At 44.2% G+C, this 71265-nt stretch overlaps 3 protein-coding genes and 1 pseudogene across 5 annotated transcripts; 2 read left to right on the top strand and 2 right to left on the bottom strand.

The window, feature by feature from the left end:
- Positions 1 to 12097: 12097 nt before the first annotated feature.
- On the top strand, positions 12098 to 31609 carry LOC308519499 (uncharacterized protein). 2 transcript variants are annotated; one of them, XM_081091495.1, is made up of 4 exons: positions 12098 to 12302; positions 27541 to 27667; positions 27861 to 27927; positions 28761 to 31609. In XM_081091495.1, exons 1-4 carry the CDS (start codon positions 12300 to 12302, stop codon positions 30217 to 30219), a joined length of 1656 nt encoding a protein of 551 aa, XP_080947621.1. In that variant the 5' UTR covers positions 12098 to 12299; the 3' UTR covers positions 30220 to 31609. The 2 variants fall into 2 exon arrangements, with proteins under 2 accessions (XP_080947621.1, XP_080947622.1); XM_081091496.1 differs by having other exon boundaries at positions 12121 to 12302; positions 27541 to 27663; positions 28761 to 31433.
- On the bottom strand, positions 22049 to 22345 carry LOC308519707 (non-histone chromosomal protein HMG-14-like; the record flags this gene model as incomplete). The annotated part of the gene is given in 3 exon segments (XM_081091850.1): positions 22049 to 22104; positions 22107 to 22132; positions 22134 to 22345. Coding segments are annotated over 3 exon segments (294 nt in total).
- Positions 31610 to 37359: 5750 nt separating the features above from the next.
- Positions 37360 to 40145, bottom strand: LOC308520165 (ornithine decarboxylase antizyme 2-like; annotated as a pseudogene). Its single transcript has 2 exons — positions 40140 to 40145; positions 37360 to 37875 (listed from the first exon to the last, which is right to left on the bottom strand). The product of its transcript is annotated as an ornithine decarboxylase antizyme 2-like (transcript).
- A 79-nt stretch (positions 40146 to 40224) lies between these two features.
- On the top strand, positions 40225 to 68226 carry LOC308519500 (zinc finger protein 791-like). Its single transcript, XM_081091497.1, has 5 exons — positions 40225 to 40234; positions 52184 to 52310; positions 53358 to 53430; positions 54415 to 54481; positions 68103 to 68226. Exons 1-5 carry the CDS (start codon positions 40232 to 40234, stop codon positions 68106 to 68108), a joined length of 276 nt encoding a protein of 91 aa, XP_080947623.1. The 5' UTR covers positions 40225 to 40231; the 3' UTR covers positions 68109 to 68226.
- The last annotated feature ends 3039 nt before the right edge of the window (positions 68227 to 71265 follow it).

Below are 71265 nucleotides of genomic sequence, written 5' to 3'. Positions count from 1 at the left end.
ATCAGCCCTGCTCTGTGCCTGATAGGGGGGAGCTCCCCAACCCCCTGATCGCCCTGCAGCTCTGTGTGTGACAGGGTGCGGCGCCCCAACCCCCTGATCGGCCCTGCTCTGTGTGTGACGGGGTAGAGCCATAACCTCCCCATTGGCCCTGCCCTGAGTGTGAGAGTGGCAGTGCCCCAACCCCCTGATCGGCCCTGCTCTGTGGGGAATAGAGGGCGGCGCCCCAACCCCCACCCCACGGGCCATGCTCTGTGTGTGATGGGGTAGAGCCAAAACCTCCCCATCGGCCCTGCCCTGAGTATGACAGTGGCAGCGCCCCAACCCCCTGATCCTCCCTGCTCTGTGTGTGACAGGGGGCGGTGCCCCAACTCCCCTATCGGCCCTACTCTGTGAGTGACAGGGGGGAGCTCCCCAACCCCCTGATGGGCCCTGCTCTTGCGTGACAGGGTACGGAGCCCCAACCCCCCTGATGGGCCCTGCTCTGTGCGTGACAGGGGGTGGCGCCGCAACCTCCCCATCGACCCTGCCTTGAGTGTGACAGGAGGCGGTACCCCAACCCCCCAATCGGCCCTACCCTGAGCGTGACTGAGGGTGGCATCACAACCTCCCGTTCCGCCCTGCTCTGTGCATGACAGGGGGCGGCGCCCCAACTCCCCAATTGGCCCTGCTCTGAGCCGGACCAGGGGCTGCACCTAGGGATTGGGCCTGCCCTCTGCCACCCGCGAGCAGGCCTAAGCCAGCAGGTCGTTATCTCCCGAGGGTCCCAGACTGCGAGAGGGCACAGGACGGACTGAGGGACCCCCCTCCCACCTGAGTGCACAAATTTTTGTGCACTGGGCCTCTAGTGGTATATAATATTGTATATGTATATAACATATATATAAAGAAAGAGAGAGAGATACTACATTGAAAGAACTACATGTTTTACAGTAACATCAGGAAGGGGAAAAAAAAGTCCTCTTTCACAACTCCTAGTCAACCTTGTACTGGAATTCTTAGTTAATGCAATTAAACAAGAAAAGGAAATAAAAGGTATCTAGCAAGACGACATAAAAGTGTCTTTCTGGCATATGACAAGATTGTCTAAGGAGAAACTCTAACAAAAAAAATCCCAAATAAGAAAACCTCTTGAACGAATAAGAGAATAGAGAAAGGTTGAAGGATAAAAGGTTAATATACAAAAGGTAATTATTGGCCCTAACTGGTTTGGCTCAGTGGATAAAGTGTCAGCCTGCAGACTCAAGGGTCCCAGGTTCGATTCCGGTCAAGGGCATGTACCTTGGTTGTGGGCACATCCCCAGTAGGGAATGTGCAGGAGGCAGCTGATCAATGTTTCTCTCTCATTGATGTTTCTAACTCTCTATCCCTCTCCCTTCCTCTCTGAAAAAAATCAATAAAATATATATTTTTAAAAAGGTAATTATTGCTTTCTACAGATACCCACAAATATACTGAACTGATCTTTGACAAAGGACTAAAGGCAATTCAGTGGGAAAACAGTCTTTACAACAAACAGTGCAAGAAAAACTGGACATCCATAAGCAGAAAGACAGAACGAGAGGAAGAAAATATAAACAGGTTTTACATCTTTCACAAAAATGAACTCAAATGGATCAGAGAGTTAGTACAAAATGCAAAACTACAAAACTTCTAGAAGATAATGTAGAAGAAAATCTAGGTGACCTTGGTTTAGTATTAATTTTTTGATACAACAAAAGCAAGAGCCAAGATAGAAAAAAATGATCATTTTGACTATAATAAAATAACTCCAGCTCAGTAAAACACAGCATTAAGATAACGAAAACAAGCCACAGGCTGTCAGAAAATCTCTGCAAATCACTTAAATGTAAACCATACAAAATAGAAATGTTCAAATTTCTTGCTAACTAAAGGACACATAGTATCATAGTTTGCCCTTCTCCTATACTTCACACCAGGGGTATTTTCAGGAATAAGCAGGATATTATAATACATTAGGGTTTGAGTTAAGCTCCTCAATGTAGAATGATTTTCAAAGATTTACACCAGCTTTCAGTAGTTCTCCTCACATCAACTAAGATAGATATTCAATTGCTTTAGCTTTTTTTTTTTAAAGTCTTCTAGGGTCACACACATATAAAAACTGATATGAAACAGAAAAATGTACCTGAGCCCTGGTTGGTTGATCAGTGGTTAGAGCATCGGACGACGACGACGACCAGAGGGCCTCAGGTCCATTCCTGGTCAAGGGTGCATACCTTGGTTGCACATTCAATCCCCGCCCTGGTTGGGGTGCAAGGGAGAGGCAATCTCCTCCTTCTCCTCCTCCTCCTCCTCCTCCTCCTCCTCCTCCTCTTCTTCCTCCTCCTCTCCTCCTCTTTTCTTCCTCCTCCTCCCTCCCCTCTTCCTCTTCCTCCTCCACCTTCCCCCCCTTCTTCCACTCTATCTAAAAAGCAATGAAAAATATCCTCTGGTGAGGATTAAAAAAAAATGTACCTGAGAACTTATATGCACTCACCTCACATCTTGAGCTTCTCTTACTTAAATGGAAAACTCTATTTTCACAATTTTCTTGCTTTCCTGACCTTGTATCTGTCCATCGTACAGTTCCATACCCAAGTTTTCAGGGACACTAAAGTCAAAGGCCTGCACTACTCAGTGGATAAAGGATCCGAAGGAAAGAAACACAAACAAGTATTGGAATCAGCTCAGAGGAGCAGCCTGCTTGCTCCCCACAGGCCAGGAGAGCCACTTTCAGAAGGTTCCACATTCTGTACTCTCCCGGCTGAGACAGAACCCCTGGAAGGAGGGAGGGACACCTGAGCAGCCCCAGGAAGACACACTCCCTCTCTCAGGCTTCATCTCACAGTGAGGAAACAAACGTTCAGCTGGATTTAGTAGAAGGTTCTGATCCAAATGAACTCCCAAATTTATGAACCTAACCCAGGATACAGAACTCCTGACTTTTACAGACTTTCTCAATGTGCATGAATTACATTCTGAGTGCACCTACACCCTGGATGCAAAACGCCAACCAATATGCCTAGAAACAGGCGCGGGGGGACCACAGCTAAAACCTCAGAAGGAGCATCAACCCCTGACCCATGTGCACCTGCACCCCCAGCTTCCCAGGGCTGTAGCTTCTCAGTGTAAAGGCTCCTTCCATGGCGGTGTGAGCAGGTAGGACACCTGCAGGGGGGAGGAGGACTCCCCGGGAAGAACCAACTGGGCCTTCAAGTACTTACTTCCCTTTGCAGGTTCTGGGGGTATGTGCGCTTAGTTTGGGTCACTGACCACAGACCTCTGCTCCCCACTGGAATAGCTTTGGGCAACCACTGATATTTTAAGGCACAAACCCAGTGTTTGAACAACCCATAAATAAAGGTGACAAACCCAAAGAGGGGCAGTGTTGACAGGAAAGACCACCCAGGAAAGTTTGCCAAGAGGAACGTCCACCCAAACATCCAAAGAACTTGCCATGGGCTGTCCGTGTCCAGGAATGATCCTGGGAGGCCGGGCATAAGAACGTCATACAACGGAGTTGCAAACGATTGATTATTCGCTACTTTCCTCTCATGTAAAATATCCACAAACGAAAAATAAACTTTATTAAAAGGCCATCCATTGACTATGGGAAAATGATAAACAGTTAAAATATGGGTCTGTTTGAAACGCACCCCAGAAGACAAATAGTGGACTCTGATGCTTGAATTGGGAAGGGGACGTGGGCGTTTGGGGGCAGGGGCAGGGATTTGGAAATGTAGGCAGCTTGGGGTGGGATCAGGGCTGAGGATTTGAGACCCTGCTTCCTAAGCATGGGGAAAACTCAGGAGAAAATGGGACCCCGTCCCCCCCCCCCCCGGAGAGAAAGCAGGGACCGGGGACCCCACAGATGAGTTCCTCTCCCGCACGGGCCCCCGATAATAAGTTACGACGGTTCTCTTACGACCCGTCCCGTGGCCGCCGCACCGTTTGGGCGGACGCGGGGCTGCGGGCGCAGAGCTGCCCAGCTAAGCTGCAGGGCCCGGCGAAACCGCCGCGCGCAGAGACCGGGCAGGACGCCCGGGGTCCGGCTGCTGGCCCAGCCCCCACGCCGCGTGCGGGAGCGGGCCGAGGTCCGAGAGGCGGCTCCGAGGACTCTGGGCTTGACCTTGGGGAGGCCAGGTCCGCTAACGCCGGTTCCAACCAGCATCTCGTCCCCGTCTTCGCACCCTGGCCTCACGCACTCACCATTTTGGGGTTTCTTGGGTCCCCTGGCGTCCCCCTGAAGATTTCTGGTAACCGTACGGGTCCCAACGCGACAGAGCCGGCGGCAAAGCGACCCGGGGCCTTGGAGGGCGAGCGACCCCCGAGCTCCCGGAGGCAGGACGTCCGGGGGCTGGTGGAGGGACATCGCCCCGCCCACCGTCCCGGGGCCACCCCTGATTGGACAGTTCGAAAGCCCTGTTCTTTCGCGCCTGAGTGACAGCCGGACAGCGCTTTCGCGACTGGGCAGAAGGCCCGCGGGAACTCGTCCTGTGGGACTTTTTCATTGAAATATAATGTGCGAGGCCCCTGGCGGAGCTGGGATCCTTTTTTTTACAAGTGCACACACTTAAAAGTCACCTAACCATATGCAATAATGCAGTGGTTCTCAACCTTCTGGCCCTTTATTTTTTTATTTTATTTTTTTAAAATATATTTTATTGATTTTTTACAGAGAGGAAGGGAGAGAGATAGAGAGTTAGAAACACCGATGAGAGAGAAACATCGACCAGCTGCCTCCTGCACACCTCCCACTGGGGATGTGCCCGCAACCCAGGTACATGCCCCTGACCGGAATCGAACCTGGGACCCTTCAGTCCGCAGGCCGACGCTCTGTCCACTGAGCCAAACCGGTTTCAGCCTTCTGGCCCTTTAAATACAGTTCCTCATGTTGCGACCCAACCATACAATTATTTTCGTTGCTACTTCCTAACTGTAATGTTGCCACTGTTATGAATCGTAATGTAAATATCTGATATGGCCCTAACCGGTTTGGCTCAGTGGATAGAGCGTCGGCCTGCGGACTCAAGGGTCCCGGGTTCGATTCCGGTCAGGGGCATGTACCTTGGTTGCGGACAGTAGGGAGTGTGCAGGAGGCAGCTGATCGATGTTTCTCTCTCATTGATGTTTCTAACTCTCTATCCCTCTCCCTTTCTCTCTGTAAAAAATCAATAAAATATATTTAAAAAAATATCTGATATGCAGGATGGTCTTAGGCGACCCCTGTGAAAGGGTCGTCCGAGCGCCAAAGGGGTCGCGACCCACAGGTTAGAGAACCGCTTCAATAATGTGTCTGGCTCCATTTGATCGCTTATGGTCGACAGCATTGAATCTTCCACCCATCACCACCCCACCTCCTATTTTGTATTTTAAAAAATCCCCTGGCCCCCCAAGCCCTCGGCTCTGGTGGGAGGACAACTCTCAGTCTAACCACCAGCTATGAGATATGTTTAGATTCTCAGCTGTGCAGTTTACACTAGAAGGAAATTTATTTGAGATTATTTTTAAAAATGTATCCTTAGAGAACTTTGAAATGTAAAAGGACATAATCTCCCTAAGGTAGCGATTTTCAACCTTTTTTATGGCATACATAAACGAATTACTAAATTTCTGCTGCACACCAAAAAAAAGTACGTTATTTATTTATTTATTTTTGCCAATCTGACAAAAAAAATAGACATAATTTTGATTCATTTGTGAGACCCCCGAAGAGGGACCCTCACTCTGTCCCATAGATTGACGGCGACCCCAATCATCCGCAGGAGACGTCACTTGATGCAATCAGCAAGAGGCTTTATTCCAGCATGCTGGGGCACAACTCGTACTCACGCAGGAGCAGAGGAGTTGGGCCCCCAGCAAGGGGTCTTTCAGCTATTTATATGCAAAAATCACACATCAGGGAGGGGTTGCATGCAGGAGGGTGTCTTGATAGGGATAGGGCATTCCTGCCTGGTGTTTTTACAACCTGTTTATCTCAAGGTTGATTGAAGCCTGGTTTACTCAGCCTGCCCTTTGTTGGGGCTATCTCCTGGAGGAACAGCCTTGGGGAGGGCGTCATTCTCTCTGTTCCTATCTCTAGTGGGGGAAGCCTAGGGAGTTGAGATAAAACAGGCAGCTAAGCCTGGCAGCTGGGCCTGTGCAGTTTGTAACATTCTTTCACATTCACTCCGCAGGCAGCTATTGTTGTGTTGGCTGTTGTCATTACTTAAATTTAACAATCTAAGGAAAAGAGGTCAGTGCCTCTTTTCATGTTTTAAAAATTCTTGTGAAAGGGCGAGGACTACGCCCTCCACCTTGCCCCAGGGTAAGGGCTACGCCCTCCACCTTACCCCAGGGTAAGAGCTACGCCCTCCACCTTGCCCCAGGGTAAGGGCTATGCCCTTCATCTTAACTTGGCCATGTGCTCAGCAAGCTTCTTCCCGGAAGATAGTCAAGGGAAGTGCACGCCATCACTATGACCACATCCTGTGTAATGAGACACCGACTAGTGCCTGGCCAATCGGCAGGGCCCACAGTCCTTTCTCCTCCCCTTACCCCAACCCCCTATAAAACCTCTCTCCGCACAGAGTTCTCTCTCTCTCGGCCACTGGAGCTTACCGTTGCATCGGTGAGTGTGGCAGGGGAGCCAAACCTAGGTTTGAAATGAATGACTCTTTGCTTTTGCATCGGACTCGCTGGCTCCCTGTGGGTTCTTGGGAATCATGAAATCTGGGCACAACACTTGCAGCACACCTGTCTGTCTCTTGCAGCACACCTGTCTGTCCATTGCTGCACACCAGTTGAAAATCGGTGCCCTGAGGTAATCAATTCCTATTTGGGCTGATATAACAAAAACACTATTTTTAATTTGACTATTTTTGGTTTTTGTGTCATCTATACTAACAAAAACCTAGGTGGTCCTTATACCCTCACGCAATGCCCTCACGTCATCATAAGATGGCCACCACAAGATGGCCAGCAGGGGATGGCAATTGCGGGTGATCGGGCCAGCAGGGGAGCAGTTAGGCATCAATCAGGCCAGCAGGGGTGTGGTTAGGGGGCAATCAGGCAGGCAGGCAAGCGGTTAGAAGCCAGCAGTCCTGGATTGTGAGAGGGATGTCCAACTGTGGGATCAGGCCTAAACCGGCAGTCGGACAACCCCCCGAGGGGTCCCAGATTGGAGAGGGTGCAGGCCGGGCTGAAGGACACCCCCACTCCCGTGAATGAATTTTGTGCACCAGGCCTCTAGTATTAAATAATTCTTTGCCAAATCAAAGGTCATATTTCCCACTATGTGTGTTTCTAAGAATGTTATAATTTTACTTCAGATTTAGGTCTTTGATCTATTTTGGTAAATTATTGATGTGGTGTTATGTAAGGATCCAACTTAATTCTGTTTAAAAATATTTTTTTATTGATTTCAAAGAGGAAGGGTGAGGGAAAGAGAGATAGAAACATCAATGATGAGAGAGAATCATTGATTGGCTGCCTCCTGCACACCCCTTACTGGGGATTGAGCCTGCAACCTGGGCACGTGCCCTGACCTGGAATCTAATCATGGCCTCTTGGTTCATAGGCCCATTGTCAACCACTGAGCCATGCCAGCTGGGCTTAATTCTTTTGAATGTTGCACCAATTTTTAAATTTTTTTTTAATATAGTTTATTGATTTTTTACAGAGAAGAAGGGAGAGAGATAGAGAGTTAGAAACATCGATGAGAGAGAAACATTGATCAGCTGCCTCCTGCACATCTCCCACTGGGCATATGCCCACAACCCAGGCACACGCCCCTGACCGGAATCGAACCTGGGACCGCTCAGTCCACAGGCCAACGCTCCATCCACTGAGCCAAACAGGTTTCGGCCCAGCACCAATTTTTAAAAAGAATATTCTCTCTTCATTCTTAGCATATTTTTCAAAAATCAGATGACCATGATGAATGGGTTTATATCTGGAATCTCAGTCTACTGCATTGATCTGTGTGTCTGTCCTGTGTCATTACCACATTACCTTGGTTACTATTGCTGAATAGTATGCTTTGAAATCAGGAAATAGTCCTACTACTTTGTTTTACTTTTGGTTTCACTACTCTAGTTGTCTTGCAATTCCATATGAATTTATGAAATATCCTGAAAATTTCTATAAAGAAGTCAGCTGAGATTCTGTCAGGAATTGTGTTGAATATGTAGATCATTTTGGGAAGCATTGCCATCTCAACAGTGTTAAGCCTTCTGATCTGTGACCATTGGCTATTTCCCCTATGATTTATTTAGATCTTTACATTATTTTGGGGAGGGGTTCACCCCCTTTTTCTCTTGCCTCTATTAATCAGAGAGAAATAAAGAGCAAGGAAAAAGGATGGCATTATTTTAAAGCTTGTACTCATTTTTATTAAAGATTTGCAATGTCCAAATATATAAATCCCCACCCAACCACACCCCAATTCTTTCCATTTCCAAAAATGCAAATCAAATTTTGGCAATAAAAATGTTTAATGGTTATTATTACTAGAAATTAATTTCAGGGAAAATGTGGCTATGCCCTAGAGCTAGCCGGTTTGGCTCAGTGGATAGAGCGTCTGCCTGTGGACTGAAGGGTCACGGGTTCAATTCTGGGCAAGGGCACATGCCTGGGTTGTGGGCTTGATCCCTATTAGGTTAGGTGGCTCAGGAGGCGGCGAAGGAAATAAAGAGTTGATCAGAAAAGGAAGGAAGGAAGGAAAGTTTATTCTGCGTCCCCGGGAGACCCACATACCCCCAAGGACAGAGCACTAGGATTCACGCCAACAGGGAGAGGGGCGCTTTTTTTATACTGCAGTTGGGTGAGGGGCGGGGACATGAGCTGAGGTATTCAGGTGAGGAAGTTTCCGCTGCAGGGGGTCAGCAAGGTATTCAGGAAGGAGTCAGTATCTGTGTGGGGTCGGTATTGATTCAGGGAGAAGCCAGTATCTGCGTCTGGCATGCTGATCTGTTAGAAATGCCAGGGGGAGTCCATTATCTCGTCACATGTCTGCATGTATCCGATCCTGGGCTCTCTCCAACCTAACAATCCCCAGGAGGGGGCATGCAGGAGGCAACCAATCAATGATTCGCTTTCATCATTGATGTTTCTACCTCTCTCTCCCTCTCCCTTCCTCTCTGAAATCAATAAAATATATTTCAAAAAAAGAACCACCTCCTCTTACCACACAACCACAGTAATTGAAGCACCTTGGAGAACAGCATGAAGTAGCCTCAGCAAAGCGACCAGCTCTCCCTATTTTTTCCTGTGAGAAGTAGAGCATTTTCTGCCCAGATGGGGACACAGCTGGAACCATACAATTCCAAGGGCAAGTACCAGCAGGGTGTGGAAGGGCAGGGATGCAAGGTAATTTCTGCAGCAGCAGGTTCCTGAAGTTCAGCAGTGTGAGAGAAGAGACCAAACATAGGCATCTTCCCCAGTGAACTTGCATTCTTAGTAGGAGGTCATTTGTTTGAGGGTTCTGAGATGGGAGAGGAAACAAAATAAAAAGCCAGAGGTATTCCAGACTAGAAAATCAGAATGATTTCTAGAAAAAATGCCTCGAGACTATTGTTTTCCAGATAGCTGTGAAAAGGAAGGTGAAAAAAAGGTGATGAAATGCAAATATATTCTCCATCTCTCAGTTCCTCATGGTGCATACCCACAGACCTTTCTTCCTGCTGTGTATGGTGACTGATGCCGCTCCTCCCCGTGTGGGCCTCCTGGTAAGCTGAGTCCTGGGTGAAACGTGTGCCCTCCTTTCCTCTCTCCATTGAGGTCACCTGTGGTTCTGTGGCTCTGCCCTCAGGCTGCCTGTGTCAGATGGCCTCCAGGTTCTTCTGTGTCCCAGGCTCGATGGGTTACTGCAGCTGTTTGGGTGGGGCTGCTTGTCTCGGATGATACTAAAGGTGAGCATTTCCTCAGGGACTGGAGAGAGGCAATGATCAGAGCCAGGAATCTGACCTGGTTCATCCCATGAAGAGGATGCCTGGCAAGGAGTGATTTCATCATTGTCAGAATGAATGTTATGCTCGTATCACAGACTCACCAATCAGGGGGGTTATTACTTCGATGAAACCCAGATTTCTAAGTCTCATTATTGTGGATTAAACAGTGTAACCACAAGTAAGTGACTGAGTCACAAGTGAGAAAACCTAACCACCTACTTGTATTTTCCATGTCAGGAACATTTTCTCTCTGAAAGGGCGAGGGCTATGCCCTCCATCTTGCCCCGTACCCTCCATGTTGGGGCAGCCGCCATGTGCTCAGGAAAGTACCTTCTTCCCGGAAGCCCAGGCCTCTGCTGGCCACGCCCGGAGTCTTCTTAAACTAACCAATGACAATCAAGGGATGTGCGCGCCATAGAGATGACCACATCCTGTGTAAGAAGACCCGACTGGCGCCTGGCCAATCGGCAGGGCCCACAGTCAGCTCCCCTCCCCTCACACCACCCCCTATTAAAACCCTGTTTTTCCCATGGTGGGGGACTCTGCTTCCAGTCGCTGCATGGGCCAGGAGGCGGAGCTGAGCTAGCTCAATAAAGGACCCTCTGCTTTTGCATCGGACTGGCCAGCTCCCTGGTGTGGTTTTCTTGGGGATCTTGAAATCTGGGCACAACACTCTCTTTAATTAAAAATGTCTTTTAAATTGTTTTTTAAATTCTTTTAAAACATGTGTTGTTGTTCTTTTTACATGTTGTTAATCCTCACCCAAGGATATTTTCCCCATTGATTTTCTGAGAGAGTGGAAGGAAGGTATAGAGACAGAGAGAAACATGGATGTGAGAGAGACACATCCGTTAGTTGCCTCCTGCAGGTGCCTGCCCAGGGGTTGGATGGAGCCTACAACCAAGGTAGTGCCTTTGACCTGAATGGAACTCATGGGCTTTCAGTCCAAGGGCTGATGCTCTTAACCACTGAATAAAGTCAGCTAGGGCTAAATATGTTTTTATTGTCATAGAGGAAGGCAAAGGGAGAGGGAGATAGAAATATCAATGATGAGAATCCTCCAGGGCTGCCTCCGCCCCCTAATGGGGATCAGTCCGCAAACCTGGCAAGTGCCCTGGACTGGGAATCAAACTGTGACCACCACTGAGCCACACGGGAGGGTATGTCAGGACCATTTTTTAAAGTTAACCATTCTTCCCAACCGGCATGGCTCAGTGGTTGAGCGTTGATGTATGAACCAGGAGGTCACAGTTCGAATCCTGATCAGGGCACATGCCCGGGTTGTAGGCTCAGACCTCAGTGTGGGGTGTGCAAGAGGCAGCTGATCAATGACTCTCTCTCATCAGTGATGTTTCTGTGAGATCCATGCCAAAAGGAGCCAGGCCAAGAGACGTTGTGAGAATTTAAGAAACTTTATTACCTTGTCTCACAGCGGCTGAGACTATTGTGTGGGCGTCAGCCGGGCAGAGTAGGGAGAGCGGGATATTTATGTCTCTAGTGAAGGTCAGTCAGAGTACCCAGTCGGACCAGGTGCAGGTGGGGGCCAGGTGTAGGCGGCCCGCTGGGAACTGGGTGAGGCGGTTTACTGCAAACCGAAGACCGTTATCATGAAACCTACAATGAGAATGATAGGAAAATCGCAGGGAGGGGCAAGAGCCCCCAGCAGGGCACAACGGAGTGCAAGAATGTGCCTAACAGTTTCTATCTCTCCCTCTTCATTCCTCTCTGAAATGAATACATATATATATATATATATATATATATATATATATATATTTAAAAAGTCAACCATTCTAAATATCCAGAAGTCACCTTTATTTTTTCCACGGAAAGGATGGTTTGTTTTTGGTTTCAATGCTCTTTTTGGGAATCTGACTGTAGTTCTGGAAAGATACCCACCTAATGCATCCCTACTACCTGAGCCTGTGCACCTTTTTGTAAATCCACAAGTCAGACTCCAGTGTCAACAAAGATGAAAATGGAGCCAGATTCCTTAGGTGCCTTTTCAGTGTGTGTGTTTGCAAGGAAGGACCACTGTTCCCTGGGAATCTCAGCGCTGCCTCTCAGTGCAAATGTCCCTGGACAGGAGATCTGGCCGCTTTGGGCGCAGGCCTGTGCACCTCAGGCGCTAGGGGGCGATGTCGTGAGAAGTGTCGGTCACGGAGCTGGGCGCCAGGTGGGTGGGGCTATTGGGAGCGGGTGGGGGCACCTATAGCTGCAACCGCGCGGAAGGCCTGCTGGCTCCGGCTGAGATCCGGCCGGCACTTTTCTTGCCCTTAAAACCGAAGGTTGCTCTGCCCGCTTGTGTGGAGCTGCGACCTGTAAGGCGTTGGGAGCTGCAGGCGGACTCGGGAGGCCCAGGAACCAGAAATGGTGAGTGTGCGGCCGGGCGCGGGGACGGGGAGGAGGCGCGGGTGGAGCCGCCGTGGCGGGACCGTCTCTCCACGGTCAGGTCCGGAGCCTGCGGACCGAGGCGCCGGGGGCTCCGCTGAAACTGCAGGCCCCTCGGGCTCGCAGGGCGGGGCCCAGCCGGGACCCGGGCGTCCAGTGTGTCCCCGCGGCAGGGCCTTGGGCTGCGGAGCGCGTCTGGGCAGCTCTGCACCCTCATCCCCGCGGCTCCGCAGTCGGTGCGGGGACCACGGGGAGGGTCATGGGGACAATGGTGACTCGGCCCCCGCGGTTCGTGCACGGGAGGAGCTGTGGTCTGTGGGGCCCCCTGTCCCTCCTTTCTCCCCAGAAGGACCCCGTTTTCTCCTGAGTTTTGATGCTTGTGGAGCAGGCTCTCACGTCCACCCCCTGCCCCCCAGGCCTAGCTCTGCAACAAGTGCCTGCATTTCCAGGCTCTCCCCCGAATCCTAACCGCCATCTTCCTTCTCTGAGTCACAGCGTCTTTATCAGCTATTTGTTTTGTGGTGCTTTTCAAACGGTTAAAAACAAAATTCAACTGAGTGAACTGGAAGGTCTAACTGGCTTGATTCCCCTTTCCCGAAAAGGGCTGCATCTTATCTAGAAAATAAAATCTCAGAGGAGCTGTTCACAATGGAAGGCGTTTACAAAAGGCAGAAAGGAGGTTAAAGGATTGCTTCAGGCAGAGTCACCGTTCCTTAGGGGAAGGAACAGCTGGAGTCTTATTAGGCAGATTAGTCTTGACTAGGAATTACAGAGTGATTGGTATAAAATTTTATTCCTGGGAGAGGTTGAAACTGCACACCCAGCTGGTGTGCTCAGTTGGTTGAGCATCCTCTCATGCATCAGGAGGATTCAGGGTCAGGATGCCAGGATTGGGGGCTTCCATCCCCAGGAGGGGACCTGCAGGAGGCAACCAATTGATGTTTTTCTCTCAAACATGTTTCTATTTCTCCATCTACCTTTCTCCATCTGAAATCAATTAAAACTTAACACTAAAAAAAAAATTTTTTTTTCTTTTTCTTTTTTTTTTTTTTTAAATACACTCATATACCCTTTAGCCTGGGGAGTACATCTTAGGCAATTTACACAATTTGTACAAACCTGCATGGTGTAGCCTACTGCACACCTAGGCTATATGGTATAGCCTTTTGCTCCTAGCCTAAAAACCTGTACAACACAACACGTTGCTGTACTGAATGCTGTAAGCAATTGCAATGCAATGGTAGGAAGCATTTATGAAAAGGTGCAGTAAAAATGTGGTGTGCAAGGTAGGAAATGGTACATCCGTGTGGGGCACTGATCCTGAATGGGCTCCAGGACTGGAGGCTGCTCTGCAGGAGTCAGTGATTGATGAGTGAATTTGAAGGCCTAGGACGTTACTGTGCACGACTGTAGACTTTATCACAGTGTACACTTAGGCCAGGAAATTTACAAAACAACAGATTCAATCAAGCCCAGGAGGCAATGATGCAATCAACAGGCACAGTCAACCGAAGACCTCTGAGGCTGCTGCCCGCATAAAAGAGTATATTGTTGTTGTTGTTTTTTAAAAAAGAGCATATTGTTCAACAACAAACTTTTTTATTTCTCACCCCAGGGTATTTTCCCCCCATTGTTTTCTAGAGAGAGTGGAAGGGAGAGAGAAGTGGAAAAGACACAGAGAGAAACATTGACTTGAGAGAGACACATCAACTGGTTACCTCCACATTTCTGTTATTCCCCGGGGAGAAGAGAGGGTTGGAGCTTCACTCCTGGGGCTGCTCAGGTGTCCCTCGCTCCTCCCCCAGGGACTGGCCCTCTCCAGGGTTTCTTTCTGTCTCAATCTGGAGAGTACAGGATGTGGAACCTTCTGAAAGTGGCTCCCCTTCTGTCCTGTGGGAGCAGGCTGCTCATCTGAGCTGAATCCAACCTATGTGTTTCTTTCCTTTGGGTCCCTTATCCACCGAATAGTGCAGCCTTTGAATCTAGTTTCCCTGAGCGCTTGGATTCTGACAATATCGGTTAATTGAAGGTTACAAGGTGGATAAATCAAGGAAATTGTAAAAGCAAATAGTTTTTTCTTTTTCTTTTTTTTTTATAGGCTATAGAAATTCAAGATGTGGGAAGAAGGTATTTAAGTTTTCAGGCACATTTTTATTACTTTTAGATCAGTGTTTGTCTGGGCATGTCTCTAGAGACCTCTAACATTTAAAATGGTAGCAACTGCATTTTTATTTTAATTGATGTGAGGACAGCTATTAAAAGCTCATGTAAAGCTCTGAAACGTCAATACATTTTAGGAGCTAAACTCATACCCCTCTTGCATTGTTGAATATGTTACTTATTCATGAAAATATCCCTGTGAGACATAGAGGAAGGGCAAACTAGATGAATAGCCTCTTAGCAAGAGATTTGGAAATTTACATTGTGTGTGGTTTGTATCTGTTATTATAACAGGTCTGTACCTGTTGTTATTTAAAGGAATTAAAGCCTAGAATGGTTCCCTAAGTGCAAAAGATAAAAATAAAGAATATGAATTTCTACATTTAAAAAAAATAAACCTACAGGCCCTAGCTGGTTTGGCTCAGAGGATAGAGCATTGGCCTGTGGACTGAAGGGTTCAATTCCGGTCAAGGGCACATGCCTGGGTTGTGGGCTTGATCTCCAGTAGGGGTCATGCAGGAAGCAGCTAATCAATGGTTCTCTCTCATCATTGATGTTTCTATCTCTCTCTCCCTCTCCCTTCCTCTCTGAAATACACATACACACACACACACACACACACACATACACACACACATATAAAATAAATTAAATAAATAAATAAATAAATAAATAAATAAAATGAATCTGCAGGATAGAAAAGTCCAACTTAAGACTCACTGCCCACATATGCTGGTCCCTCCAGCACTTGTTACTCCAGTCCCCTCCAATACAGTTTTGATCATTGCTTAGCAAACATCCCAGTGTATACCAAGTCTAGCCACTACCCCTGGATGCTCGCACACCTTTGTGGTGGGGCAGAGCCTCGGGAAGTCCTCAGGGTGAGGCCAGCAGAGTTTATCAGGCGCAAACAGACCAGAATTTGGCCATGTGAAGGAAGGACTCTGTATGGGTCGTATCTGGTAAGGAAAAATGGCCCCAGACCTAGAGCCACACAACTCAGTCTGTGCCAGATTCTCCAGGAGGCCCATCTCTGTAGGGCAGAGCCACCTAGAGTCAGAAGGTGGGGCTAGGGGATCTCCCTTGAGGGGGGAGGTGCCCATCAAGCTTTGGGGAAGGTGGGTGGAGTGGCCCTCACCCCTGCACAAACAACTCAGTCTGTCCTGGATTCTGCCCAGACCCCTGGAAGGTGGAACTACCAGGAGTCGGGCGGGTGGGGCTGCATGGAGCCCAGAGAGTGGGTCTCTAGGGGGTCTCTCCTGAGGGAGGCATAGTCAGGTTCATGGGACACTTTGGGGAATGACCCCTGCCTCGGAGCCACACAGCTCAGTCATTGACACCTCAGAGTCTGCACAGACCTCTACACCCCTGCCCAGGCAGCGGACTCCTCAGCAGAGCGCAAGCTCCACAGGGTTTTTCTTGCCTTGTGATAAGCAGCTGGACTAGGCACTTTTTCATGGTTGCCTGCTGACAGCTTGAGCCTCAGCCGCTCTTGTCCCTATTGCCTCCTACTTGAACAAGCTGATAAGAAAGCCTGGGTGGTGTCTCCTATAGAGCAGGCAGGTGATTCAAACCACAGAATCCCTGCCTGTGCAGAACTCTTGCCCAGGACCCATCTTCGAGGCCCCACATGACCACACCAGGCTCCATTTCTGGCTCTGAAGCCAGGTCTCAGGTGCTTGAGAGGCCAGCCCGGCCCTCCTGAGACCTCTATGTGAGTCCTAAGGCTTTTCTTAAAAATATATTTTATTGATTTTTTTCAGAGAGGAAGGGAGAGGGATAGAGAGTTAGAAACATTGATGAGAGAGAAACATCGATCAGCTGCCTCCTGCACATCTCCCACTGGGGATGTGCCTGCAACCCAGGTACATGCCCTTGACCGGAATCGAACCTGGGACCCTTCAGTCCACAGGCCGACGCTCTATCCACTGAGCCAAACCAGTTAGGGCTTAAGGCTTGTCCTGCTCTCCTGGTGTGGGTGTGAGGGGTGTGACACACCAGCATCACTCTCATCCACGCCTCTGCAGGTGAACATGACGCTTGAAGTTGCTGCCAGGAACAGCACATCCCTACATTACCAGCCGTGTGGGTCTGTCTTCTGTTTCTCAGACTTGCTGACCTGTGGCTGCTGGGTGCTGGGCGGATGGTGCTGGGAGCTGTGCTGCCCCATGTGGCATTGCTGAGCCTGTTGTGCCTCACTTCTATGTACCAGAGTGGGAGCTTTCATGCGTTTCTAGGCAACTGGCAGGCAGAGTATGGTATCGGGGCCCTCTTTAACGTGGTCCTGATGTCTTTGCCAGAATTTATCTCTGTGTTGGAGTGAAGCTGAGACATACTCCAGGGATGAGGGTTGAAGAGGGTGAGTACACCTGTACAAGAGGTGCCACTTCTGAAAGAGCAGTTATTTAAATAGAGAGAAAGAGAAGAGAAGGAAAGGCAGCCATTCCACCCCTCTAATACCAGGAGGCTCCCCAGGACTCTTAGTACCTCTGCTGCTGCTGCCCCTGCCTTTACTACAACACAGATCCTGACCCTCAGGCTTCAGGGGACAAACCCATGGCCTCACTGTGGTACAGCTGTATACCTGACTTAACTCCAGGGTCTTTTATTTTATTTTATTTTATTTTATTTTATTTAAATATATTTTTATTGATTTCAGAGAAGAAGGGAGAGGGAAAGATAGAAACAGTGATGAGAGAGAATCATTGATTGGCTTCCTCCTGCATGGCCCCCTACTGGGGATCAAGCCTATAACCTGGGGCGTGTACCCTTGACTGGAATCGAACCCGGTACCCTTCAGTCTGCAGGTTGATGCTCAATCCATTGAACCAAACCGGCTAGGGCAACTCCAGGTTCTTTAAAACTTGCAAAGCAACTACTTGTCATGGGGTGGTTCCTAACCCTGATGGCTCTGCTATGAGGCCTCTGGAGGAAAACTGTATAAATGCCAGGGTAGAGAGGACACCCTCCCCCAAGTATATCCACAAAAACTCAAATCAGAGAAGGACCAAAGGAAGGAGCCCCCCCTTGCCCCCCCCCCCCAAAGAAAAATATTCAGAATTAGAACCAATTGAAAATTAAAACTATATTTAAAAATTTACACAACAAAACAGGTAAAGGTACACTACTTGGCTTTGGGGCCTCTGCAACATAGGTTCTGAATCAATTTTGCTGTAATACACTTGTTCACAAACCTTCAAGCAGTTCATCTGTACTAGGTCTTGTTATGGGTTAGCTCAGCGAGATAGACCACCGACTCAGAATTTAAATTTTAAGAGCCTTTATTAAGCTGACCAGCTGACTGCTAGCCGTGTCCTTCCCGTAAGAACCCACAGCTTGCAGTGCAGACCAAGAGTACAGCAAGACCTTTTATCTGCAATACTACAAAGTATTTTTTTAAAAAAGAAAAAACAAACTGCAAAGCGGTTCATTAGCCGTTCCTGGTACTGGCAGGGTAAAAAGTTTACATAAAATTTACGAGCAGGGTCACACCTGGCTGGGTTCAATCATAACACATTGCTTTTCTAGCGAGATAATTAGCAATTTTTCTCTCCCATGGTCCCTGCCCCTCAGCCTACTTAGTAATTCTTTGTTGTCAGGCTCCTGCCCCTAGCACAGTCTCAAATTACAGTTATACCTGGAGCCGCATAAATTTAAGCCAGGTACCTTTGATGATCTTAGGTGGTGCTAATGAATATAACAGTGAATGAATTGAACTGTGACCTCCTGGTTCATAGGTCAACACTCAGCCACTTGAGAGGCCTGCCCTGCTCTCCCCAGACACTTCCATTATGAAAGTCAAGCCCTTTCATACCCTCGAGGTGTGTGTGTTGTTATTTGTGTACACATCTGAACCAAATTTTGGGTGGGCTTCCACCTACCTGTGCAGGAGATAATAACAGTTTTAGAATAGGTAATGTTGCATATTATGTAATACTCTGCTTTATTTATTTATTTATTTTTTATTGCTTAAAGTATTACAAGGGGTATTACATATGTCTCCTTTTTCCCCCCACCATTGACAATCCCCTGGCCTCCCCTACCCCCCAGTGTCTTATGTCCATTGGTTATGCTTATATGCAGGCATATAAGTCCTTCAGTTTCTGCTTTATTTATTATTCTATTGATAAATCCTCCAGATTTAAAAAAAAATCAGTTTACAGCACTTTTAAAAAAATTGAGCTAACATTGGTTATTAACATGTTTCAGGTGTACAACGTTATAATTCAGTATCATTTTACACCAGAGCTTTTTCATATCCTCTTAATACCAAAGTAATAAACATTTTTATATGTGATCTTTCATCTTCTGTTAATTATGTTTTGCTTCTTTCTCCATTTTTAAATTACGTGTCTGTTCACTTTTACTCTGAAAACTACCCTTTTTAAAAAAATATATGTTTTTATTGATTTCAGAGAGGAAAGGAGAGGGAGAGGGAGAGAGAGATAGAAACATCAATGATGAGAGAGAACCATTGATCAGCTGCCTCCTGCACGCCCCTCCCTGGGGATTGAGCCTGCAACCCAGGCACATGCCCCCACCGGGAATTGAACTGTGACCTCCTGGTTCATAGGTCGACGCTCAACCATGAGCCACGCTGGCTGGGCTGAAAACTAACCCTTTTATATTGCATGTATTATAGATATTTTTCTCCCCCTTTTTTGTCTACTTTTTAATTACCTTAAATTTAATGTATTTAAATTTATCACTCTTTTCTTATATGAGAATATTCTCCCTTGTGTCAATAAATCATTTACCTGTAACTCCTAGAAGTGGCCCAGTTTTATCTTTCACATTTAAATCTACAATGAATTGGCTATTGCCCATGGAATAGAAGGGAATACAATGCATTTTTTCCCAGTTAAATAACGTCTATATCTGTCCCATGAATTAAAGTGTTCATGATATTTGCCACTCCTCTACAATGTCTGCTCTGTCCTTGACCAACTTAAAGAATTATCTTTGATCATCTTAAATGCTAGCCCATGGAAGACACCTTTCTTCCCCTTGGTCTGTTTGTTTTTCTCTCTACTAATACTGTACCACCTGGAATATTTTAGCTTAAAAATATTTTATGTATGTTAGGTAGACCACTGCTTTCTTCCTTTTTTTATATTTATTGATTTTAGATAGAGAAAGGCAGGTAGAGAGTGAAACATCGATTTGTTTTTCGACTTATTTAACCAGTTGAGTTACCCGGCCAGGGCCCTCTTTATTCTTCGGAAGAATGTCCACTTTTGGACATTTTTTCCTCTATTAGTTTTGAAGGTTAGTTTTTGTTGATGCCAGAAGAGTCTGGTTTGGGGATTTTTGAGATTTGATACAGATATTATTTGGGAGACATGACATCTGGGTGATACATGCCATCTTTTCACTTATTTCATTCTACTTTGACATTATCCAATACACAATTTTTTAATTTTCCTATTAAGGTCTTATTCTTTTTTTTTTTTTTTAACATTTATTTTAAATTTCAGAGAGGAAGGGAGAGAGAAATAGAAACATCAATGATGAGAGAGATCATTGATTGGCTGCCTCCTGCAAGCCCCCTACTGGGGATCGAGCCTGTAACCCAGGCACGTGCCCCTGACTGGAATCGAACCTGGGACATTTTCCTTTGACCAGAATTGAACCTGGGACTCTTCAGTCCACAGGCCAACACTTCACCCACTGAGCCAAACCAGCCAGGGCTATGGTCTTATTCTTATTTAATACTGAATGAAATTTATTAGTAATTTGGAGGAAGCCAGGAGCAAGCTTCCAAATAATGTCTCTGAGTATAATAACATAGGATGGGCTCAGTTCTCCAAAGAAAAAGTTGAATACACCTGTGAATTATTGTCTACCATGGAAGCACCCCAGAGACTCAGTTCTCAGAGTGTTTGGGGCCTGATCGCATAGGCTGAACATGTAACAAAATCATAGCATCTATAAAGGAAAATAGGAGTTTGCTCTATACCGTATTGTGTGCATAAACGCTTTATGCAAATGGAGGTACTTATATATGTTAAGTTTATGGGGTTATTCCCAAATCTTAGTACCTTGATACTAGCAGGAAATGAACTTTGTGAGCAAGCATTTCTAGAATAAGCAATTTTGGGTTTGCTAATGTGCACTATTATTTACAGACAAGGTACTTTTTAAAAACATGTATTTTTTATTAATTTTAGAGAGGATGGGGGAAGGAGAGAGAGATAGAAACATCAATGATGAGAGAGAATCATTGATCGGCTGCCTCCTGCACTCCCCCTAGTGGGGATCAAGCCTGCAACCTGGGCATGTGCCCTTGACCTGAATCAAACCTGGGGCCCTCCAGTCTGCAGGTTGACGCTCTATCCACTAAGCCAAACCAGCTAGGGCCAGACAAGGTACTTTGCTATGCACTGTGTTATGAACAAGCACTATTGATCCTCTATAGAAAAAAATACTTAGGGCTGAACCAGACAGTTTGTCTTACTCCTTACTCTCCCTGGACCTAATATAAGCGAGGTTTTCCTATTTTGTCATTGCTCTACTGAATAGATCATTGTTTTGTGTGTGTTTTTTTTTTTGCATCAGAAGTGGTGAGTGGGAACCTTCTCTCTGTTCCCCACACACAGATGTCAATGGGTTATTGATCTCTTTTGGGGACCAGCATTTAGGGGAATTATGCTTTTGATTCTTTTATAGTTATTCCAGTGACTTTCCAGCTTAAAATTTGGAGGCTAATTTTCCTCAGTAGAGTATCAAGTACCAATATCTTCAAATGTTGAAACACTGTTACATCAAAGTCCCACTAACTCACAATTTGATATCATATATACTACATAATCAAAGTTCCAATCTTTCACTGCACATTAACAAACTTACTAGGAAAACTGCCACATCAGTGATGTTACAGAGGCACAAAATTCTGATAGGGAGAGCCCAGGTCAAGCAGTGGTTTTCTTTAGGAAACAATTCTACCAAAAACATGTGAATAGAAGTAATTTAAAATGTTCAAGAGCCCGGCTGGTATGGCTCCTGAGCATCCACCTATGAACCAAGAGGTCATGGTTCGATTCCAGGTCAAGCACATGCTTAGGCTGTGGGCTCAATCCCCAGTGTGGGGCGTGCAGGAGGCAGCCAATCAATGATTCTCTCTCATCACTGATGTTTCTTTCTCTTTCTCCCTCTTCCTTCATCTCTGAAATCAATAAAAATATATATTAAAAAAATGTTCAAGACATAGCAAATGCATTACCGATCCCAAATTGCCATTTAGTATGCTTTGTATTATTGGATATAAAAACTACCCCCATCTATGAAATGTTAAGCTGACAACCAAGACAATCAAAACCTCCCATATTCAATATTCCATTTTTTTTTTCTGGTTGTACCAAAAAATAAACAAGCAGCAAATGATTTCATCTTTTTTTTAAAAAAAGCATTTACACTTTAAAAAGTGGAATGAGGTGGAATTCCCTCCTTCTTAAAAATGTTTCTAGGGCTACTAAAAAACTTGCATTTACAAAATAGTTGATAAAAATATTCCTCTGGATTGTACAAGAAGGGAGACAGGGGCCACGGATAAGACAAGATACGTGATATTAGTCAGACTTGGCTTCTTTTCCGTCTGCTTCATCGGAGGCTGGCATCTCCTCCTTTTAGTCTTTCTGTTTTCCGCAGGTAGTCAGTTCCTGGTCAGCCACTTCTGCCTGCTTTCCCTTTGTTCCCCTTTTCCCTTTTGTTTGCTCTTTTTTGTCTGCAAATATATCCTTCCCTGTTGCCTGTTTTTGGCCTTGCTTCCACTTTGCAAGAGCAGGTTTGGCTGACAACCTCGCCGACCTCCTCTTGGGCTCCTCCTTGGCCGCCCCCTCAGCAGAGCTGACCTTCCTCCTGGGCATCCTGGCAGCAGGGCAGGCGCATGCTGGTTGCCTGAAGGCTTCTGTGCGCCTAGTGGCTTCTCCAACCTGGGCTGCCTCAGGTACAACCCCTAGATGGGGAATTGAACCCTACCTAGACACCTCTGTGTGGGGGCTGATGCTCTAACCCCTGAGCAACACTGGCCAAGGCTACCACAGCTTTTTTTATCCATCCACCTATGGTGGGCACTTGAGCAGCTATCAGATCTTTTCTTTAAAATTTTTTAAAAAACATTTTTGTATGGTTATAGAAAGAGAAAGGGAGAGGGAGAGGGAGAGAAACATTGATGTGAGAATAAGACATCTATCTGCGGCCTCCTGCACGCCCTCTACTGGGGATCCAGCTCACAACCTGGGCATGCACCCCCACTGCGAATGGAATGGCTAACCCGTTGGTACACAGGATGACACTGAACCAACTGAGCCACACTGGTCAGGGCTTGCTGCTTCCAAATCTTGTCTATCCTATCTAATAAAGCGGAATATGCTAATTGACCCTCATGCCATCACAAAGATGGCGGCGCCCACAGCCAATAAGGAGGGAATATGCTAATTGACTGCCACACCTTCAAAGATGGCAGTGCCCATAGCCAATAAGGAGGGAATATGCTAATTCCCTCAAAGATGGCGGTGCCCAGTCCCCTCAGCCCTGCCTGCCTCCGGAGTCCCCCAGTCCCCTCAGCCCCTTAGCCACCCAGGGCTACCCGAGGCTCAGGTAACCAGGGCCGGCCGAGGCTTACGCTGCTGGCAATGGCAGTAGCAGAGGTGTGATGGGGTGTTGTCTTCCCCTGATCCCCAGGTCGCCTCCTGCCCCGGAGGGCTCCTGGACTGTGAGAGGGGGCAGGCCAGGCTGAGGGACCCCCCCACCAGTGCATGAATTTTCATGCAATGGGCCTCTAGTTAAAAATAATGCTACAGCCCTGGCTGGTTTGGCTCAGTGGATAGAGCGTTGGCCTGAGGACTGAAAGGTCCCAGGTTTGATTCTGGTCAAGGGCATGTACCTTGGTTGTGGGCACATCCCCAGTAGGGGGTGTGCAGGAGACAACTGATCGATGTTTCTCTCTCATCGGTGTTTCTGACTCTATCTCTCTCCCTTCCTCTCTGTAAGAAATCAATAAAATATATTTTAAAAAAAATAATGCTACAATGAATATAGGGGTGCATATTTTCTTTTGAATTGGTGTTTTGGAGTTCCTTTGGATATATTCCCAGAAGTGGAATCTCTGGCTCATGAGGCAGTTCCATTTTTAATTTTTCACGGAAACTCCATACTGATACTTGTCAACTGTGGATTTATTGATGATGGCCATTCTGACAGGTGTGAGGTGATTTTTCAGTGTGGTTTTAATTTGCATTTCACTGATAATCAGTGACTTTTAGCATTTTTCATGTCTATTGGCCATCCCTATGTTCTCTTTGGAGAAGTGTCAATTCAGGTCCTTTGCCCATTTAAAAAAAAAAATACACACACACACACACACACACACACTAGAGGCCTATTGCACGAAGATTCGTGCAATAGGCCTTCTTTCCCCTGGCTGCCAGCACCAGTTTTCCTCTGGCACCCGGGACCCAGACCTTCACTCTGGACACCGCCTTCCATCTTCGCTCTGGACACAATCTTCGCTGCGGCTGGAGCCTTCAGTCTTTGCTCCTCGCTCCGGCCGGAGTCTTCAGTCTCTGGCCAGAGCTGCTCCTGTAGTTCCTTCCGCCCCCCCACCCTCCCCCTCCTAGCTTGATCGCTGCTTCATCTGCAGACCTCGCTGACCGGCTCCTGGGTTCCAGGGGGCCGCCTTGCCTGCAGCCTGGCTCTACGATCACGATCACGATCACGGGCCACAGGCAAGGCGGCTCCTGGGTCCCGGGGGCCACCTTGCCTGCGGCCTGGCTTTCCGGCAGCTCCTGGGGTCGTACATGGGGGCCTGGATTGTGGCTCCCGGTGTCCCGCCCTGCCTGTAGTATGCAAATTAGCCACCATCTTTGTTGGCGGTTAATTTGCATATCACTGATCAGCCAATGGTGCTGGTAGTAAAGATACGGTTAATTACCATGTTTGTCTATTATTAGATAGGATATATATGCTGGGTTCTTTTTGTGTTCTTTTATTTCCTTTTTAACAAAAATTCTCTCCAGATATGTTTTTTTATTGCTTTTGGAAAAATAGGAAGGGAGAGGGAAAGAGAGATACATCAATTAGTTGCCTGCCATACACACCCCAACCTGCAATCTAACCCACCACTGGGATATGTGCCGTGACTGAGAAGTGAACCCACAAACTTGTGGTGTACAAGACAGTGCTCCAACCAACTGAGTCACCAGGCTAGGGCTGTCCATTTTTTAATTGGATTGGCCATCTATATGCCCTCTTTAGAGACGTGTCTATTCAGGTCCTTTGCTTATTTTTTAATTGGATTGTGGGGGTTTTGGTGTTGAGTAGTATAAATTTTTGTTGTTGTTGTTAATCCTCATCTGAGGAATATTTTTCCATTAGTTGTTTGTTTTTTTAGAGAGACGGGAGGAAAGGAGAGAGAGAAACATTGATTGTTGTGAGAGACACATTGGTTGGCTGCCTCCCACACTCACTGATTGGGTCAGGGAACAAACCTGAACCCGCAATCCAGGTACATCCCCTTGACCGGGAATCGAACCCAAGACACTAATCAATGAGCCATAGTGGCCAGGGATTGTATATGTTCTTTATACATTTTGGGCAATTAACCCCTTATCAGACATTTCATTGTGGAATATGTTCTACCATTCAGTTAGTTGTCTTTTCATTTTGTTGGTGATTTCCTTTTAGTTTGATATAGTCCAAATTGTTTATTTTTCTTTTTTCAAAATATATTTTTGATTTTTTACAGAGAGGAAGGTAAAGGGATAGAGAGTTAGAAACATTGATGAGAGAGAAACATCCATCAGCTGCCTCCTGCCCACCCCTTACTGGGGATGTGCCCACAACCAAGGTACATGCCCTTGATCGGAATCAAACCTGGGACCCTTCAGTCCGCAGGCTGATGCTCTATCCACTGAGCCAAACCAGTTAGGGCTGTTTATTTTTCTTTTGTTTCCCTTTCCAGAGGAGATATATCAGAAAAAAATATTTCCAGGAGAAATGTTCAAGATTTTACTGCCTGTGTTTTCTTCTAGGATTTTTATGGTTTTCAGCTTTACTTTTTTTTTATATATATATATATTTTATTGATTTTTTACAGAACGAAAGGGAGAGGGATAGAGAGTTAGAAACATTGATTAGCTGCCTCCTGCACACTTCCAGCTGGGGATGTAACCGCAACCAAGGTACATGCCCTTGACCGGAATCGAACCTGGGACCTTTCAGTCCGCAGGCTGACGCTCTATCCACTGAGCCAAACTGGTTAGGGCTTGAGCTTTACTTTTAAGTCTTTAATCCATTTTGAGTTTATTCTTGTGTATGTTCTAAGAAGCTGGTATAGTTTCATTTTTTTTTTTTGCATGTATCTCCCCAATTTTCCCAACACCATTTATTGAATAGACTTAAATAGTCTGTTCATTGTATGCTCTTGCCTTCTTTGTCAAGTATTACTTGACCATAAATCCATGGGTTTATTTCTGGGATTTCTGTTCTGTTCCATTGATCTACATCTGTTTTTATGCCATTACCATGGTGCTTTGGTTACAATGGCCTTGTAGTATAATTGAATATTAGGTAGTATGACTTGTCCAGCTTTGTTGTTCTTTCTCAAGATTGCTGTGGCTGTTTGGGGTATTTTGTGGTTCCATATGAATTTTTGGAATATTTGTTCTAGTTATGTCAAGCATATGATTGGTATCTTGATAGGAACTGCATTGAATGTATAAATTGCTTTGGGTAGTATGGACATGTTAATGATATTAATTCTTCCTATGCATGAACACCATATATGTTCCACTTAAAGTTTACATTTCAATTACAAATTACATTTAATTTTATTTTGTATTCATTTCAGGTGTAGAACATAGTGGTTAGACAAATCTTTATAAATGTCCCCCCTGATATTTTTAATACCTCCCTGGCACTTTATGTATTTTGTAATCATGCCAATTCAACATGAAAATATTATGGATTGCAATGAAGGCCATTGTACATGTCAAGTCTTAAATTGTGCCTCAAGGTCAAGGCCCAGCTTACAGTGTTACTGTTTTGCTGTAAAGACTTTTCTTTTGTGTGATCTGTCTATGTGTCCTAAAAATTTGTATTAAGTAACCCTCAGGCTCATGAGTGGGAGGACTTTTGTAGAGTCTAAGTTGCCCTGCTTTCCTCATGCCTAAGCTCTAACTCTGATAACTTCTTAGCTCCATGAAATGAGACAGGCAAAAGAAGGTCAAACTGAGTCAGAAATAAATATTATATAAACAAATGATAATTCATACATCTCCAAAAGAATATTTTCGTTCAACCAGGTAGAGCTAAACACTTATAATAATCTGGAGTACTTCAGGATGATATGACCAATTACATTTTGTTACAAGTTGAATTTTCACATACCTCCTGGCCTCTCGTGTTTGGTAATGAGAATAGAAGAAAAAGCTTCTAACCTGGCTGGCATGGTTCAGTGGTTGAGCATCTACCTATGAACCAGGAGGTTATGGTTTGATTCCCGGTCAGAGCACAGGCTTGGGTTGTGGGCTCCATCACAAGTGTGGGGTATGTAGGGGGGCATCTGATCAAAGATTCTCTCCCATCATTGATGTTTTTATCTCTCTCTCTCCCTCTCCCTTCATCTCTAAAATTAATAAAACATATACTAGAAAAAGAAGAAAAACCTTCCAGGCCTTTATTGTATTTATAGTCATTAGAACGTTATACAGATACGATAGTGTGCTTCCTGGAATGCTGCATCATATGGTGGTTCTAAAGGAGATGAGTTTTCTCACCAGGAATTGATGTACTTAAAATAGACATATTTTGTTATCTTTTTCAAAGTGCTCTTTACCCTGACATTAGAGAGCAATGAAGTGATCACAATAAGAAAACCACATGGCAATAATTCCATGTGTTCATGAGGAAGTAAGTGTGGCCAATAAATAATAGTCTGATACCCAAGTCATAGAATGAATGTTGGGGAGCACATGTCATTTATGAACTTAGGAGTTATATATAGATCTCTTGTGCTATCTCTCTCATCCTTCCTCCTGTATACGTATGTGGGATGTTTTAGGACACAGTGGCCTTTGAGGATGTTAACGTGGAGTTCACCATGGAGGAGTGGGCTTTCCTGGATCCAAACCAGAAAAAACTCTACACAGATGTGATGCAGGAAACCTTCTGGAACCTGGCATCAGTAGGTAGTGATCACACCTTCTTACTTATTTAATCAATTACAAAACAAATGTTGTTTGCTCATCAATCTTGTTTTAAGAACTGAAATGTGAAAAGGGGAATGAATACATTGATAAACTGGGCATTGTCACAGTTCATTGTGTACCTGAAATTTAATCATTTTTTATATTCTTTAATAGTTTATAATGCTTTTTCTAGCATGTATTTTGGAAGAAAAATGTGAAGACCATGTCAGTGAAGATCAGTATGAAAACCATGGGATGAGGTGAGTCGCATTGACATGAAAAAGCATTAAGAGCATCTTTGCTTTTTTAAACAATATGTTTTTATATATTTATTTTCTTTATTTATATATTTAATGTTTTTTTTATTTATTTCAGAAAGGGAGAAAGAGAAACATCAATGATGAGAGAGAATTATTTAAGGCTGCCTCTTGTACGCCCCACACTCAGAATCAAGTCCAGAACCTGGGCATATGCCCTGTCCAAGAATTGAACACTGATCTCCTGGTTCAGAGGTCGGTGCTCAACCACTGAGCCTCACCGGGGGTGCAAAAATAATGTTTTTATTGATTTTAGTGTGTGGAGGTGAGAGGGAGAGATAGAAACATCAATTGGCTGCCTCCTGCATGCCCTGTACTGGGGTTAATAAGTCTGCAGTCTGGCCACATTGCCTTTTGGGGAATTGAACCAGCAAAACCCTGGTGGGTGGATCCATGCTTAACCACTGACCACATGGGCCCAGTCCACAAAAGAAGCTTTAAAACAGGTAATCCAATTGTATCAGCCCAGTTTTAAATTTACTGACTCTTATAATATTCTCATCCAAATGTTTTTTTCTGAAATATGATCTAGATGTTTAGTGTATAAAAATAATTACACTTGGAAACAGTATACAGAAGTACCATTAATGACTATAAGTGTTTTCATAACATCTATGATCCAACCTATTTTAGAGGTTTTAGGATATTTACATTCAAATATTGGATATCCAGATACGCTGCATTTCCCTTGAGAATGGTGAAAATGTCATTGTCATGGTATTAATAAATATTAAATTGTTAACAGAGTATTAATGATATGTTTCTGATTTTTACAGCAGTCATATGGTAGAGAGACCCTGTAAAAGGAAGGATGGTAGTCAATGCAGAGAAAACTTCAGCCAGATTCCAAATCATAATGAAAAAAAGGAAACTCCTACTGAAATAAAACAACCTAAATCCAAGTTGTGTAGGCAAATCTTCATGGGTTATTTATCCTTGAATAACCACCTGAGCTCTCACATTGGACCCAAACTATACCTGTGTCAGGAATATGAAGAAAACGATGATAAACGTAAGGAACCTGAGAAAGCTTTCAAGCATCACCAACATATCCAAAGCCATGAAGGCAGCCCCAGTGGGAAGGCTTTCCACTATTCAGCTTCCCTTAGAAATAATGAAAGAACACATATTGGTGGGAAACTGTATGAGTGTAAGCAATGTGGGAAAGGCTTTAGTCATCTTAGTTACTTTAAACTTCACAAAAACACTCATAGTGGTGAGAAACAATGTCAAAGTAAGCAACGTGGCAAAGCTTTCAGTTCTCCCAAGTACTCTGGAGAAAATGAAAGAACACATACTGCAGAAAAGCCCTATCAATGTAAGAAATCTGGTAAAGCTTTCAGTTCCACTTCTCTTAGAAATCACGAAAGAACACATACCGGCAAGAAACCTTACGAATGTAAGCAATGTGGGAAAGTCTTCAGTTTGCTCAGTTCTCTTAGAAATCATAAAAGAAGTCATGAAGAAAAGAAGCCTCATGAATGTAAGGAATGTGGTAAAGCATTCCGTCATTGCTGTTCCCTTCGAAAGCATGAAATAACTCATACTGGGGAAAAACCCTTTGAATGTAAGCTTTGTGAAAAAGTATTCTCTTCTTCAGTTGCCCGTCGACGTCATGAAAGAACTCATACTGGGGTAAAATGCTATGAATGTAAGCATTGTGGTAAAGGTTTCTATTATCAATCTTCTCTCCTAGATCATGAAAGAACTCATACTAGGGAAAAACCCTATGAATGTAAGCTTTGTGGTAAACTTTTCTCTCATTCAACTTCCCTCCAATATCATAAAAGAACTCATACTGGGGAAAAACCCTATGAATGTAAGCAATGTGGGAAAGCCTTCAGTTCTCCCAGCTCTCTTGGGAAACATAAAAAAAGTCATAATGGAAAGAAGCCTTATGAATGTAAGGAATGTGGTAAAACATTTCATCATCACTATTCCCTTAGAAATCATGAAAGAACTCATACTGGGATAAAGCCCTATGAATGTAAGCAATGTGGGAAAGTCTTCACTTGGCTCAGCTCTCTTGGAAAACATAAAAGAAGTCATGATGGGAAGAAGCCTCATGAATGTAAGGAATGTGGCAAAACTTTCCTTTATCCTGCTTTCCTTAGAATTCATGAAAGAGTGCATACTGGGGAAAAACCCTATGAATGTAGCCATTGTGGTAAAGCTTTCTCTTATCCAACTTCCCTCCGATGTCATGAAAGAACTCATGATAAGGAAAAACCCTAAGAATGTAAGCTGTGAGGGAAAGCCTTTATTCATCCCAGTTCCCTTCAAAATCACAAAAACTCTTAGTAGTGGAGAGAAATAATAAGGATTGAAAGAACTCACACTAAAAATAAGCTCTGTCATGTAAAGATTGTAGAAAAGCCTTTGACCATCCTAGTTTTGTTTAGTTTTGTTTTTTAATACACACCTGAGAATATTTTTCCATTGAGATATTGGAAGTCAGAGAGAAAGACAGAGAGCAATATTGATGTGAGAGAAGCACATCAATTGGTTGCCTACTGCATGCGACCAGACATGAAAACACACCCAGTGGAGAAAAGCTCTATAAATGTAAGGAATGTGGTAAAGCTTTCAGTTTCTACAAGTCTCTTAGAAAGCATGGAAGAACACATACTAGGGAAAAACCTTAAGAATGTAAGCAATGTGCAAAAACCTTCCATTGGATGTCACATGTTTGAAAACATAGAAGAATTCATAATGGAAAGAAGCCTCATAAATAAGGAATGAAGTAAACCTTTTTGTTATCCTTTCTCTTAAATATCATGAAATGTATACTGGGAAGAAACCCTATGAATGCAAAAAATGTGGGATAACCTACAGTCATCTCAGATCCTTTCAAATTCACAAAAATTCTCATAGTGGAGAGAAACCATAGCAATGTAAGGAATGTCGTAAAGCCTTCAGGATCCAACTAGTTTTTACAGACATGTGAAAACAAAAATGTATTGATAAACACTGTTAATGTAAAGAATAGCAAAGAACCTTCATTTATCTCTCAGCTCTGCCATCATGTATGATAATCCATATTAGGGATGGACCCTAGAAATGTAAGAGTTTTAGAAAGCATTCATTTTTTCCATTTTATTGTAAAGGATAACAGAACTCACTGAAGAGAAGCCCTGTCATGTAAAGATTGTAGAAGAGCCTTTGGCCATCCTAGTTCTTTACAAAATCATGGAGGGACTCACACCTAAGAGTAAGTATATGAACATAAGCAATGCAGGAGAGCCTTTCTTGGACATGTGAGAATGCACCTGGAGAAATAGTGTATACATATAGAGAAGGTGGGAAAGCCTTCAGCTGTCCCTTTTCCTTGGAAAGGTCATGAAAAAACTCAAAGTGTAAAAATGTATTGAATGTAAAAATGTAGGAAAACTTTCATGTTGCCTCATATACCTACAATACCATGTGAGAATGTACACTGTATAATTAACAACTGGAAAAAAAACTTAACAAAACCTTTTAACAAATACTTTCAGAGTAGCTAGAAAACTGCACTGGAAGGAAATCCTATTAGTGTAACTAACTGGTACATGTAAGCCTGCTGCAAATTAAGTCATATACTCCCCAAAACTCACAGCATTAAAGAAGTCCTATAAACTTTTGACATATTTGGTCATCATCAGTACTCATTCTTTTTTTACTAGTTTCTTTAAATTGATGCTTTAGAGTGAGGAAGGCAGAGAGAAGTAGAGGGAAACATCGATGTGAGAGAGAAACATCGATGGGTTGTCTTGCCATGTTCCCTGACCAGTAATGTGCCCTGACAGGTATTGAATGAATAGGCCCTACACATATATGTATTCTTTTTTAATTTTCAATTGAACTTGAGATTCACTATTATTTGCCATATATTTTTACATAGGTACTGTTCACTGTAGAGTCCCCCTGTGTATTATTTTCATGTTGTGTGTGTGTGTGTGTGTGTTGCTTTTGGCTGCAAATTGTGCCATGAAGTTCATATTAAGAAGAGAATATTTTAGGTTTTTTTTCTCATCTTTACCCTGCCAGCCAAGAATATCCTCAAAACAGCCAGCCTCTGCTTTACTTCCATTGATGTTGGGTGTAAGCTTTATAGTTGTTCACGATTCAACATTAAAGATCCAGCATAGGATGGTTTTTCCTGCAAGCCCATAGGTGTCCACCGGGCAACAAATGCAGACTGCATGGCTGAGGCTGTTTTCTGAAGGGTACGCAATATTCTCTAGATTGCATTTGCATGAGGTCTACTTTGACTAGAAATCATCTTGTCCTTTTGGTTCTACTACTGACTGTGATTCAGATGCCACTGTGACTGCTGCAATGGTGCAGTGCCAAAGAGCCCCATGACAGTTTGTTCTTGTACCACCTTCTGCAGTGAGGGCTCTGAGCCAGTCCTTCCATGTGAGAATCGGCACTTTCCTCATTGCAGGCAGACTCTGGATGTGTGGTGTCACTCAGAGCTGAGCCTAATCTCTCAACGTTTTCAGTTATCTTGGGTTGTATGTGATTAAAATTATGGCATTTTTCCTAATAAATGCATTTTTTAAAATAATGTTTTTATTGATTTCAGAGAGGAAGGGAGAGGGAGAGAGAGATAGAAACATCAATGATAAGAATCATTCATCAGCTACCTCCCGTACGCTCTCTACTGGGGATTGAGCCTGGAACAGTGCATGTGCCCTTGACCAGAATCAACCCGGGATCTTTTGGTTCGCAGGCTTACGCTCTATCCACTGAGCCCAACCATCTAGCACAATGCTTATGTAATTTTTAATGAAATATTAACTGTTTCCCCTACCGCTCATATGCTAAGAAATGTTATGGTGTTTTGGTATTTCCTGATGATGTATTTAATTATCCCATAGTAATTATGTATTTTCAGATCAATTTGTTATTTTTTCCATTTAATCATTATACACTCTGAGTCACAAGTGTCATGTGTGTACAATTAAGACATGGTTTCCTCAGGGAAATTATATTTTTTCTTATCTGTATACTATAATGTTTGGACCAGACTAGTTTCTTATTCGTTCAAAGTATTAAAAACTTCAGTCATGTATTTTTAGTTCCTGGAGCTAAAGACCAACAAAATGACATCTGCAGTAACAGAGAAATGTGATGGAATAAATTAAAATAAGCATGATCAGAAACCATAAACGCCTGAGATGTAACAGTAACAGCAGCCTTTAAAGGACTTCTTATTATATTTTGCCTTGTGATAGACAATTTGATTTCCCTTCAAGGAAGCAATACATATTTCTGCATTGAATTCTGTGAGGAAATGAACTTCATTCTATCTTGCATAATGATAATGATTTTTCTTTAGAAGGCAGAAAAAATCATGCTAAATCAAAACTGTAAGAAGCACAAATCATATTAGTGAGAAAAGCAATATTTGTTATTTTTATTCCTTTGAAACCTGTTCTCCTTGATCACATGTGCAGACATGAATGCCTTTGCTTTTGTCTTGAGTCATTGTGGTCATGGAGTAGCTCTGTGTGATGATGGACGTTTGACATTTTCTTTCCCACAGGGAGTAAAGGCCAGCAACCAGTTGTCGAACCTAAATACTGAAATATTTAATTTGCTGTATTGGGCACATTTCCAAAAAGTACCTCAGTTAAGTATCTATATTACATATATATTAATTTATAATCACGTACTTCCTAACAAGATATGTAACTTGTTAACTCCTTTATGGGTCAACTGAGGTTTATAAATTTGGGAATATTGTTAAAGAACACAAACCTAGCAAGAAAACAAAGTTAGGATCTCTCTTCCAAGAAGCCACTCTTGCTGACAAAATTTGACTTTTTCCCCCAACCTTTTAAAAAAAGTTGATTTGAGAGAGAAAGAGAGAAGCATCAATCTGTTCCGGTTATTTATGCAATCATTGGTTGATTCTTGTGTGTGACCTGTGAATGAACCCACAATCTTGGCATATTGGGACAATATTCTAATCAACTGAGTTGCCTGGCCAAGGAGAAAGTATGATCATGATGATAATGTCAACATCCTGCACATGCCAGGCAATTTACATGGAAAACATGTCCAATTTAGCACACCTGTCCAAGTGATGATATACAGGCATGAAAGAAAGAAGTTCTTGCTGGTGCTTATGTTTTTGTGGGAAAGGAAATAATCTTATATACTAATAAAAGGGTAATATACTAATTAGACCAGGAGACCTTCAGGACAAACCCATGGTGGCAGGGTCAAGGCAGAGGCGGTTAGGGAGATCAGGCCAGGAAAGAGGCAGATTGGGAGTGAACAGGCTGGTGGGTGGGGGGCAGTTGGGGGCAAGCAGGCTGGTGGGGGGAGCAGTTGAGGCCAAGCAGGCCTGCGGGGTGGGGGTGGGGGGCATTTTGGGGGGAGGAGGTGGGCAAGGGGGGACAGTTGGGGGTGATCAGGCCGGCAGGGAGAGTGGTTAGAGGCAGGCAGGCAGGCAGGTGAGTTCTTAGGAGCCAGCAGTCCCAGATTGTGAGAGGGATGTCTGATTGCCAGTTGCTGGTAAATGGCATTGGACATTCCCGGAGGAGTCCCAGATTGGAGAGGGTGCAGGCTGGGCTGACGGACACCCCCACCCCTGCACAAATTTTGTGCACTGGGCCACTAGTGGTTAAATAAAAAAACTTTGGTTTCTTACAAAATGAAGTTGTTGCCAGGTCATGGTTTGATTGATGGTCAGGGCACATGTCCAGGTTGGGTGCTCAATCCCCAGTAGGGTGTGTGCAGGAGCCAGCTGATGTATGTTCATTCTCATTGATGTTTCTATTTTACTTTGCCTCTCAAAAAAACAGAAAAAGTATATTTTACTAGTATATATTTTAAGAAGTTGTAAGTAAATGCAAACACAGGGGAGATAATTTGGAATGTGGATGGATTATATATCTTCATTATGGAGGGTAGGGGCATCAGTAAATGGGGGTGTCATCATTGATCATCTTTCCTCCCATGTAATACTTCTAAAGACTTGTGGATCTGCTAGAGTGGATTTAAACAATGGGCAAACATCACCAAAGTTATGCCTTCCTGGTTTCACAGCAATGGTTTTCCAGAAAGCACTATAAATGGTTCTAAGTTTCAGAGCATGTGCTACTTGATTAAGAATATGGGCATGGGTATGTGACATGAGGGACTTCTCACTGCTTTAGGCCATGGTGTTTCTATTTAAAACCAATGGAAATAATTTGAAATTCACTTTTAAAATGGCATATAATTTTGCCGCTATTCAAATGGAGTGACACAATTTGTGTACCTTTTGAAACTTTTTAAAAAATTCCTCCCAGTTGAAAGTTCTGGCAATCTGCACAGTTGTACCCGTCATGGGTTTTCTGTGAGTAGAGTGATTCCTGTGCATGTCTAAGGTGGTTTTCTGGTTAAAACACCAGGAAGCCATTGCTCTTCAGAGGATAATGATCTCAGGAAAGTTTAAGGTGACCTGCAGGCAGAGTATCAGCAAAGCAGGTGTGGGACATTTTCTGTGTCTCTGATGAGAAGAGTAGCTGGAGGTTTTTTTGTTTCAGCAGAAGGCACCAAGCCATCCGTGCTCATTTTTGCTGTTTTCAGGGATCATTTCCATGGTTACACTTCCAGGAGATGTTATGAAACATGGGGGAAAGGTGTTGCTCTTATTTCTTTAAAGAGCAAAGGACATCCAGACTTGGTCCCTCTTCTTTCTTTCAGTGCTGTTTTCTTAGCGGTGTACATATTTTGTGATTTTATGATCCCTGGTATCTCCTATGACCCCTGCCCCCATCATCAAGCAGAAATCTTGTCCCGATTTACATAACTCGTAATGGTAGAATCTCCATTTTGAAGTCCTAATGTGTGCCGTATTGTCCAAAGTCAAAAACTTTCACTCAGAAGAGCGCTGCTAGCCTTGTATATTTCTGTGCCCTTGCAAATGCAGTGTCAAAGTTTATAAACAGGACCTAAAAGACAACATGGCTGTTCATTGCATGACATTCCGGAAAAGGTCCAGGGTTGGAGGAACCGGTAACAAATCCCTGTTCAGAGGGGATACAGTATAAACCGCCACCACGACTGTGTTCCTTTGGTTGATGGAGTGTTTTCTGTCTTGATGGTGGTGTAACTGCATTTGTGAAAACTCATCTTGAAACAGTGTGTGCACATATTAAAAACAATATGAAACAATAAAAGTGTTGAACTTGGTCTGCATGTGCAACACTTCCTTCCACCACCTTGGCGTCCTTCTGATAAAGAACTGAGAACACAGTCTGGAGAAGAGCACAGGCCACAACAGGACATTTGTTTGTTTAACTTTAAATCAGTTTATTGACACTGTCACACAGCACACTTGCCTTCCTAACACCCCCACCCCCTCACCCAGATTAGATCTCTCGCCCTTCCTCTCCCTTTAGAACAAGATGTACCTTGAAAACAGAAAAGGGGCCACCTCTACAACCCCAGGCCCTCTGGAGCAGGGTCTCAGGCAGTTTTCAGAACCTGTTGTGGGGAGAGGTATGCAGTTAGCACCACACTCGGCCAGGCTGAGGCATTCAGTCCTTAGGAACAGATTCCCCTCCCTCAACCACCAGGCGCTGAGTCGCCATTCCTCTTCCTCTCTGCTCTTTGTGACCCTAGGAAGGAGATGCTGGGGCCTAGGCCGTGCAGCCAGTAGCAAGAACTGGCCATGATCTGAGAATTGGACTTGGGTAGTGTTTTATAGGGGCTCAGGTACCCCAAAGAAAGCCCTGGTGGTGGGAGTGAACTTGAATGTCCCTCTGCAAAATGCACTGATAACATTTCACAGATGAAGCCAGTTTAACCAAACACCAGAATAGCACTAAGCTGTAAAAGGGGGTCAGGCCTGCTTTCTCCAGGCCGGACACAAATGCACACGGAAGCCCAGGTGGGGCGTCAAAAAACAACACGGCTGCCCATGGGGTTGCACAGCCTGTACTCAGGAGCTCCTGGGGTGACAGGAAGCAAGGAAAGGGAATACACAAGTCTTAAAAACCAAAGAGAAAGCCCAGTAGCTGGGGGGCCTGAGCCTGACAGTGCTACCCACCAACCCTCCAGGTCTTGCCCCAGACCCAGATAGTCCCCCCCCTCTAGGCAATGTCCTCCCCGTAGGCTAGATAGAGCACATCGCACAGCGCAGTTTAGAAAGCTTCGAAGGCCACTTCATAAACATCTTCATTTACTACTGGTGGTCACATGTGAATAATATGTTTATACTGTTCCTTATGGAAAACAATTTCAACGAGTCAACACCAAAAATACAGTAGGCAGCCCTCACCCTGAGCCCCTCAGCGTCCTTCCCGAGTCAGCGAGGAGCCCCCTCCTCGGTCCCAGGGCTGCCTAACCCCCTCTGTCCCCACTGTGGCTCTTGGGCAAAGCATCCTCTGACCGTTAGTGCTCATGGGACAAGTTCTGGTCCAGCAGGTAAACCATGAACATCGCATCTGGCTGAGAGGGTACACAGGGATGGCCTGGCCGTACAACCTCAAAGCCCAAGAAGCTGAAGGTCTTCAGGAGTGGAGCTCTGTCTCCCAGCCGTTCCGGATGGAGATGGAGACATAGTGCACTTTCATCTTCTCTTCCGCAAACTCCAGCAGTGCTGACAACCCGTCTTTGCTCCCATCAGCTAATACTCCACCTGGGATTTTTATAAACAGGCTCTGGCTGCACAGGACTGCATCCCAGGGAGAGAGGTTCCCCTCGGTGACCTTGTACTGGAAGTGGATGATGTGAGGTTGTCCATCGTTCACGGGAGGTCCTGGTCACAGTGAGCTTCTGGTTCTTAGTTATTAGAGCTGAGAGAGAAGGATCCCTGCCGCCCCTCGCCCCTTGGGGATCTTCCTCAGTGGGTGACGGGCACCAGGAGCAGCACTAGGGTCCCGGAACAATGTGCCTGCAGCACTGGAGCTGGGTAAGAATACAGGGCAAGACCCAAAGTGTAAGAGAACATTTACTGGGTAAATTACAGAGGTAGGAGAAGTAATTCTTAGGAGAAATGGGCTTAGGAAAGGAGTTAAGGAGGTAACAGAAGTGCCCTTGAAGCTTGGGAGTGCAAGCTAATGGTAACCTGCCTGGGGGAGGAGGAGAAGGAGGGGAAGGGAAAGGTACAGATGTGCTCCAGGGAGGGAGAGCGCACTGGGTCCTCCTTCCTAAAGGTTTTAAGAGTGGAGATTTCAGGGGAGGTCCCAGGGGAAGAGCTGAATGAAATATTCTGTAGCTTTCCAGGTGTGTCCATTCAGGGATGTGGCCTCCACTGATGGACAGGCCGGCACCAGGCCAGGGGTCATTATTCAATGCAGCTGGTCCTGATGTCAGCCCTGGCATTTTGCTGCTTATCTGGGCCTGGAGCTAGAGGAGGAAAAGTCACCCTGGGGACAAGGCCCCACCCTACAATTGGTTGCCCATTGCTGGACACCTGGGCTTTCCACCCTGGTGACCTCTGTGCCTGGCCCATCTCCTTGCTCTGGGTAGGTCTGTGAAACTGCCCACAAGACAACCACAAGTAAGGGGTGGCTCATGACCTCAGAGTAGTGTGACTGAATCACCCGTGGGAACATATTTTTTCATGTGAAAAACACTTGCTTAAAGTTAACCATTCTAAATATGCAGAAGTCCCTTTTCACGCTGTAAATCATGGCTTGTTTCTGGTTTCAATGCTCTTGTTGGGAATCTGACTGTAGTTCTGGGAGGATAACACCCTAAGGCAGGGGTGGGCAACCCCTGGCACGCGTGCCAAACATGGCATGTCAGTAACTTTTGCTGGCACGCGAAACCCTCTCTTATAATCTTCCATTTACAATTTTTGTGAACATTTGAATGACTTAAATGTTAAATTTCAAGGAACTGTCAAGACACTTGATGTTATATTTGGTTACATAAAGGCTTTTGAAAAGAAACTGGAAGTCTTTAAGAGGGATGTGGATGGTGAGAGATTTAGATATTTCCCAAACCTCAAGAGGCACATCAAAGACCTCCCAAAAGATGACAGAACAGACTGTCAAAGATGTTAAAAAAGCTGTTTTTAAACATCATCAAGTCAACTGTTGAGCAGTTCTTCTCAAGATTTGCGAAATTCAGAGTACTGGAGGAGACAGCAAAATTCATGAGATTTCCAGACAGCATGAAACTGAAGGAAATAAACTTACAAATGTTTTCATGGATAGATAGACATGGCTGACTTTGAAATGCAGTTGATTGAATTTCAGAGTAGCTCAATTTGGAAGCAGAAATTTATTGACCTTAGAGTTGACTTGGAAAACATTGAAAAAAAAAAAAGCGATTAGAGATAGGAGTACCAGAGAGAAATGCCAAAAACGAACTATTGAAGACTTGGAATGCCATTCCAGAAAATTTTTTCTGTTTAAAAAACTTTGCAACAGTGTTACTCTCCATGTTTTCATCCACATACGCTTGTTCTCAGTGATGAATTTTGTTACGTCTCGTAATAGGAGTAGCTTGACGGATGAAAGTAGTAGCTCGTGCATATCTCTGAAGGTCACGAAATATAAACCTAATGTAAAATCTCTGTCATCAGTGATGCAGCAGCAAAAGTCCCACTGATAATATCAAACGGAGTCATAAAGTTTTCTGTCGGACTATCAGTGTACATGTATACATTAAAAAATAAATTTATTTTTCATCATCATATACTGTGTTTTAGTCGCTCGAATGAATTTTATTATTTCTTCAAGGTTCTTCACATACGTACACCTTCAGAGATATCAAGTAGGCGTAACATGTTCTCAAAAAATTAGGGTTGGCATGCAGAAGAATTTTGAGTCAGAGATTTTGCTGGTTTTGGCAGGCACTCACAAAAAGGTTGCCCACCCCTGCCCTAAGGCATCTCTGGTACCTGAGCCTGTGCGCCTTTTTGCAAATCCACACGTCAGACTCCAGGTGTCAACAGAGATGAAAATGGAGCCAGATTCCTTAGGTGCCTTTTCAGTGTGTGTGTTTGCAAGGAAGGACCACTGTTCCCTGGGGACTCTCAGCGCAAACGTCCCTGGACAGGAGATCTGGCTGCTTTGGGTTCAGGCCTGTGCACCTCAGGCGCTAGGGGGCGATGTCGTGAGAAGTGTCTGTCCTTTCGGGAGCTGGGCGCCAGGTGGGTGGGGCTATTGGGGGGCAGGTGGGTGGGGCTACCCTCTGCTACTATGCGGAAGTTCACTCACATCCATCTTCCTTGCACTTACACCATTGGTCCATCTGCGATCTGTCAGGTGGTGGGAGCTGCAGGCGGACTCGGGGGGCCCAGGAACCAGAAATGGTGAGTGTGCGGCCGGGCGCGGGGACGGGGAGGAGGGCGGGTGGAGCCGCCGTGGCGGGACCGTCTCTCCACGGTCAGGTCCGGAGCCTGCGGACCGAGGCGCCGGGGGCTCCGCTGAAACTGCAGGCCCCTCGGGCTCGCAGGGCGGGGCCCAGCCGGCACCCGGGCGTCCAGTGTGTCCCCGCGGCAGGGCCTTGGGCTGCGGAGCGCGTCTGGGCAGCTCTGCACCCTCATCCCCGCGGCTCCGCAGTCGGTGCGGTGACCACGTGGAGGGTCATTGGAGGCAATGGGGACTCGGTCGCCGCCGTTCGTTCATGGGAGTGTTATAATGTACCCCGCGAATCACAGAAGGACGCCTCAAGAAGTTGAATTAAAGAGTACATTTATTGCAATCAGGGACTCCTAGGAGGCATTTTGCTCTCCCAAATCTCTATAAGTGATAAGATGGCCGCAATACCAGATTTATATAGGCAAAAATCACAAAGGTATTGGTTACTTCCCAGGGTTTGGAATGAGGAACCTAGTTCGCAAAAAAGCAGTTTACAGAAGCAGAATTAAGCATGTTAATTATAGTTTTAGGTCTCCGGATCTCTGAGTTACCAGGAACACATTATCTAGATTCTAGACCAGGGGTGGGCAAACTTTTTGACTCGAGGGCCACAATGGGTTCTTAAACTGGACCCCAGGGCCAGAACAAAAGCATGGATGGAGTGTTTGTGTGAACTAATATAAATTCAAAGTAAACATCATTACATAAAAGGGTACGGTCTTTTTTTTTTTTTTTTTTAGTTTTATTCATTTCCAAGGGGCCAGATCCGGCCCGCGGGCGTAGTTTGCCCACGGCTGTTCTAGAGCCATCGAGGCAATTTAGAGTAATTGTGCTGTCCTGGTCTTGGGACCACTGAGTTGACAGGGAAACATTATCTGGAACCCTCAGGTCTTGGGATAATTGTGCTGTCCTGGTTCCCAGGTACAGAGGAATGTGCTTTCTAAAACCAGTAAGATCACAATCAATGGGATATTCACATTACAGTCAATAAGGGATTCAGTCGAATGGGATGATTTATACAGTTTAGAAAATCAAAATAACTTTTCTATTGTTAAGCCGAACAGCAGGGTTAGAGTTAAACTACAGTGTCTACCTGAGATGATTGCTACCATACTTCAGGAGGAGCTGTGGTCTGTGGGGCCCCCTGTCCCTCCTTCTCCCCAGAAGGATCCCGTTTTCTCCTGAGTTTTGATGTTTGTAGAGCAGGCTCTCAAGTCCACCCTCTGCCCGCCAGGCCTAGCTCTGCAGCAAATGCCTGCATTTCCAGTCTCTCCCCCGAATCCTAACAGCCATCTTCCTTCCCTTCTCTGAGTCACAGCATCTTTATCAGCTATTTGTTTTGTGGTGCTTTACAAACTGTTAAAAACAAAATTCAGCTGAGTAAGTTGGAAGGTTAACTGGGTTGATTCCCATTCACGAATTGGGCCTCATCCCATCTAGTAAATAGAATCTCAGAGCAGCTGTTCACGATGGAAGGCTTTTACAATTGGCAGAAAGGAAGTGGCTTTGAGAGGTAGAGAGGATTGCTTCAGGCAGGGTCACCCTTGCTTAGGGGAAAGAACAGCAGGAGTCTTTTAGACCAGTGGTCGGCAAACTTAGGCTCACGAGCCACATGCGGCTTTTGGCCCCTTGAGTGTGGCTCTTCCACAAAATACCACATGTGGGCTTGCAGGTACAGTGCGATTGAAACTTGGTGGCCCACGCGCAGAAATCGGTTTTCGGCCTGGGCGAGTCTATTTTGAAGAAGTGGCGTTAGAAGAAGTGGGGGGTGTTGGTCGGTGGGGCAACGGGAGATGCGTGCGATCCATGCACGCGTTGAGCGAGTGAGTCAGTCAGCAGTCTCATTGTGCAGTGGTTAGTGCTAGTGATAGACGAAACAACTATACAAGACGAGTGTGGATGGGAGAGTTGGAAGGGGTCAACCTCAGCGAGCATACCTCAATCAGATTGAGGACATTTTTAGCAAAGGCCAGTTTAGGAGTACCCTAATTAAGTTAATAACAATATACCTACCTATATAGTTTAAGTTTAAAAAATTTGGCTCTCAAAAGAAATTTCAGTTGTTGTACTGTTGATATTTGGCTCTGTTGACTAATGAGTTTCCCAACCACTGATGTAGGGAATGCAGGGCCTGTCTGATTTAATCAATTTCATTTTAACATTTCTTTCTACCGACTTCTTATAACTTCCACGGACATTCTTTTTTTTTTCTTTTTATAAAGAAATATTTTCTATTTTTTTTAATTTTTATATATTTTATTGATTTTCTACAGAGAGGAAGGAGAGGGATAGAGAGTTAGAAACATCGATGAGAGAGAAACATCGATCAGCTGCCTCCTGCACACGCCCTACCGGGGATGTGCCCACATCCAAGGTACATGCCCTTGACCGGAATCGAACCTGGGACCTTTCAGTCCGCAGGCCGATGCTCTATCCATTGAGCCAAATCAGTTAGGGCTGTACCACAGTTTTTATTTTTATTTTTTATTTATTTTTTATTTTTTTTAAATATTTTATTGATTTTTTACAGAGAGGAAGGGAGAGGGATAGAGAGTTAGAAACATCGATGAGAGAGAAACATCGATCAGCTGCCTCCTGCACACTCCCCACCGGGGACGTGCCCGCAACCAAGGCACATGCCCCTGACCGGAATCGAACCCGGGACCCTTGAGTCCACAGGCCGACGCTCTATCCAATGAGCCAAACCAGCCAGGGCTGTACCACAGTTTTTAAATCCACTCATCTGCTGATGGGCACTTAGGCTGTTTCCAAATCTTAGCTATGGTGAATTGAGCTGCTATGAACATAGGGGTGCATATATCCTTTCTGATTGGTGTTTCTAGCTTCTTGGGATATAGTCCTAGAAGTGGGATCACTGTGTCAAATGGGAGTTCCATTCTTAGTTTTTTGTTTTTTTTTTAAATATATTTTATTGATTTTTCACAGAGAGGAAAGGAGAGAGATAGAGAGTTAGAAACATCGATGAGAGAGAAACATCAATCAGCTGCCTCCTGCACATCTCCTACTGGGGATGTGCCCGCAACCCAGGTACATGCCCTTGACTGGAATCGAACCTGGAACCTTTCAGTCCGCAGGCTGACGCTCTATCCACTGAGCCAAACCAGTTTCGGCCCATTCTTAGTTTTTTGAGGAAACTCCATACTGTTCTCCACAGTGGCTGCACCAGTCTGCATTCCCACCAGCAGTGCAAATGGGTTCCTTTTTCTCCACATCCTCTCCAACACTTGCTTGTTGATTTGTTGATGATAGCCATTCTGACAGGTGTGAGATGATATGGCATTGTTGTTTTGATTTGCATCCTTTGTCGAATATTAATTGAGCATAGTGGTTTGGGTCAATTTCTGGGTTCTCTATTCTATTCCATTGATCTATATGTCTATTCTTGTGCCAGTACCAAGGTGTTTTAAGAACAGTGGCTTTGTAATACAGCTTGATATCTGGTATTGAGATCCCACCTACTTTGTTCTTCTTTCTCAGGATTGCTGAAGCTATTCGAGGTCTTTTTTTATTATAGATGAATTTTTGGAACGTTCATTCTAGATCTGTGAAATATGCCATTGGTATTTTAATGGGGATTGCATTGAATCTATAGATTGCTTTGGGTAGTATGGACATTTCGATGATGTTGATTCTACCAGTCCATGAACACGGTATGTTCTTCCATCTGTTTATGTCTCCCTCTATCTCTTTTTCCAGTGTCCTGTAGTTTTTCACTTATAGGTCTTTTACCTCCTTAGTTAAGTTTATTCCTCAGTTAATTTTTTTGGTGCAATGGTAAATGGGATTGCTTTTTTAGTTTCTCTTTCTGTAAATTCACTATTGGTGTAAAGAAATGCCATAGATTTCTTGGCATTAATTTTGTATTTTGCTACATTGCCGAATTCATTTATTAAGTCTAATAATTTTTTGATGGAGTCTTTAGGGTTTTCTATGTACAGTATCATGTCATCTGCAAATAAGGACAGTTTTACTTCTTCTTTTCCAATTTGGACACCTTTTATTTCTTCTTCTTGTCTGATCGCAATGGCTAGTACTTCCAGTACTATGTTGAACAGGAGTGGTGAGAGTGGGCATCCCTGTCTTGTTCCTGTTCTTAGCGGAAATGGTGTTAGTTTTTGTCCATTGAGTATGATGTTGGCTGTGGCTTTGTCATATATGGCTTTTATTATGTTGAGGTATGATCCTTCTATTCCTACCTTGCTGAGAGTTTTTATCAAAAAAGGGTGTTGGATTTTGTCAAATGCTTTTTCTGTGTCAATTGATATGACTATGTGATTTTTATCTCTCAATTTGTTTATGTGATGTATCACATTTATTGATTTGCAGATATACCATCCTTGCATCCCCAGGATAAATCCTACTTGGTCATGGTGTATGATCTTTCTGATGTATTGCTGGATCCAATTTGCTAGAATTTTTTTGTTGAGTATTTTGGCATCTATGTTCATGAGGGATATTGGCCTATAATTCTCTTTCATTGTGTTGTCTTTATCTGGTTTTGGTATTAGGGTGATGCTGGCTTCATAGAATGAGCTTCGAAGTGTTCCTTACTCTTGAATTTTTTGGAATAGTCTGAGGAGGATAGGTTTTAGTTCTTCCTTGAATGTTTGGTAAAACTCCCCTGTGAAGCCATCTGGTCCAGGGCTTTTGTTTGCTGGAAGCTTTTTGATGACTGCTTCAATTTCTTCCATAGTTATTGGCTTATTGAGATTTTTAGAATCTTCCTGATTGAGTTTTTGAAGGTTGTATTTTTCTAGGAATATGTCCATTTCCTCCAGGTTGTCTAGTTTGTTGGAGTAGAGTTGTCCATAGAATTTTTTAATAATCCTTTGAATTTCTGTGGGGTCTGTTAACTCTCCTCTTTCATTTCTGATTTTGTTTATTTGGGTCCTCTCTCTTTGCTTCTTGGTGAGCCTGGCTAGAGGTTCACCAATCTTGTTTATTTTTTCAAAGAAACAGCTTTTGGTTTCATTGATCTTTTTTTTTTTTTGGTCTCTATGTCATTTATTTCTGCTCTGATCTTTATTATCTCCTTCCTTCTGCTTATGCTCGGCTTTTCTTGTTGCTCTCTTTCTAATTCTTTGAATTGTAGAGTTAGATGATTTACTGTCATTTTTAAAAATACATATATTTTATTGATTTTTTACAGATAGGAAGGGCGAGAGATAGAGTTAGAAACATCGATGAGAGAGAAACATCGATCAGCTGCCTCCTGCACATCTCCTACTGGGTACATGCCCTTGACCGGAATCGAACCTGGGACCTTTCATTCCGCAGGCCGACACTCTATCCACTGAGCCAAACCGGTTTCGGCCATTTTTTCTTGTTTTTTGAGGTAGGCCTGTAGAGCTATAAACTTCCCTCTCAGGACTGCTTTCATTGTGTCCCATAGATTTTGGATTGTTGTGTTTTCATTATCATTAGTTCCCAGAATGTTTTTAATTTCTTCTTTGATCTCATTGGTAACCTAATCATTATTTAGTAGCATGCTATTCAGCTTCCAAATGTTTGAGTTTTTTGGATTGTTTTTATTGTAGTTTATTTCTAATATGCCATTGTGGTCTGAGAAGATGCTTGGTATGATTTCAGTCTTCTTGAATTTGGGGAGACTTTGTGACCCAATATATGGTCTATTTTTGAAAATGTCCCATGTGCACTTGAGAAGCGCATATTCCGTGGCTTTTGGGTGAAATGTTCTGAAGATGTCAATTAAGTCCATCTGATCTAGTGAGTCATTTAAGATTGCTGTTTCTTTGCTGATTTTTTGTCTAGAGCAGTGGTTCTCAACCTTGGCTGCACATTAGAATCACCTGGGAATCTTTTTAAAATCCTGATTTCTAGGCCTCATCCTCCAGAAATTCTGTTTCTTTGTTATGGGGTGAGGCCACATTAGTAACAAAGAAACAGAATTTCCAGAGGATGAGGCCCTGAAATCAGGATTTTAAAAAGGTTCCCAGGTGATTCTAATGTGCAGCCAAGATTGAGGACCACTGGTCTAGAGCATTTATCCAGTGATGCCAGTGGTGTTTTTAAGTCCCCTACTATGATTGTATTGTTGTCGATCTCTCCCTCGATATCTTCCAGGAGTGTTTTTTATGAATTTGGGTGCTCCTGCATTGGGTGCATATATGTTTATCAGGGTTATATCCTCTTGTTGTATCGATCCCTTTAGTATTATGACGTGGCCTTCCTTATCTCTTGTTATGGCCTTCACTTTGAGGTCTATTTTGTCAGATATAAGTATTGCTACCCCAGCTTTTTTTTTTCCTTTCCATTTGCCTGAAAGATATTTTTCCATCCCTTCACTTTCAGTCTGTGTGAGTCCCTTGTTCTGAGGTGGGTTTCTTGTAGACAACATATATATGGGTCATGTCTTTTTAGCCATTGAGCCACTCGATGTCTTTTGATTAGAGCATTTAGTCCGTTTATGTTTAAAGTTATTATTGAAAGGTTCTTGTTTGTCATTTCTATTTTTGTGCCTGTGTTCTTATCTTTTTATTTCTTCTTTTTACAGCATTCCCTTTAGCATTTCTTGCATTGCTGGCTTGGTAGTGATAAACTCCCTTAGCCTTTTTTTGTCTGCAAAGCTCCTGATTTCCCCTTCAATTTTGATTGATAGTTGCCGGGGTCCCACCCCAGCGGGTCCAGGGGTCCCCAAAGGTGTAGACGGAGTCGGCGAAGAAGGAATGACACGGAGACAGCGTTCAGTTGATCAGCAGCCTAGCCAGGATCTCCAGCCAGGATCTCCAGCCAAGTTCTGGTCTGGATCTCCAGAGAGGTTCTGCTTAGGATCTCCAGCCAGGTTCTTTGTCCATGTTCTCTTGCTAGGTTCTCCAGGTTCTCCAGCCAGGTTCTGTAGCCAAGTTCCCTCGCTAGGTTCTCCAGCCAGGTTCAGTCCAGGTTCTCCAGCCAGGTTCAGTCACCAGGTTCTAGTCAGGTTCTCTTGCCAATTTCTGTAGTCAGGTTCAGTCCAGGATCTTTTGCCATGTTCTCTCCAGCGAAGTTCTTCTGTCTCTAGAGAACGTTCTGTGTAGGTTCTGTGCCTAGGTTCTGTCTCTCTCCATTCTGTCTTCTTACATCTGTATTTATACCAGTTGATTCCAATCCTATCAATCTCTATTTCAAAGGTTAGGGCGTTTCTTATTTCCATTCCAGGGAGTAAAGATTATGTAGCTTAAGCATGATTGTTCGTAGTTAAAGTGATTAATTACCCACCTGGCACTTAGTTGAGGGGTTTTATTCCCTCCCTAACTTCAGGGGAAAATCCCTACCTGGGGAAACAACCTTTCTCAGAGAGGAGACCTTGGTTAAAACACATAGTGCCAAGAAGGTGAGCAAACATATTAAGAACAGTATGCCATATATGCCAGGTCCTTTGAAACAGCAAGGGTGGACCGGCTCCCGGCAGATAGTCTTGCTGGATAGAGTATTCTTGGATTCAGTCAGCTTGGGGGACTGGGTTGCACAGTAGCACTGTGTTGGCAGGAGGTTTACTCCTGTGCTGCAGAAAGCAGACTTCAGTGTGCACTTGCCCAGAATCGAAGTCAGGTGGCACTGCCACCTTGCATGGGCTTCGGGTTTGGTCGCCCGATTGCGTTGCAGGGAACAGAATCCCAGTGTCCGCAGGCTCCCAGGCTTAAATTCCTGTAGTGGCGCTGCACCCGTGAGAGGGGCCAGTCTGTCTGTTACTATGGTGCCGCCCGTGAGCCTGTGGGGAGGGGCATGGGCTCTGTTACTCACAGAAATCTGTGGTCGGAATGTCTGGATTCTTGGTGTCTGTGGGTCTGTAGCTGTGGTCGCAGGTCTCTGTCCCCAGTGGCTGCAGGGTCCTGGTTTGCATCTGAGACCAGACTGGGTGGTGCTGAGGCCAGGATCCTAGTCTCAAGCAGCTCTGTTTCTCAAGATGGCGTGGTCGCTATGCCTGTGCTGGCCACCCAGGAGTGTCCGTGCTAGGAGTGGGGCTCCGCCATCTAAGACTGCCCAGTTTGGCAGTCCCTTGGAAGACCTGCAGAATCTAACTGTCCCTAGCTCATACACACACACCACACACGTCCACACACTCCTCTATCGCTCCCTTGCTCTCTCACACTCTTTCCCTCCCTACCTTCCTGCCGGTCGCCATCTTCTCCACATTATATCTAATATTCTTTCTTTCTGTCATACCTTCAGCAACTTGTACAGACCTTTTCTTTCTTGTTTTTTTTCTTTAAAATGCACGACCGTGCCTATGCCTTCTATTGTCAACTCTTAGAAACCTTAATTTTCCAATGATAACCAAAAAGTAAACATCCAGCATTTGTTAGATTAACATTTATAAACACACTTTAAGTGCACTTTTACCTTCCAGAAAATATACCTTCAACAAAGTACAAGAGACTTTGTGTAATAAAAGCTAAGAACATGTAAATAAAATGCATGCGATGTCTAGCAATCAATGTTTCAGTGTTTTATGTTATTTTAAAATATCTAGATATTTATCATTTAACCCAGCAATACTTCAAAGTCTTTAAGTCATCCAAGAACTTTGGATAATTATGTATAGGCATATGAGGCTGGAGAAAAGGCAGGGGGAGGAGGGAGCAGGTCTAGCAGCTGTTCCCAGGCCTCTAGCTGCTTGGATTTAAACTGCTACATTCTTCCTTAGAGATAACATCTAAGGTTACTGCTGCGGCTTCTCTACTTTTACAGGGAGAAGGGTGACTGGCGCCTGCCTTCAACAGAAAGTACAGTGTCCTCTTGTGTAACTGGACTTTTATTGTTAACATATTTGTCATTATTATTGAAAAGCTTTATCATAAGTTCTTCATTTTAGTTACATCTATTTATTATATCTTAATAACTTTGAGATTTTAAAGCCAATTATTATTTAAAGCACTTTCTTGTTTTGTATTTCCTTATGTCATTTCAAATATATTGTATTGGTCTAATTTAGTTCAAAAATATTTCTTTTAGGGAGAGTGTAGATCTTTGTGTCACCACAGGGCCCTTGGGATATCATAAAGCTGTCTCAGTTAAATTCTTGAAATATTACATTCTGAAAAGCTTGTCAAATATACCCAATTTAAAGATTATTAAAACTTAAACGGGTTTCAACACCAGAGATTTGGTCTTGGCTACAGATTTAATTATTTTCAATTTGGCCATTAACACGTTAAGCGCCAGGCCTATTTCGTCTTCCTTTCCATTTAGGGCGTGATATCTGATTTCAGCAATATGCTGGAGGCACCAGTGACTGACTGGTCCAGATGGAAAGTATCGTGTCAGTCACTGGTAACTGACAGGGCACTTAACTTTTTTTTTTTTAATATATTTTATTGATTTTTTACAGAGAGGAAGGGAGAGGGATAGAGAGTTAGAAACATCAATGAGAGAGAAACATCGATCAGCTGCCTCCTGCACACCCCCTACTGGGGATGTGCCCACAACCCAGGTACATGCCCTTGACCGGAATCGAACCTGGGACCCTTCAGTCCACAGGCCGACGCTCCATCCGCTGAGCCAAACCGGTTAGGGCAACATTTTAAAATATTATATTTTAAAGTTACCCTGCTAAATATTCTGATGTAGTTTAAGAAGCACTCAGCAACCTCATTCTGCCAGGCTCAGGGACAAAAACCTCTTGCTTCCCCGCTTAAAAATAAAAGCCTCCACCCCTTCTTTCTTTCTTTCTTTTTTTTCTCTCCCCTCCCATTTTACCTCAGGTGGGAAAGATAATGGTTTGTTAATCATAGGCCGGCTTGAATTTAGCTGGCCTTTGTTTAAACTTCCCTGGGTTGTGACCTTCATAAATTTTACATTTTCAAATTAATTTTAGAATCTTAAAATTTTAGCACAGCACAGGAAAATCATGAATCAGAGAAAGGCAAATTAAAATTACAATACAGACATGTAGACAGAAATCTCACTAACTAAGAGTTTCTGGTGGCCTGGGAAGAAGAGAAAGAATTCTTGGCAGCTGCTTGGAAATTCCTTCAATTCCTTCTATGAGGTTTATTCCACTACAAGTAGCTTGAGCCTCCAGTAAAGTGAAATATGAAGTCGCTTTCACTTTCGGCCACAATGGCAGGGCGGCTTCAAGCAAAACATTTCTCATTTTCTGAGTCATCCTGCTCACGGTGATGCTTGTCCCTCTCCACCTCAAACTCTATCTCCTGCTCATAATTAGGAGGTAAAACTTTATCAGGCGGTTCTGGACTGTGGTCACAGGAGCAATGGGAAGAGGAAGAGGTGGTGCAGAAGTGGCAGGTGGTGTTTTTAGAGATTCACACTCTACTATAGGCTGTAAAGTCATGGCTACACCCTGCTTAGACATCCTTAAATTCTTCTGCGCTGGATCAAGGCAATCATGAATTAGAGACCATAGTGTGAATGTAGGAATAGGAATCTTCCCTGTACCTTCTGCTGTGTATTGGTCACGCAACTGCTTTCCGGCATTTTTCCCGGTTTGAAAGTTGATGGTCCCCTCAGCAGGAACCCAAGGACAAGTTTCATTAACAAAATTTAAGAAATCAAGAATTTGACTATGCTTACCAGAGCATCCTTGAGCTTTGACCATAGTTTGAAGCATTTGAGAGTAGAGATCCCTTTCCTGAGACCCTGAATTTCCCATGTTTTACACCCAGCTATTTCAATCCGTTACTTACCTTACTTCTTGAGTTTGTTGCGCGTCCACTCCTCAGGGCCATCCCCTCACCTGACGTTTAAGAGTTTCCCTGTATTCAGGTCCCTGTTCGGGCACCAGATATGAGTGTTCTCTCATAGCTGCAGCCAGCACGGCTAGAGAGTGGACGAGTCCTGAGTAGGGGTGACTGGGAATTGAGAAAAAGAAAGAGACAAACACAGGGATAGTAGGGAAAGCTGAGACCAGGTGGGACACTGTTCTCGGATGGAGAGACAGTGACCCAGAGCTAGTGCAGTGTGTTTGTTATATACAGCATGATACCAGAAAGTTTTGCTACAGTGTAAAACAAAGGAAATTATGTGAAATCATGCTTAAAGATCAAGCTGCAATATTCATTCTTGTGGAGTCTCATAATCGTCAGGCCTGACTGGACCCTGATAATTGCATCTGCACCTGGCACCTGGCACCTGGCACCTGGCTGAACTTAGATAATTACACCCGCCCCCTGGCACCTGAGCTAAAGGTCAGGACTGATGACATCCCTGCCTTTGGCAAGGTATGTCTGTAGGACAGTGATGGCGAACCTATGACACACGTGTCAGAGGTGACACGCGAACTCATTTTTTTGGTTGATTTTTCTTTGTTAAATGGCATTTAAATATATAAAATAAATATCAAAAATATAAGTCTTTGTTTTACTATGGTTGCAAATATCAAAAAATTTCTATATGTGACACGGCACCAGAGTTAAGTTAGGGTTTTTCAAAATACTGACATGCCGAGCTCAAAAGGTTCGCCATTACTGCTCTAGGACATGGCTTTGCTGATGCTGCTGGACTCAGACGTCCACCCACAGCTCAGGCACTCCGTACAATAGTCATTAAAACTTTATGCAGATATGACAGTATGCTTCATGGACTGCTGTATCAAATGGTGGTTATAATGGAGATGAGTCTTCTCACAAGGAATCGATAGGCTTAAAATAGGAGTATTTTAATTTATGAATATAGAAGTTGTTCAAGGTGCTCTTTACCCTGACATTAGAGAACAATGAAGAGTTGAAGTGATCACAATATCAATAAATTCCATGTGTTCATGAGGAAGTGAGTGTGGCAAATAAATAATAGTCTTATAATCAAGTCATAGGTTGAATGTTGGGCGCCACGTGTCCTATGTGAACGTCTTATGAATTATGTATAGATTCCCCAGTGCTGTCTGTCTCACCCATGGTCCTATATGCGTATGTGAGATGCTTTAGGACTCAGTGGCCTTTGAGGATGTTAATGTGGAGTTCACCATGGAGGAGTGGGCTTTCCTGGATCCGACCCAGAAGAAACTCTACGCAGATGTGATGCTGGAAACCTTCTGGAACCTGGCATCAGTAGGTAGGTATCACAAATTATTTTTTTAAATAATATTTTTATTGATTTTAGAGAGGAAGGAGAGGGGGAGAATGAGAAAAATATCAATGATGAAAGAGAATAATGATTGGCTACCTCTTGTGCCCCTCACACTGGGGATCTAGCCTGAAAACTAGTCCTACTGGGATTTGACCTGTGACCTCCCATTTCATAGGTTGATCATCAACCACAGTGTGAGTCTGCCCTGCAACAATTTATTACTTATTTAATCAATTAGAAAATTAGTGTTGCTTGCTCATCAATGCTGTTTCAAGAACTAAAATATGGGAAGGGAATACATCCTATATAATAAAGAGATAATATGCAAATTGGCCATCACTCCAACACAGAAGATGGCCGCCTCCATGTGGTCAAAGGTGGCCTCCCCTATGTGGACATAAGATGGCCACCACAAGATGGCTGGCAGGGGAGTGCAGTTGGGGCTGATCAGGCCTGCAGGGGAGGTCAGTTGGGGGAGACCAGGCCAGCAGGGGTATGCAGTTGGGAGTAATTAGGCCTGCAGGGGAGGGCAATTAGGGGTGACCAGGCCATTGGGAAGGCACTTAGGGGCAATCAGGCTGGTAGGGGATGGCAGTTAGGGGCGACCAGGCTGACAAGAAAGGGAAGTTAGCGGTGACCGGGCCAGCAGGGGATAGCAGTTGGGGGTGACCAGGTCTGCAGGGGAGGGCAGTTGGGGGCAACCAGGCTGGCAGAGGAGCAGTTAGGTATTGATCAGACTGGCAGGGGCGTGGTTAGTCGGTGATTAGGCTGGCAGGCAGAAGCGGTTAGGGGTTATCAGGCAGGAAGGCTGGCGAGCAGTTGGGAGCCAGCAGTCCTGGATTGTGAGACGGATGTCCCAGATTGGAGAGGGTGCAGGCTGGGCTGTGGGACACAACCCCACCACCCCCCGTGCACGAATTTGATGCACTGGGCCTCTAGTTGGTAAATAAATTAGGAATGATCACAGCTCATTGTGTACCTACAACTTAACCATTTCTTATATTCCTTAATACTTTATAATGCTTTTTCTAGCATGTATTTTAGAAGAAAAATGTGAAGGTCCTGACAGTGAAGATCAGTATGAAAATCATGGTATGAGTCTTAGGTGAGTCGCATTGACATGAGAAAGCATTAAGAGCATCTTTTTTTTAATAGGTTTTTATATACAGTGGGGCCTTGACTTATGAGTTTAATTCATTCCAAGACAGAGCTCATTAAGGAGCTCATTAACTCAAATTACTCTAACAACTCAATGCAAAAAATCAGCCGAGAGACAGCTGGTATCTCAAAAAACTTGTTAGTCGGGACACTCATAAGTCAAGGCCCCACTGTATTTATTTATATATTTAATATGTTTTTATTTATTTCAGAGATGTAGTTAGAGGGAGAAAGAGAGACAAACATCAATGACGAGAGATAATTATTCACGGCTGCCTCCTGTACACCCCACACTCAAAATTAAGCCCAGAACCTGGGCATGTGCCCTGACTGGAAATCCAACTGTGACCTCCTGGTTCAGAGGTCAGTGCTCAACCCCTGAACCACAACAGTGGTTCGAAAATATGTTTTTGTTAATTTTAATGTATGGAGGTGAGGGGGAGAGATAGAAAGATTGAATGGCTGCCTCCTGCATGCCCTGTACTGGGGTTAATAAGTCTGCAGTCTAGCCTTGGTTTCTTTTGGGGAATTGAACTTGTAACCCCCTGGTGGGTGGGTTCATGCTCTACCACTTAGCCACAAAACAATCTTAAAAACAGGTAATCCAATTATATCAGCATAGTTTGAAATTTATTGAATCTTAGAATAATCTCATCAAAATGTTTTTTTCTGAAGTATGACCTAATGTTTATTGTATAAAAAAATAATTACACTTGGAGACAATATACAGAAGTACCATCAATGAATATAAGTGTTTTCATAATATCTATGACCTAGTCTATTTCAGAGGTTTTAGGATATCCACTTTTAAAAATCAGAATGTACAGAAACCTGGCACTTTCCTTAAAAACAGTAAAAATGTCATTGTCATACTACTAATAAATATTAAATTGTTAAGAGAGTATTAATAATATGTTTCTAATTTTTACAGCAGTCATATGGAAGAGAGACGTTGTACAAGGAAGGATGATAGTCAATACAGAGAAAACTTCAGACAGGTACCAAATCATAATGAAAAGAAGGAAACTCCTACTGAGATAAAGCAACCTAAATCCAGGTTGTGTAGGCAAATCTTCATGCGTTATTTATCCTTGAATAACCACCTGAGCTCTCACATTGGACTCAAACTATACCTGTGTCCGGAATATGAAGAAAACCCTTTTAATTGTAAGGAACCTATGAAAGCTTTCAAGCATCACCAACATATTCAAAGCCATGAAGGCAGACCCATTGGGAAAGCTTTCCACTATTCAGATTCCCTTAGAAATCATGAAAAAATGCATATTCCTAGGAAACTGTCTGAGTGTAAGCAATATGGGAAAGTCTTTATTTGTCTCAGTTACTTTAAACTTCACAAAAACACTCATAGCAGAGAGAAACCATATCAGAGTAAGCAACGTGGCAAAGTTTTCAGTTCTCCCAAGTACTCTGGAGAAAATGAAAGAGCACACACTGCAGAAAAGCCCTATCAATGTCAGAAATCTGGGAAAGCTTTCAGGTCCACTTCTCTAAGAAATCATGAAAGAATACATACAGGCGAGAAACCTTATGAATATAAGGAATGTGAGGAAGCCTTCATTTCTCCCAGCTCTCTTGGAACACATAAAAGAATTCATGACAGAAAGAAGCCTCATGAATGTAAGGAATGTGGTAAAACTTTCTCTTATCCAAGTAACCTCCGATATCATGAAAGAACTCATACTAAGGAAAAACCCTATCAATGTGACCATTGTGATAAAGCTTTCTCTTATCGAACTTCCCTCCTAAATCATGAAAGAACTCATAATGAGGAAAAACCCTATGAATGTATGCTATGTGGGAAAGCTTTCAGACGTTCCACTTTTCTTAGATATCATGAAAGAATGCACACTGGGGAGAAACCCTATGAATGTAAGCAGTGTGGGAAAGCCTTCAGTTCTCTCAGCTCTCTTGGAAAACATGAAAAAAATCATGGTGGAAATAAGCCTCATGAATGTAAGGAATGTGGTAAAACTTTCTCTTATCCAAGTGACCTCCGATATCATGAAAGAATTCATAATAAGGAAAAACCCTATGAATGTGACCATTGTGATAAAGCTTTCTCTTATCAAAGTTCCCTCCGACATCATGAAAGAACTCATAATGAGGAAAAACCCTATGAATGTAAGCAATGTGGGAAAGCCTTCAGTTTTCTCACCTCTCTTGGAAAACATGAAAAAAATCATGATGGAAAGAAACCTCATGAATGTAAGGAATGTGGTAAAACTTTCTCTTATCCAAGTGACCTCCGATATCATGGAAGAATTCATAATAAGGAAAAAACCCAATGAATCTAAGGAATGTGGTAAAGCTTTGTCTTATCCAAGTTCCGTCCAATATCATGAAAGAACTCATAATAAGGAAAAACCCTATTAATGTAAGCCATAGGGGAAACCCTTTATTCATCTGAGTTACCTTCAAATCCACAAAAACACTTCTAGTGGGGAGAACTCATAATGAATGAAAGAACTCACACTGAAAATAAGTCCTATCATGTAAAGATTGTAGAAAAGCCTTTGATCATCCTAATTTTTTTTCTTTTTTTAACCCTCACCTGAGGGCATTTTTCCTTTGAGAGTGGAAATTAGAGAAAAAGACAGAGCAATATTGATGTGAGAGAAACACATCAATTGGTTGCCTCCTGCACACACTTAGACATGAAAGCACACACAGTGGAGAAAAGCTCTATGAATGTAAGGGATGTGGTAAAGCTTTTCGTTTATCCAAAACTCTTAGAAAGCATGGAAGAACACATACTGTGGAAAACCTTATGATGTAAGCAATGTGGGAGAACCTTCAGCTTTGTTACACATCTTGGAAGACATTATTGAAGACATGATGGAAAGAAGCCTAATGAGCTGGCCTCGCCTGGAGCAGGAGGAGCATTGCAGGAGGAGGCACTAGGGTGGGGTGGTGTCCTGTCCAGCCGGCTTCTGCCTTATTTTCCCAGGTGTGCTCCAGGGTGGGCTACTGGGTGGTGGCTACTGAGGTGCCAGAGCCCATGGAGGTGCCCAACCCACATGCAGAGCACATCTGCTCCCAGAACTGAGTGCTTCACCTGATGTGCACCTGGCCTCACAGTCCTGGCTCTGTGTGCATCCTGCTGGGGCACATGGGGCAAATATCCCCTTCTTGAAGGTCTCCTGCCTCGGCTCTGAAGGGCTGTGGTACCTGGAGCACTGCAACAGGCAGGCCAGCCGCCAGCATCCCATTGACAGACCTGTGGCTATCATCACCGGGAAACCGACTTTGTTTGTTTTTTATTTTTATTTTTTATTAAATCTTTATTGTTCAGTTTATTACATTTGTTCCCCCCCCCCATAAATCCCCTCCAACCAGTTCCCACCCCACCCTCTGCCCTCACTCCACACCCACTGTCCTCATCCATAGGTGCATGATTTTTGTCCACTCTCTTCCCGCATCCCCCTCACCCCTTTCCCCCACAAGAATAGCCAGTCCACTCCCTTTCTATGCCCCTGATTCTATTATAATCACCAGTTCATTCTGTTCATCATATTATTTATTCACTTGATTTTCAGATTCACTTGTTGATAGCTGTGTATTTGTTGTTCATAATTGGTATCTTTATCTTTTTCTTCTTCCTCTTCTTAAAGGATACCTTTCAGCATTTCATATAATACTGGTTTGGTGGTGATGAACTCCTTTAGCTTTTTCTTATCTGTGAAGCTCTTCATCTGACCTTCAGTTCTGAATGATAGCTTTGCTGGATAAAGGAATCTTGATTGTAGGTTCTTGGCATTCATCACTTTGAATATTTCTTGCCACTTCCTTCTGGCCTGCAAAGTTTCTGTTGAGAAATCAGCTGACAGTCGTATGGGTACTCCCTTGTAGGTAACTGCCTTTCTTTCTCTTGCTGCTTTTAAGATTCTCTCTTTGTCTTTTGCTCTTGGCATTTTAATTATGATGTGTCTTGGTGTGGTCCTCTTTGGATTCCTTTTGTTTGGGGTTCTCTGTGTTTCCTGGACTTGTAAGTCTATTTCTTTCACCAGGTGGGGGAAGTTTTCTGTCATTATTTCTTCAAATAGGTTTTCAATGTCTTGCTCTCTCTCTTCTTCTGGCACCCCTATAATTCGGATGTTGGTACGCTTGAGGCCCTCCCAGAGGCTCCTTACACTATCTTTGTATTTTTGGATTTTTTTTTTCATTTTGCTTTTCTGGTTGGGTGTTTTTTGCTTCTTCGTTATTTCAAATCGTTGACTTGATTCTTGCAATTCTCTAGTCTGCTGTTGGGAGTCTATATAATATTCTTTATTTCAGTCAGTGTATGCTTAATTTCTAGTTGGTCCTTTATCATAACCTCGAGGGTCTCATTAGATTTCTTGTAGATCTCATTAAGTTTATCGGCAGTTTCTAGAAAATTATTGAAAAACCTTAAAAGTGTGGTTTTGGACTCTATATCCAGTAGTTTGCTTTCCTCTATTTCTGTCATTTGTGTCCTTTTTCTTTGTCTCCGCATTTTTTATGCTTCCCTGTGTTGATAAAGTGGTTTTCTGTGCTAAGTGTCCTCTGGGGCCCAGTGGTTGAGCCTCCCCAATTACCTAAGGTGGACACTCTTGGTGCACCCCCTTGTGGTCTTTGTGCACAGTCTTGTTGTAGTTAAGCCTTGATTGTTGTAGCTATTACTGGGAGGAATTGACCTCCAGGCCAATTTGCTGTGAGAATCAGCTGTGTCTGCAGTGGGAGAACTTCTGTGCTGGAGACACCCCCCTGGGGCAAGACTTGCTCAATGGGGCTTTGTTGCTCACTGAGTCTGCCCCCTGAGTGTGTCCTTTATGGTTCCACGGAGCTGCAAACTGGATGGTCCTACTGTGACCTCTGGCTTTCCTGGCTCCTGGATCTCTAGGGAGGTGCTAATTTAGCCTCTGCCTGAGGCTATCCAGCAAAAGCCTCCCTGCAGGGCTTGGGCGGGGCGGGTCCCACAGGATCAACAGGGCGGGGCTAGCAGTTATGGCTACTCTTAGTCCTACCCTCAGAGGCTCTGCTTCTCAGTGTCCTGGTAATTGATGCAACCCCCTCGGAGAGAAAGCTGCCCTCGAGTTCCGACCAATGCTAGACAGTCCGGCTTCTCCCGTATGAGTCTGGGTCCCTAGAGACTCACCCGGAACTGGAGCTCAGAACCTGAGACAAGTCCTGATTGAAAACGACAACCGTGCCCTCAGCCACCAGCCCTCTCCGCATGCACCTCCGCACCTTAGCATTTTACTTCCGCACTGCGCCTCCTCTGAGTCTCAGTATGCTTTTCTCTTTCCTTCTAATTGTAGAATTTCCCCTCAGCCAGCTTTCCTGTGGTCTGCATGATGTCCGTTCTGTCTTTTTGTGTATTTTTGAAGTGGTTGTTCGAGGCAGCAAACCCCGGTGTTTACCTATGCCTCCATCTTGGTTTCTAGGAATCCAACTTGGGAGAAAAACAATGGGTTGTTTTAAATTTAGGCAGGTATGGTAGGAATGAAAGAATTTTTGAGTCTCCTTCCTTAGATGGTTCCAAAGCAGATTACTAGAATACAGTGCCCTATTTTACAGTGTATGGAGCAATAGCATAATTGCAAAAAATCTTTTCTTAAAAATATTGCAACATTTTTAGGTGAAACATATTTATGCCTAGATTTAACTGAGTTACCCTGATGGCACAAAATAAAATGAGTGACCATGAAAAATGCAAAGTTGAGAGACATTAAAAACTCATTTTGATTAATAAATTAACGGAAATATTGTGATTTTATCACTGAATGAGGTCCATCAGGCAAGACTTGAAACACAATTCCAGCCCTATGAGGGCTTAGATGGTAAATAGTTACCATGGAGCCCTAGCTGATTTGGCTCTGGATGGAGCATTGGCCTGTGGACTAAAGGATCCCAGGTTCAATTCCAGCCAAGAGCACATGCCTGCGTTGCAGGCTTGATCCCCCGCCCAGTAGTGGACTTGCAGGAGGCAGCCCATCAATGATTCTCTCTCATCATTGATGTTCCTATCTCTCTCCCTCTCTGAAATCAATTAAAAAATATATTTAAAAAATTACCGTTGTTCAATTAATCTTGAGTAAATAATGATGAAACAATTCCTAATAAGACTAAAAATTTCTCCTTTTTTACCTGGAAGTAGATTTGAGACTCATATTTAAAGACAATGTGGCCCTGGCCAGGTTGGCTCAGAGGGTACCAGGTTTAAGGGCACATGCCTGGGTTGTGGGCTCCAGTTGGGGTCGTGCAGGAGGCAGCAAATCACTAATTCTCATTATTGATGTTTCTATCTGTCCCTCTCCCTTCATCTCTGAAATCAATAAACATATTTTTTAAAAGCATATCTCTGAGAGAACGAAATAAACTTTAAAGACAATTTGATTGTTTCTAAATTTTTAAGTGTGGCATTCATCAACTGACAATATATGGAAATAAAATGAATAAGTAAATTGAGAGACTTACAAAAATGCATGCAGTAAATTGTTCTTTTTTTATTATTTTTTTTCTTAAAACCTACTTCATTGATGCTAAGCTATCCCATAGTTCTTGGATCTGTAGCAACAGTTACATAGCTAAATCACTTTCAATCTGAGCAAGTTGCCTGCTTTGGTATTTTATGGATATGAATTCTACCATTCAGTAAAAAACTAAAAATGATCTGCCATGCCATAGACCCAGACACTTCAATGACTTCAAAAAGTTGAAGGCTTTTTAGTGGAGGTTAATTGTTTGCAAGCAGTGAAACCAACTCTGGCTAATTTAAGGATGGCAGGCATTTCCCTGAAATGGGACAGATGAACATAGGCCTCTGAAAGGACCCAGCAGGGGCAGCTCAAGTCCTGTCAGGGTTTTCCCTGGAATTGATCTGCGTTAACCAGGGTCTCCCTTGGCTTTACTGCCGACAGAGTTGAATTGCCCAGATCTCTTTAGTTCCATGACCAACCCAAGGCCAGAGGAGGGTGAAGAGTATTGAAAGATGTTCCCATTGAGACTTAATGTAGAGGTAGATGGTGGGTCCCCAACGAAAATAGAGTTATTGTCACAAAAGAAGAGAGGAGATATGGTGTGGGCAAAAACAAGAGATATGTTCTACAGGTAGGAAATGAAATTATTTGTATTTGGAAGGCATCTGTTCTTTCACTTGCAGATGTGAATTAGAAAATGATGGGGTTCTATTCATATGAATTTATTATATTTCCTGTCAGATCCCTTAGTGTATATGATACAGACATTATGTATTTATTGAACATCAAATAGGAGATAGAAGACAGTATATTGTAGGCCCAAGCCCTTCAATGTAGTCATGCAAAATAAGACAAGGTAGCATGAGAAATATTGCAACTAAATATTAAGGGTATTATGTTTCATAGGAGTTTTAAAGTAGAAAGAAAACACTTTTCTGGATAAGTTTTACAGAGAACAAGTTTTGTTTGGCTGGGATCCTGAAAGATGAGTTGAATTCTAAAAAGAAATGAGTCTATTTGTGGGGCACTCCAGAAAGCTCATTCAGGCTAGAAGAAGAGGATGAAAGGGACGTCGTGGAAGATAAATAAACAGCCATTCCACGTCAGTCAGCCCAGTGCACTATACTACCTTACTTAGTAGGTCTTTGAATGTGGAATTGTACTTGGAAAATGCGGTTATATTAGCACTGAGTTTCTTTTCAAGAGCCTTTTCTTCATCAGCTGATCTTGAAAGATCTGCTTCTTGATCATGTTCTAAAAACTGCCTCAGGTGCTCAAATTCAGAGAGCAATTCCAGCCTTTGGTTTTCCACCTTCTCTCTCAGTTCTAAGAGTTTTGTTTATTTTTTGCTTTGAATGCTTATTAATTTCTGAACATCTGCCACCTCTGCTTCTTCAGGGGCTCAATGTAACTGCTGAGCCTTTGCCTATGATGAGAGGCAGCCTCCTCCATGGGCCTCACCTGGTAGCCCTAGTGGTCAGGGTGCTGAGTGCACAGGGAACGCAACATCTCTAGGTCCTCCTCAGAAGAGGGTCATGACCTTGTTGTACTTGTCCTACAAGCACTTCTCTTCCTGCCTCTTCTTGCCCCTGGTGGTCTGGAGGAGCTTGTTGATGTCAACCATCCTTCCAACCTGGCTGCTCCTCACATGCCTCTCTTTGCATGGATGATGGCACACAGGGCAAGGGAACCTGTCCTGTAGATCAGCCCGGGGCAGCTGGATGCAGGAGTGATAGACATTTTGCCCACTTTCAATGGTGACAGGGCCTCTTGGGTCATCCAGTCAGATGGGATAGTTGATTTCTTCTAGGAGTCCTGCCAGAGCTTCTTCAACTGCCAGTGGGCCCTGAATGAAGGACCCACTGAGGTGGGTTTCTTCAGGAAGCTGGGCTCTGCACTGAGAAGTTGATGCCCTGGAAATCTCAGTCCTCACTTTTCTGGTGGCCTATGAGTCCTGCTAGTCTCCTGACCTTTGAATTCCAGCTGCCAAGAGAAGCCCATTTCCCTACCTGCAGCCAGTCACAGCTCAGCTGGACAACCGCTCCTCCAGATTTGGAAGGTCAAAGAAAATGAAGGCAGCTAAGCAGCTTCTTGGTCAGAAAAACAGTCCTTACCTGAAATCATTAGTTGCTGTTTCTGAGAAAATATTTCTTCCTTCAATCCCTGAGTTTACTTCAAACAGATTTCTCTCTCCTAACCCCAATCTTCCATTCTCATGCTTTTATCATCAAGCCCATCTACTTCCACCCACTGGGCACCACCATCCATGAAACCCAAAAACCCAACTACTATCCATTCACCCACCTGAGGCTATGGAAAGGGCACTGGTTCTGGGACAGAGGGATGGACCACGCCCATATTACAATGCAGCCTTGGTCACCTATGCATGTAGCCTGAAATAATTTATTTTACATCCTGAAGGGGTTCAGAACATGCCACCTCAAAATATTCCATTGAAACTCGAAAGTTGGACTGGAATGTGTGGTGTTTTTCTGGATAGCATGATTCCCAGGTCCTTGTCCAGGAGGAGTCCAAAAATGAAACCATGGACAATAGATGGTATAGTAAAGGATGGAAATTTATTGAGCAACAAGCACAGACTCCCATGTGGGGAGGGGGAGAGAATCCAACTATGTCCTTTTTTCTATGGCTTATAAAGGGTGTACTTCTTTGTGCCTTGATATCCCCTCTGATTGGTCACTATCTGCTGGGGTCCTGCCCCAGCAGGTCCCAGGGGTTCCCAAAGGTGTGGACGGAGTCGGCGAAGAAGGAAGGACACGGTGGCAGCGTTCAGTTGATCAGCAGCCTAGCCAGGATCTCTAGCCAGGATCTCCAGCCAAGTTCTGGTCTGGATCTCCAGCGAAGTTCTGGTTAGGATCTCCAGCCAGGTTCTGTGTCCATGTTGTCTTGCTAAGTTCTCCAGCCAGGTTCTCCAGCCAGGTTCTGTAGCCAAGTTCCCTCGCTAGGTTCTCCAGCCAGGTTCAGTCCAGGTTCTCCAGCCAGGTTCAGTCACCAGGTTCTAGTCAGGTTCTCTTGCCAATTTCTGTAGTCAGGTTCAGTCCAGGATCTTTTGCCATGTTCTCTCGCTAGGTTCTGTCTCTAGGTTCTGAGGCCAGTTTCTGTCCAGGATCTTTTGCCATGTTCTCTCCAGCGAAGTTCTTCTGTCTTTAGAGAACGTTCTGTGTAGGTTCTGTGCCAATTTCTGTCTCTCCTCGTTCTGTCTTCTTACATCTGTATTTATACCAGTTGATTCCAATCCTATCAATCTCTATTCCAAAGGTTAGGGCGTTTCTTATCTCCATTCCAGGGAGTAAAGATTATGTAGCTTAAGCATGATTGTTTGTAGTTAAAGTGATTAATTACCCACCTGGCACTTCTTAGTTAAGAGGTTTTATTCCCTCCCTAACTTCAGGGGAAAAAACCTTTCTCAGAGACCTTGGGTAAAACACATAGTGCCAAGAAGGTGAGCAAACATATTAAGAACAGTATGCCATACATGCCAGGTCCCTTGAAACAGCAAGCATGGACTGGCTCCCGGCAACTATCCCCTCTGACTTGTCACTATAGCAACTCCAGAGCTCAAACCGCATGTGAGGTACCTGAGGTTCTCCTTTTCTCCCTTATTGTTTTCCTAGTCCCTTTGGGCTTTCCTCTCCCCTCTCTGAAGGAGGGGCTCCCTTCCCTTTATTTTTTATTTTTATTTTTTAAAAAAATATATTTTATTGATTTTTTACAGAGAGGAAGGGAGAGAGAGAGTTAGAAACATCGATGAGAGAGAAACATCGATCAGTTGCTTCCTGCACATCCCCCACTGGGGATGTGCCCGCAACCCAGGTACATCCCCCTGACCGGAATCGAACCTGGGACCTTTCAGTCCGCAGGCCGACGCTCTATCCACTGAGCCAAACCCGTTTCGGCAATTTTGTAAGTGTATTTCTTCTGCAGCTTTGGGCTCCCTTATTCTATGGCAATGTGTTCCTTCTGGCAGCTCCCTTATTCTGTGAATGTATACTTATTGCAGCCCCGTGCTTTCCCTATGGAACCCTTCATTTTAAAAAATTTCCTAAACCTGTATCATCTAATATCATCAACAACAGGGTGACCCAGGTTTTCTGCCAGGAAGGGTGGTGGAGACAGGGGAGGGGCGTCCGGAGGACCAGCAGGAATGGCGCGCAGATTCTAAATACTCAGCGACCTAACAGAACCAGGACCCGACACATCACTTCCCGCTCATGAATCCCACCAGCACAGCCTTCCAGGGAGCGAGGGTCTGCTGTGATTCCCAGAAATGTGGGCGCAGGTTGATGAAACCGGCCCTCCGTTTTGGCCCCCGCCCCCCCAGGCACCTGAGTAGTTGCTCAGGAAGGGAAACATGTGCACACTCTCCGCAGGAGCCTTGCGTCTGAGACATCCTGAGCCAAAACCTGCTGCCGTGAGGAGAGATGCATTGGACGTGGGGTTAACGCTGTTGAAAGTGACCGGACTGCGTGAGCGCACATTAAAAAGCAGAAGAGCGATTAAATAAAAAATAAAAGTGTCTCCAAACTTACCCAGACGTGGGGGAGGGTTGGGGGTGGAGCACAGGCCTCCAGGGGGGGTGATGGAGGGGACCGTCTGAGGTGGGGGATGGAAGGACTCCGAGCCCTGACAGGGATGCCTGTGGTCCAAGCCCTTCCCTGGGTCCGAGGGAACCAGGGCACCTGTCACTGACCGAGGTCTGTCCCTCATGCGGGCTTTGGCGGGCAGAGCTGAGAAGACAGGCATCACTGCCCAGGGTGGGACCTCCGCTTCTCACCCTCTGCTCCTCCAGCAACGCCTGCCGCTTCCTGGGCTCCCGGTCTCCCTGGCTGTGCTGAGAGCTGGACATGGAGGGTCTGGGGGTGATGCGATGGGCAGTGCAACTGGTCCTGGCATCTTGGGTCCAGGTGTTTTAGTTGGTGCACAGTACGCCCTCTATTTATTGGACTCGATTTAATGGACATTGGTGTTTTTTTTTTTTTAACAATATGTAATTTTTTAATTGATTTCAGAGAGGGAGAGAGAGATAGAAACATCAAAAATGAGAATCATTGATCAGCTGCTTCCTGCAGTCCCCCTACTGGGGATCGAGCTGCAATACTGGCGTGTGCCCTTGACCAGAATCAAACCCAGGACCTTTCAATCTGCAGGCTGATGCTCTATCCACTGAGCCAAATTGGCTAGGTCTGGACTTCAGATTTAACAGTCAAAATTTCTGGTCCTTTGTCATATGTGAAAATTAACACCCTGTTAATTTTAAAATGCTCTCAACCAAGATTTGTTTATAATTAAATCAACTGGTTATTTTTTTTATTATTTCCCTGGGCGCCAGTGGATGCCGTCAGGGCGAGGCTCTGGTGGTTACTGAAAATTCTTTGCCCCCACATGCTGAGGTCCTGCCCAGTGCTTGCACCTGCTGCCAGCGCCAGCCCCACTTGCACCTGCTGCCGGCGCCAGAGCTGCTGCATGCACTCACTGCTGGTGCCCAGCGCCAGCCCCAATTGCTAGGTGCCATCAGTGGGTGTGACCGGCAGTGCCGGCCCTGATTGCCCCTCAGGGCTTCTCCACCTCTCCCTGCTCCCGAGGGGCAAGTGGGGCAGCAGCTGCCACTTGCATCTCCTGGTGGCACTGGCCCCACTCACACCCGCTGCTGGAGTTGGCCCCAATCACTCCGCGCCTTCATTGGGTGTGAGCCTGGCCAGCACCTTCAGTGAATTGGAGCAGTGGCAGCGGGAGTGGAGGTGCTGGCACACAGGGGGCCAGGGGGTCGCAGCGGGAGGGGCCAGGCAGGGGTGAGGAGGATGGGCTGAGACCCGCCTCTGTGTCTACCACAGCCTCACGGCCCATAGTTCCTTTCAAAGTGCACGAATTTGTGCACTGGGCCCCTAGTATTGTAATAACTATGTATGGTGCCAGGTGGGTACTAGACTTTTTGAGGGGATCACTCTTTTAATTATATGAATGTCTAACCACTATGTGATATACCTGAAACTATTATAAACTAATACTGAATTATATATATAATTATATATATTATATATAGTATATATAATATATAATATAATATATAATCATGTAAAATGGCTAAAAAGAACCTAAAGTGAATGTAAAAGGTATTGGGGAAGACAGAGCCCAAATAAGCAAGAATACAGTTTATAGGGGACATCTAAACATAAATAAGATAGACATCATCAGAACACCATTTTGTAAATGTTAAAAGAACGCTAACACTCTAGCTGGTTTGGCTCTGTGGATAAAGGGCTGGTGTGCTGACTGAAGGGTCCGGGATTCGATTCCCATCAAGGACACATGCCAGCGTTGCAGGCTTGAACTCCAGTGTGGGGCATGCAGGAGGCCAATGATTCTCTTTCATCATTGATGTTTCTATCTCTCTCTCCCTCTCCCTTCCTCTCTGAAATCAATAAAAACATGTATATATAAAAAAAAGAGCCGAGACCGGTTTGGCTCAGTGGATAGAGCGTCGGCCTGCGGACTGAAGGGTCCCGGGTTCGATTCTGGTCAAGGGCATGTACCTGGGTTGCGGGCACATCCCCAGTGGGAGATGTGCAGGAGGCAGCTGATCAATGTTTCTCTTTCATCGATGTTTCTAACTCTCTCTATCTCTCTCCCTTCCTCTCTGTAAAAAATCAATAAAATATATTTTTTTTTAAAAAAAAAGAAAACTCACATCAAACCAGAATTCTATACCCAGAAACACTATTGGCCAAAATAAAGATGCCTTAGGAAACACTTTAAAATGCAACACTTGTTAGCCAACTAATTAGAAAAAAATACGTAAGTGAGTTATTAAGTACAAAGGAAAATAATCCCAGATTGAAAACCAGAAAGGAATGAAGGTATGCAGAAAGGAATGAAGAAAAACATAATTTATAAGTAAATGCAAGTACATTCAGTTCTATGAAGCAATTCTTGAAATCTCTCACGAAGATGAAAATATATGTAGAATTAAAATGCATGACAACAGTAGTGCAAAAGTCAGGAAGCTTAAAAATAGACTTGAAAGCGTTCTAAGATATTGTATTTGGGGTGGTGGGAAAAGTAATTAATTGTAGTATAGTATGTTAAGTAAAGGATGCATGATTTAATCATTAATGTAATTACACAAAGATTTGTACATGGTTGCAACTAACAAGTTAAGAGGGAACAGTGGAATAAAGTAGTTAAATCAATGTCAGTGAAGTATAAAGGAAAGGAAGATTTTCTAATGAGGTCAAAGGGAAGGAAAAGAGTAAGATGGTTGAACAATCTCAAATTTATCAGAAATTAGGTGAAATGCAAATGTACGGAATATTAGTTTACTTTTTGTTGGTGTTGTTCATCCTCACCTGAGACTATATTTCTTCCCATTGATTTTTTTAAAAGAGTAGAAGGGAAGCGAGAGACAGAGAGAAACATCAATGTGAGAAGGACACATGGATTGGTTACTTCTAGTCCAACACTGACTGAGGCCTGGGATCAACCCTACAACCCAGGTATATGCCCTTGAGTGGAATGGAACCCTCAACCCTTCAGCCCGAGGGCCAATGCTCCAACTCCTAAGTAAAACTGGATTAGAGCTATTGGTTTACTAGGAATGGCTGTATCATATAGAATTATTAATAAGTATTTTGGATATTCTCTTAATAAACATTTAAACAGTCTCTATGCTCTTCTATTAAGACAAAAATTGCATGAAAGTGTTTGTGCAAAGAAACTTCCATTCCTGTTCGTTTTAAAAAGAACACGTAAGAATTATTTGATTCATTTTTTTGAATATATTTTTATTGATTTCAGAGAAAGGAGAGGGAGAAATCAGTAATGAGAGAGAATCATTGATTGGCCTCTGCCTCATGCTCAATCCCCACATGTCCCCCACTGGGCATAGAGGCTGAAACCTGGACATGTGTCCTGACTGGAAATCGAGCTGTGACCTACTGGATCATAGGTCGACCCTCAGCCACTGAGCGATACTGGCCAGGTCCATTCTGTTCATGTGGAATATAGCCATAGTGGGTCATAAAATCATTCAAATGTTGATAGGAACTGCAAATACCACCCCATCCACAAGTGCATTACTCTTTGAAAACAGTAACAGTATTGAACAGTGTCAATAATCCCATCTTTTCGTTTTTGTATAAAGATTTAGGAACAAGGTGGATATGAGACAGGATTATCTACTGATGGGATTACTCATTCCCTTCCTCCATAAAAGGGGAAGCAGAGGAGAAAGCCACTGCAGTTTTGAGCAAGCCACAGGCTGTGTGCATGTCAGGAGTGGGCCAGCAACACAGCTCAGCAGCCATGGGGGAGCCTGGATCAATCATGAAGACAAACCAGCCTTCTCTGGTGAGTACAGATTCCCTATCAGCAGCCAGACTGTCCATTGTATATTTTTCCTTTTGTGAAACCTCGGGAAATTAGTAGACTGTTGCTCTTAAATCAAGAAAGTGTCTTCCTCAATGCCATTTCTTGGGTGTTAATGTTTGTTAAGTAATGTTCAAAGTCTTGTACTTTTTTGTACATAAAGCTTCCTTGGGTTAATAGGCCTGATGTTTTGCTTTATCTTGGCTTTGTGTTTCATTGGTTGATTTTTTTTTTTCTTGGAAGAGAGAGAGAGAGAGGAGAGTGTGATCAATTGGTTGCCTCCAGTCACAGGGATTGAACCCACAACCTAGATATGTGTCCTGACTTGGAATGGAACCCACAAACCCACAAATGGACCATGCGCCAGCACCTGGGCCATGGCAGCCAGGGGTGGTTTTGCTTTGTAGTTCTTGTTGTTGTTTTTATTTTAAAATACATATATATTTGTATTGATTTCAGAGAGGAAAGAAGGAGAGATAGAAACATCAATGAGGAGAAAGAGGGTCATTGATTGGCTGCCTCCTGCATGCCCACACTGGGAATGGGCCCACAACCCAGGCATATGCCCTAATCGGGAATCAAACCATGACCTCCTGGTTCATAGGTTGACGCTCACCACTGAGCCACACAGGCTGGACTTTGCTTTTTTTTTTTAAACCAACATCCATTTCACTATAAATTGGAAGTAGTTTTTGACCCTGCACCGTTTAAATTGTGCCCATCTCTGGAAAATGTTTGCCTACAATGTGCTTGGTCATTTAAACCAAAATTTAGGCCCATGCTGGTTTGATTCAAGGGATAGAGCCTCGGCCTGCTGACCGAAGGCCCCCCGTAATTCAATTCCAGCCGAGGGCATGTTACAGTCCTACTTGGCCCGGGCCCTGGTCGGGGTGTGTGCAGGAGGCAATTACCAATGTGTTTCTCTCACATTGATATTTCTCTCCGTCTTTCCCACTCTCTCTAAAAATCAATGGAAAAATATCCCCAGACATATTAAAACTAGAGGATTAAAACGATAAATAAATAGCCCTGGCCGGTTTGGCTCAGTGGATAGAGCGTCGGCCTTTGGACTGAAGGGTCCCAGGTTCGATTCCGGTCAAGGGCATGTACCTTGGTTGCGGGCACATCCCCAGTAGGGAGTGTGCAAGAGGCAGCTGATCGATGTTTCTCTCTCATCGATGTTTCTAGCTCTCTATCCCTCTCCCTTCCTGTCTGTAAGAAAATCAATAAAATATATTTAAAAAAAAGATAAATAAAATCAGTTCTGTAATCAGATAACATGTAATCAGTTAGTTTTTCCTTAATCTCTTTGGCATCAATAATTGTAGTTCTTTTCTTCTTTTATCCCTCCTAAAGCAATGAATGCACAGGGCTGGGGCTGGCTTAGCATAAGTGGGAACATGGGCCTTCACCCATTAAAACTGCTGAAGAAAGTCACCCCACAAGACAACAGAACCAATTACCTTGTGTAATGTAGTGGGATCATGTGCTAATCATTCGCTGAACACTGTTGACCAGCAGTGATTCTTAGATTTAAATATGAAGACTATCATTGTAGATATGTAGTATTTATTTACGTTGGTAAAAGTGATTTAGTGTTTTTTCCAACATTTGGCCTATTCACTAGTGATAGGGGATGTTGACTCGTTCTGACTGCTTCCAGCTGACCAGGGACGTGGAGAGGGGGCTTTAAAGGCCAGGGAGAGGCAGAGGCAGGTCAGAGGGGAGCCAGGTGTAGGGATGGAGCAGGAGCTGATTCACTTGAGGAGGCAGGGGGCTAGGAGAAAAAAAGACACAGATGAGAATCAGGGGCCCTATCATTGGTCGGACCCAGGTAGCTAAGGGGCTTTGGAACCAGCCGAAAGGAGAGTTGTCCTGGGAGTGTCTTGCATGTAGTTCTTCACTCAGCTTAGTCAGGGTCTGCATGTTTTGCTCCACTACTCCGGACTTGATGAAGTAGCAGCATTCTTCCTGAAGGAATATGGAGGTTCCTCCTTTTTCTGCAGTCAGAAGGTCTGAGGCGTGCTGGTTCTATAGGGATACTTGGGTTACTGATGTCACCTGTTGCTGTAGGGAGGCTAAAGAGGCAGTAGTGGACTCCAGGGCTAACTGGAGCTTGTCATTAAAGTCCTGAGCAGTGACCAGACTGTTCCCGAGATACACCCCCCTGCCCCCCCCCCCCCCCCCCCCCCCCCCGCCGCGAGGTAGCGATACTCACCCCTAACATGATGACATGGCAGGTAGGAAGGCGGCCAGGTCCAGGGGCGGGATGGAGGGAGCAGCCAGGCGAGCTCTGACTCTCCATATAAGGTTAGCTGGGGAACTACCGTGAGCACGAAGCAAAGGCCCAGGGTCAGAGGAGTTCATGTAGTTGCTTAAGGTGCCCTTGCACCAAAAGAAGGTACCCGGGCTGGCCTTGGTGAGACTGGCTGCGGTGTGGTTTTGGGTACAGTTCCAAGTGACCCGTCCCCCAGTTACCGGATTACTGGCCCGGCAGCACATATTTACAGAAGTCATGCTGCTCCGGGGTCCTCTTGAGCCTGGGGAGGTGGTGCCACGACGGGTCGCCGAGCAGCTTGGCCGCGGTGGGGGCTGTGAGGATTCCAGTGTGAGGTCCCATCCACCGAGGCTCCAAGGCTTGTGGATGTAGGTTCTTTTTTTTCTTTTTCTTTTTTTTTCCTTTTCTTCTTCTTCTTCTTTTTTTTTCTTTCAGAGGCTGCCACCCTGTAAAAACAACACTGTCGGATCAGAAATCCACTTCATAGAAAAGGAGGGCAACTGATGGCTGTAAAATTTTTTTTCTTTAAAAAGATCACCCTGGGGGTGTAGGTGTGTGTGTGTGTGTCTCAAATAAAAAGTGCAACAGACCTTTTCTCTCTGGTTTATTTTAACCTGTCAACTCAATGGATGTAGGTTCTTAAGGCGGACCAAGTCACCAG

The sequence above is a fragment of the Myotis nattereri genome (genome assembly GCF_964212035.1).
Source record: "Myotis nattereri genome assembly, chromosome: 5".
In the NCBI taxonomy this organism is placed as follows: Eukaryota; Metazoa; Chordata; class Mammalia; order Chiroptera; family Vespertilionidae; genus Myotis; species Myotis nattereri.
Note: the sequence above shows the minus strand (reverse complement) of the source record. Positions and strands in the feature narration are given on the sequence as shown.

Coding starts and splice junctions, on each gene's coding strand:
- LOC308519499 (XM_081091495.1), top strand. Junction 27,668..27,860: donor CTGGAACCTGGCATCAGTAG/GTAGTGATCACA, acceptor TGCTTTTTCTAG/CATGTATTTTGGAAGAAAAA. Junction 27,928..28,760: donor TATGAAAACCATGGGATGAG/GTGAGTCGCATT, acceptor TGATTTTTACAG/CAGTCATATGGTAGAGAGAC.
- LOC308519500 (XM_081091497.1), top strand. Junction 52,311..53,357: donor CTGGAACCTGGCATCAGTAG/GTAGGTATCACA, acceptor TGCTTTTTCTAG/CATGTATTTTAGAAGAAAAA. Junction 53,431..54,414: donor AATCATGGTATGAGTCTTAG/GTGAGTCGCATT, acceptor TAATTTTTACAG/CAGTCATATGGAAGAGAGAC.